This window comes from Haliotis rubra, unplaced genomic scaffold, assembly GCF_003918875.1.
Source record: "Haliotis rubra isolate DU_JTF1 unplaced genomic scaffold, ASM391887v1 Scf283, whole genome shotgun sequence".
Classification (NCBI taxonomy): Eukaryota; Metazoa; Mollusca; class Gastropoda; order Lepetellida; family Haliotidae; genus Haliotis; species Haliotis rubra.
The window spans coordinates 328,052-400,140 of NW_025766925.1; the positions used below are offsets into that span (position 1 = coordinate 328,052).

A 72,089-nucleotide genomic window follows, 5' to 3' on the forward strand; every position below is an offset into this window, starting at 1 on the left:
CCTCAATACAATCTAATATAAAGCTTTGCAACCTATCGGGCTTACACGAAAAAACTGGCTTGCATCCTGGAAGACTGATTCTAACCCGAATCTTCAGGGGTGAAGAGTGGCTTTTTTCTGAAGTATATACATTATTTTACAGAGATGCCAGTTTATTGTTTTATGATTATTAAACCCAATAATTCTTTCTGTCAGATATGTGACGACAGCGGTAAAAAAAAGAGTGAGTGAGTGAGTTTAGTTTTACGCCGCACTCAGTAATATTCCAGCTGTATGGCGGCGGTCTGTAAATAATCGAGTCTGACCAAACAATCCAGTGATCAACACCATGAGCATCGATCTGCGCAATTGGGAACCGAGGACATGTGTCAACCAATTCAGCGAGCCTAACCACCCGATTCCGTTAGCTGCCTCTTACGACAAGCATGGGTTACTGAAGATCAATATTCTAACCCGGACCTTCACGGGTATGCAGCAAAGAGGGTTTTGGTGATCCTTACACACTCAGCTTGGTTGGGCTCATCCTTGCCTTGAACTTTTCGAAGAATCTGGAGACTCCCCAACACTGCAGCCTTCTGCATCAGCCAGTTTATGGCAGCAAACCCTGCAAGAACCGTTGATATTGTACCGTACTCAATCACTCACTCACTCACTATCCTCCGAAATAAATCCCGTTGTAGTCGAGACAAAATGGCGGTGTAACTTTTATGAATGGATCACTGAAAAATCAGTGATGACACCAGGTGTTCGCGAAAAGGATAAGCATACATGTCCTGTCCCACCTGTACAACTGCCATTTACATTTGCCTACAAATAGAAGCATTTCTCGCCTAACGCCGTAAATAAATTCAACAAACATTCAACCATAAACTACATGCATTTATAGTATGTTATCTTACTTTTAACATTTAAGAAAAGGAAATATGTTTATAGCGAAGATAATGTCATTGATGTTTGCATTGAAACATGGTCGACCCATGATAAAAGGATTAAACCATTAACCCTTGTTTCGCACACAAATTAAAAGGGCATTAATTTCGGGCCCGCTGTACTCATTATAAAACTCCTGTTAAAATTTGTCCGCTACAGATGTGGGTGTTATCTTAATTAACACACTCCACTGTGAAACAACGTGATGTATAGCCCCGACTGTCTAACAACTTGGAAATAACCACACTTTTGTGCACGCGGATTTTTACAAAATCCTGAATCCTCTCTGTGTCGTATCAATGCCATTTATGTATTTACTGACATCAATATTCTATATAAGATATGGAAACTGAGTAAATGAGTATCATCTGTGAACTACGAATTTGTAAATGATTCATATATTGTCATGAACGAATGGCAACGAAAAAGACTTGCTCCAAGGCTGTACTGAATGCTAAGTCCATGGATGTATAGTAACTCTATCCTTTAAAGAGGCAAGTGTAGATAAGCAGACAGTATAACCAGTCTGTTACAATTTGTTATTAGAAATTATCATTTGAACTATTAATTATGACCTTATATTCCTGTGCAAGTCTAACAACGAAAGTACTTATTCAGTTATATTACTGTTTAAATTATATCATATGAAGGTCGAATTATCCTTTTCATCGTTAGTAGAGACAGGTTAAATGTTCTTGCTTTTAACACATTGTCAAGTTCACCTGTTTTCTTACACATAATATGGCAGTTTACTCTGTCGATGGAACGTTTTTCGTTACAAAATCTCAGACATATAAATTCTGTTACATCTAAATTCATTATGGATATTATGGAAAGAATTCGTGGATGTCAACTTCTCCATTTTGAGGGTCACGACGTTTCGGAGTCTATTCTTACTCCTTTATCCTCAAAACAAAGAAGTTGACATCTATAAATTCTTGCCTTTGTGTATCACTTTGAATGCCTAACGACTTCTCTATAGATATATTTCATAATTTCTGGAAATATTGTTTGTTCTATAGGATTTAATATATTCAAAATAATTCAGCCACTGTGTGTGCTAGACTGTACATAACTGAGTTAAATGTAGTGTTGTTGGGGCACCACCACCTCAGTTCTTTAGAAGAACACTGTACCAGATCACGGTTTACATGCACATGTAATAGAGTACATGTTTTAATCAGAACCATTGCTATACAGGGCAAATTGAAACATGTGACAAGCGAACAAAGGCATTGCAGGCTCAACTGGATATAAAGCCCGTCTTGTTATCGTGTCCCCTCTATTACTGTCTCCTCCACAATAATTCCCCCACTGTTTATATCTCTAATCTAAACGCCTCACACTCTCCAACCTCTTTGATTCCGCTATCAAACACTGAGATTTTAATTCAACAAATAATTTAGTTCCAGCGTCCATGCTTCAGCGGCGACGAAATCCCTATAAATTAAGACTGTTTCGTCACCGCGGCATCTCCACGGTGGGGATCTAAGGCGCGGAGGCAGTCAGTAGAAACTAATACAGTTTTATCTAAATTAACTGAGGATATCGCTATGCTGTTATCGGCAGCAAGACGCTCTCATCTTCTAACAAGGGTTAAATTAATCTACAGTTTGCCAGGCGAGGGTGAAAGCTGCTTTAATGACGTGTGTAGGGCTGTTATATTCTTTTATGTTTAACAAGAAGTTAATACGCTACCGCTGAGGAAGCACCCTGTCGACTTTTACTGTTAGGGGAAATTTATCTTGCTTATTGGCCGCTGTATCACAACTGTACGAATTGGACGGATAACTCAGGGGTCCTTGATAAGGTGACGTCGTCTCGTCGTTCGTACACCGGATTATATTTTTGTTATGAAGTTAATCAATGAAGAGTCAGTAAATTAGACAAATCTGCAAAGGAGTCAGTAAATTGCTTAATAACATTCATCAGGGTATGAAAATCACAAAAATTTCACCCAGACAACAGGGCAGGTTAGATGTAAAACTTGCCAGCCCTGACCAAAACTTACCTGCCCACAAAAAATACTAATATACATGTACATGTCTAAATTTTAACCCGACCGTCGGGCAGGTGAACTGAGAATCTGGCAGTCCGTGTTGAAAATAACCCGTCCCAGGCGTTCGGGCAGGCAGGTATTTCGAACGCTGCATACATGTTGATGTGTTAGTGTACAATAATTATGGTAACTTAAGTTACAGTTTTATCATAACATATTTCAGATAATATCGACTTAACTTTGATGAGTAATATTCTTTGTCTGTCTATGCTCCAATATTCATGAGTATTCAAACAAAAGGCTATAACGTGCTATTGGAACTTTATTGTGAGTAAGGAGGCGTATCATTACATCACCATGCAAAACAATGTGGCTGTATCACTCCACATGTAAGTGTTATTGTTCCTACCAGTTTCGAAACACAATGAAAGAACACCACACTACCCGCAGCAAACACATGTTGAAGATAGATATGTATCACAAATAGAACTATCGTTATGTTATGAATACATGTACTTATAACACATGATATTTTATTACAAATTGTATGTAAAACAATTTAAGCAGGTCACAAAGCTGTTGCGTGAGTGAGTGAGAATGGTTTTATGCCGCTTTTAGCAATATTCCAGCAATATCACGGCGGTGGACACCAGAAATGGGCTTCACACTTTGCACCCATGTGGGGAATCGAACCTGGGTCTTCAGCATGACGAGCGAACGCTTTAATCACTAGGATATCTCATCGCCCCCAAAAGCTGTTGAAATTAAGCAGCTAGGAGAATGCTGGATGGACAGATGTTGGGTGGCTTCTGTCATACAAGTGCAGCATGTGGTGTCTCCATTGTCAAGTGACTTTGTTCGAAATGCGTCTCTCTCCACCAAGTAATGAACGGGTACCCGGTAGTAGATGGTAACTTTAACTTTGAACTGCGTTAAACGACATCCGCTCGCTCTCTACTGTCATGATAAAATGCATGAACGTGTGAACCGTTATGTGATGCAACATATGGTTTATTTTACTACCTGGTGCAGGCAAGCCGTTTCTGTGTTATTTGCAACATCAGCCTGGGCAGTCTACAGGTCATTAATCTTTCACATATATGGAAATAATGTGCCACGATCTATCAGTGGTGTACCAGGATGTCTAACTTGGATGAAACTAGATAAACATGCATAATCATCTGAGATATGAAGTCATATCCCCAAGTAGCTAGTAGAGATATAAGTAGAGGGGCACCAACAATCCCCTACCCCCGGGCTCCGAACACCTCACTCCCTGGGTGCCGAAATCACGTCAGTGCTTAGTACCTACAGCGCCACCTGGCGGGATCAATCGCAATATAGCGTCATTAATTAATGATTGACATTTGTGGACGTAGATGCAACCTGATTGGTGGACTGAAGCAGCAGATGTGACGGGAGACGGAGAGCTCGTATCTTCCCACGGATGCTGGTGTAATTAGGTCAGGTAATCGCTTGTAATTATGATGAGATTAGTTAATTGATCTGTGCTAGGTGTATACGGAGTCTAACAGTCCCTCGGAGGGTATTGTTCCAGCGGGAGACAAGGTGATCACTGGTTATTGATCGGTTTGTGTATTAAAGGTGTGATTCAGCATTTTGTGACTACAGAGAAATACCTGTCTTATGACATGGCATGGTGGTAACAGTCAACAACAAAACAAATATGTGAAATATGTAACAAAAATAATATTAACGTATACATGTACATAGCTACGTCTTTGTTTGAAAGTACAGCCACATTTTCAGTTCCTCCACGCACCTGACCAATATCAGTACGAACATATCAATAACAATTGAAAGGATACAAGAAATCAACATTGTTACGAGGTCACAAAATCGATATTGAAAAGATTGTCGGTGCCAGCGAAGCAGCAACTTGTAACAATTAGGAAACATCAGATAGTGTCATTTTTTACTTCTATAGTACCGCTACCATAATTCAGACATGTACGACCAATGTTAATATAGGCCATTAAAAGCTTGAAGGTATTCATTGAATCAAACAACAAAACTGTATAATATTATATTACAATATTCCTACTAAATTTCCATTGTTCTATTCCGACTATATCATCAGCATGTGTCACTGTCAAACAGTGATGTCTGATACCATAATAAAGCTCAGCGTCTCCTGCCGAACTGGTCACAAACACATGCAAATACATGTCAATTGTTCACCCGAAAACCTTTGAAAGCTTTACTGCTGCAATTAATGTTATTACCCTGATCATATAACTTTTAAACTTTACTCCCCATTTGAAATTTGTCTGAAAAATGAGCATGACTGTACCTCACAAGTTGTTAAATAAAGACCGTACATATGAAATATATCAACGTCGCGGTGAAGAGTGGACGTACAAAACAAGTTGTTCATGTAATCAACATGTATCCACGCATTAAATGTGTCGCTTCATACTAAACTGCACTCTGCGCTGTATGTTGGAGAGATTCATCATTCCACACATTCCAAAAACAAATAAACATTAAGCAACAAAGAGACAAATGGAAAGAAACCTCTCCAAGCCTTTATGAAGCACAACACGATATATCAACATGAATATTTGTTTGGAGAAGCAAGCGTTCTTCAATAAATTTCCTTTGCCGGGGAAACCACAAACAACCTTGAATCTGTAAAATTCATTGGCCATACTTCACAAACGACCCATCCTTTTTAAACAAATACTCTTGCACAATACAATTGCCAGCTTTTGCATAATTTCTAATATAAGATTAACCCAAATTGCATATTATCTATAGAAATACCAAAGCTAGTGTTCGGTCTCAACAATATATGATATATATAATAATCAATATACAGGAGAACAGGACTATACTAAGTTAATAATACTTTGAGAGAAAACTTCAGTCCATCAGAACAGAATCTCACGTTCAGCTGTGTTCATGATTGTCTTATCAATCATGAATAAGTAACACAATTAATGCTTCCATACATGAAGTACAAAAAAAGCCATAAACAAAAACTAGATGTATATGGATGAAGCGAAGTCACTTTACTTCCGTGATGACACTTGCTACCGCTGACGATCCCATCACGTGACTATGTGTTTTGAGTGACAGAGGCACGTGACCGGGGGCACTTTCACCTTTCCCTAATCATTATACACGTTAATGTATCAAGTCCGCCTCGAGGGGTGCTGGTCCCGTGAAGCTCATTGCAGGTTACGTTGTTCTCTTAAAACAAGTGATTTGTAACCTGCTACTGAAGCTGAGCTATTGTCAGCAGATGTTTGATTGTTTTCTTTGAGGGGCCGACAGGTGAGATATAGTGATGTCATTGATTAAAGAAAATTATGCCATCAACCAACCAAAAGTTACATACTTTTGAAGGATGTTTCATTAAGGATTCATAAAAATGCCCTCCAACCAGTTTGCATACATGCTATGTATAATATATACGTGCAACTAGTATAATAAATTAGGTATATACATATATATTATCGTTGATGATGCTTATGAACATATACCCTTCATTAGGCAGTTACCCAAAGTATATAACTTGTAAAGTTTCTAAAACATACAGTCTCTTTTACACACTGCAGAGGATGTAATCCCAAATATAACATGCGTTATATTTCACAACTAAATGGCAGTGTCTATTCACCAAAGCAAATATACCCCTGCTCATAATTATTGTCACCCCGATACTGAGACACAGATATCTGTGGCTATATATATGATGAAACATTGACCCCAATCCACTCTCATGCCCTCTCAGTTATAGTGGCTTGGATTCATTCCTTTCTGCAACTCGTAATAACAGTCTGGAGTTTGGGGTTTCTTTGTGTGGGTGGACATGCTTACCCTTACCCCAACATCTCACGTCAGTAATGATTTTCATTGATCCTTCCATATACTTGTCACCGCTGTGTTGCCTTCACTCCCAATGGACACTGTTTCGTTGGGCAATGTCCGTCCCGTGGCGGTCTGTTTATTCATATAGTAAATGTTATTATTTATTTTTTATAGTAAATGTCTTAAATGCTGTTATATCTGTTTTGCCAATTTGAAATGAGATGTCAATATGATATTATTGTATCAAACCTCAGATATTTTCAGAAAACAAGTGGTTGTGCCTCAATGAAGTAGATAACAAAATCGTGAAATTAAATTAACGAAAATAGACACGTCTAAAACGCTGGCAACTAAACTTAACGGTTGCCGCTTCATATATCGTCTCACACAGATAAAAAAACACATGAACATCAGGAATAAATCAAATATTTTCGTTTCAGAAAAAACCTCGTGTCCGTGTACTAATGTATGGCTGAACTTCTCTCGATTACTCATTTTTCAAGCCATATAGTAAATGCAGTCATTATAATTCGATCTTAAAACGTCGGTATTTAAATCTTCCAAACATAATAACATAATATACATACTAAAGTGTTCAAAAGTGCTGACAGGGGCTCATTTATCAGATGATATTTAAGCATGTCCGTTATGTAAGCAATCATTAGGCTAGTTGAAGTAACAACATGTCAACCCTTGCTTCTTACGGCCTTTGAAACCGTTACTCGTTAATTTGGAGAAGAAAAGCAAACATTTAGGATAGTCATGGCAATTTATTCCACATTACGATTCCCAACATGTTGTACATTTCATGTCGCTGTAATTACACGTGCGGGTCTTTCAACTGGCCTTGTCTCACTTTAATCTTTTGCACGTGCATTTGTTTTGTTCCGGAACGCCACCTACAGGCGCCGGCGTGTGCTAGACCAATCATCGGACTTGCAATAATTCAAATGACTTCGGAATAGTTTTAATTTGTGTTTTCTTTTGGAAAATGATGTTTGTTTATTAAACATGCGTTGGCAGCGGGATCCATGTTTAACCACAACTACAATTTCAGCCTTCATTTCAACTTGGGAATCTAAGTTTCAAAACCCAGCTGTTCATACCGAGCAATTATTTCCTGTTTAACCCAATTGAATTTCCAGTATGTGTTGTTGTTGAAACGTATATAAGAGTGGTGAAACTGGGGTGATTTCTTATTTAGTATGATATCTTCGTTTACTTCAGACAAACATATCTCATTAATGTTTGCTTCAACTTCAACAGGAGTACATGTATGTGTTTGCCTGACGTTTTATATGTAGTTTTATATACGTATCTTGTAAAATACAAGCATGACAGTGTACAGATTGGTGGCTAGTTGATAGAACGAGAGGTTGAAATGTAGGCTGATAGATACAAATACAGATGACCGAAGGCAGATGGGAATGTACATGAAGAGATTAAATGGCTGAAGAGAGGCAATGCCGATGGAAAACCTTTTCTTATTTGTACAAAATGTTTTCGTGTATTTCAGGTGAACAATTGACCTGCCTTTGCATGTATTTGTGACAGATGCCGACGGTAGAACAAACCGGATAATTCACATTTTCGTGAAAAGGGTTTTGTAGCTTTCATGTACAATTTGAATGATAATGAAATTTGTAATTGCAAGGAATGTATATATAAAGAGATAGGGTTATGGATGATATTAGGGATGAATATATGAATTAAATGTATGGATTGATGGTTCGGTTGATTGACGAGACACATGAACTAATGCGTGTTTTCCATGACTGTTGTAAGCAAGAGTTCAAAAGAGCTATACGTTCAATAGCTTGCAGAGGATGGGTTATTAGAGAAAGAGTAGGGTTACATATACATTCACGATCTTGACAGGGCTTCATTTCTAGAATTTCATAATGTTCATTCTAACCTAACATGATAATTTTTAAAATTTTGAAATGGATAATGTTTTAAAAAATGACGACTTCAATTACTAGTGTCAATGGAACACGTCTAGAAGTGTTTCCCCTAATAAAACATCCGTTCTCTGAATGTCATGGAATACCAGCGTGACAAAAAACGTCCTCCAGGGACCCACTGACGCGCAGTCATTCCCGCCAAGTCGTATTTGTCCACCTGTCACGCTACCACAGCACCGTGACGTCAACATAACGTTCTCGTCACGGGTCACGCGGTTCGACGAGACGGGGCTATGTTTCCTTTGAACCACGTGGTGTCTTTTAAGATGCATGAACGCGAACTGTGTTTGAAGTAAACTGGAACATATTGGCGTCTTGCTGACGTATATGCCCCAGCGCCATGTTCATGTGGCGGCTTGTTTTGGTTTGTGTCAGATCATAAATTTGAAAGTGTATCATGTGTACACATGCAGCTGCGGTGTTAGTGGTCTTGTGTGCATGTACATGATCGCTTATGTGTGCATATGTGCATGAGCGTGCATGATGCACACATCCTAACACGTGTCTTTCGTTCATGCCTATGGGCTGCAAAACTAAAAATTGTAACCTTTTAATTTAGAACAGCTGTTTCTCGATTTCGTTGTGGGTCACACTATTTGATAATATTGCCAAATGCGTGAAACAAACACATACTCATGATATAGTCAGAATTGTACAATCGGCTCTGCTTTCAGCAGAGATTTACGAAAGTGGAAACGGTCTTGTCGCTTTTATGAATTATTTTTGCATTCATTGAGTTAGTGAGTGAGTATGGTTTTAGCAATATTCCAAAAATGAGCCTTACACATTGAATTATACACTTATCGAAACACAGATATATACTGTGATGTTTTAAAAGTCGTTGTACTGCAGATAAATATTACGTTTTATGTGCATGTACAGTGTATACTGATTTCAGAGAAAACTATGTAAATATTTCCACCACAATCCAAACGTTAAAGTATGTAAATAAATGACGATTGAACAGAAAGTATCAGATCGTTATATGTATAATTATTAAGCTCGGAAACTAAGAAGCTGTATATGAGAGTAACACACACACAACAACAAACACAACACACACACACACACACACACACACACACACACACACACACACACACACACACACACGTCTTTGCACTGTAGGCCTTTGTCCTCTGTCCTAGGTATCAGTGTCATGAATAAAGATTGACTGATTGACTGTACACGTGTTATGTATCGCCGTTTTTTATTAATAAGAAAGCGATACGTTGGCATTGTATTTACATCACTGTGTTACTAACAAAGTGTCATGCTATAGGGTTACAGTGTTAATGTGGCATTGTGTTATTGTGTTATTATGTGGAGGTGATGCATGGTACTGGTATACTATGATGCAGTTATTTTCGTGTTACTGTTTGTGTTATTGTGTCTGTTCTGGTCTGATGAGGTTATTACATCAAGGCGTTATAATCATATGGCATGGTGATATTTTACTGTTAAGTAGATGTGACTTATTGCATGCATACCTTTTAATATGACACTGGTCTTAAAACATATTTTCACAAATAGTTCACAGTATCATTCATACCCATCTTGGTTGGTGTGAACATTCTGCATTTCCAGACTCGGGACAACAGATAAGTATTAACACATGTTCAGAGCGGATATACACTTGGTAATGGTACTTCGTGTGTGTTTTATGTCATGGTTTATGCTGGAGATGCACAACGGAACATCGCATCATTGCCCGTGTCCGGTAGACTTACCGTGGATAAATGGCCTTCTGTGTTGTAAACACCTCGACATTCACTTGCTTCAATGGAATATGGCGTTGTTGATTATCTAAATGGTTCAGGTGAATGATAGTCAGAAAGGTCTTCAACTTTGGATGGTAAGAATTGCCGATAATTGAAGCTGCAATTTACAGACACTGAAATGTTAACGACTTGGTGGCATTGCATAACCATCTATATCCTGTTTCCCTGTTGCTGTGAAAGAAATACAATTAAAAAAACACAAAACATTATTTTGTTAAATCCGTTTTGTCACTATGCAAAAGAAAGAATTTACATTTATATTTACTTTATAAAACCCCACCTCTAATATTAGTTTCAAACGGTGAACCTTAAAGATATGAACAATGGTTGGCAAAATTGATTAACATGTTAACACAGGTACATAAACAGAGATTAATATTTCCACAGATATTTAGGTAACTATACAACTGGTTGATTGAACGTTATCGCACACCATCGACGTGAACCTGCTTATCGACAGAATATTTACAGTCAGTCATCATGTAGCTGGACTATTGCGTCGTTAATCAGAGTGAGTGAGTTAAAATTTAACGTCACCTCGGCAATATTTCAGCCATATAGTGACGAGACAGGTTTTACAAACACCATAAATACAAATTGTTAAATAACCAGTCATCGAAGGACAGTACAATAACAATAACTATCATAGATGGTGTTTAAAACTAGCATGTAAATCTGAAACTATTATATTTATGAAGACATTACAAAATAAAAAAGGCTATAGGTCGTCAACTGCATTCATATAGACAGAATGTTCTCCTTGTAACTCTATAGAGAAGGTATATCCCCTGATACATCGGCAATTTAATCTGCATTCATATAGACAGAATGTTCCCCTTCTAACTCTATAGAGAAGGTATTTCCTCTGATACATCGGTAATTTAATCTGCATTCATATAGACAGAATGTTCCCCTTCTAACTCTATAGAGAAGGTATTTCCTCTGATACATCGGTAATTTAATCTGCATTCATATAGACAGAATGTTCCCCTTGTAAGTCTTTTGAGAAGGTATATTCCCTGATACATCGGTAATTTAATCTGCATTCATATAGACAGAATGTTCCCCTTCTAAACTCTATAGAAGGTATTTCCTCTGATACATCGGTAATTTAATCTGCATTCATATAGACAGAATGTTCCCCTTCTAACTCTATAGAGAAGGTATTTCCTCTGAAACATCGTTAATTTAATCTGCATTCATATAGACAGAATGTTCCCCTTGTAAGTCTTTTGAGAAGGTATATTCCCTGATACATCGGCAATTTAATCTGCATTCATATAGACAGAATGTTCCCCTTCTAACTCTATAGAGAAGGTATTTCCTCTGATACATCGGCAATTTAATCTGCATTCATATAGACAGAATGTTCCCCTTCTAACTCTATAGAGAAGGTATTTCCTCTGAAACATCGTTAATTTAATCTGCATTCATATAGACAGAATGTTCCCCTTCTAACTCTATAGAGAAGGTATATTCCCTGATACATCGGTAATTTTATCTGCATTCATATAGACAGAATGTTCCCCTTCTAACTCTATAGAGAAGGTATATTCCCTGATACATCGGTAATTTTATCTGCATTCATATAGACAGAATGTTCCCCTTCTAACTCTATAGAGAAGGTATATTCCCTGATACATCGGTAATGTATACAGATGGTATTTCCCCTGATTGATAAGTAATATGAATAGCACTGACATAGACATATGTTTCACCTGGTAAGTCCCTGAACATAGAGAAGTATTTTCTCTGATATATAGATAATGTTGAAAGTATTGGCATTGCCAGATACCAGATAGACACTAGATAGATAACTTTATTACCACAGAGAGGAATATTTCTTGATATATGGTTACTCTACAACTGGAAACATGCATTTCACTTCATATAGTTTTACTTGCACCACACGTTCCCTGGTACCCTCACCATAAACAACTGTCCATTGTATAGTTGAAATCGAAATAGACTTTTCACAAAGATTTGTATCAAACATTCCCCGATATATATGCCACTCTTCACACGAACGTACATGGATTAACAGCACATGATTAACATCAGTCACGGGGAAATAAAATATAAACTCAGCATAAGGACTTCAAATAAAAACAAATGTCTTTGAAAGAACAGCAATGACGCTGAGCCACACAAGTGCGACGAAACATCATGATCATGTAGTCCAGACCGGTAGTATACACTCACATAGGGGACAAGAAAGGATTTGTGGGATACAAGTAGATTTGTCTTCTCAGTGTTTTTCGATACTCTGTCCAGCAACATGTGGACGTTTTATTTCGGAATCCTGATATTTCGAGATTATACTGCTTCCCAATTAATACTTGTAGGTGATTCTGGCTTGTCTTGCTCAGATGACTGTACATCGTAATTTTCTCTTTGCAATATGATACGCACGGCCTACTTTTCGGTACATGATGTTTATTTTTGAGTGTTATTTACATGGGTTTTGGCTTCTGGTCTGCTTATGCTTATGTACTTTCGCTTGTGTACCATTGTGGAGATAAATATTTTTAAAACAAACAAAAATCCGATATGAAATATTAAGTTGTCAAGAACTAAAAAGCTAACCTATCAAAATACAAAGCAAAAGCATTAATATGCCAGGGTCTTGCGTTCATGTGCACTTAATGTAAGCTGCCATTGTCCCAGTTGAAATATAGATGTAGAGAAAGAACAACTAACGGTTCAAACTGTGAATACATACATGCAGCAATTACCACTGTTTATTCCCGAAGAACGAGTCCTTCTCCCGCTCTTAAAGCAACAACACTCAGGTTCCATATGGACAACAATCAGACTCCATGACGAATTGGGCAGAAAACACGCACAGTGAGCACCACATGCATGATAATGTATATAGACATATTATCTTTGTTGATGTAGCAGATGACATATTGATAAAGTAGTCCTCGGTGCAAATGGCCGGTGACATGACTTTACCAGAAGAGTACAAACCAAGAGAAAATATGTTTATTTTTCCTTCCCAAAACGAGAAACACAAAAAGCACCATGAAATGCACCTTATACTTGTATCATATCATGGACAATTTGCACGTTTTTATTGGTGTGGGGCTTTTAACAACTGGCAATATTCTTATTCCTTCAGAAGTCTTCAATCAACGGTCTTTTTGTGTGGAAGCTCTTTATGTGTGAAGGTAATATTCAACGCCATGTTCCCTGCACATATCTTGCCATCTGTCTGTGTCATGGTGGAGAGGGCACACGGCTTGATGAGGATTTTATTGGGGAACTTGCTCATTCTTTGCAGGATAGTCTCAGACAAAACCCCGTGGATGTTTCATGGACACTCAACTGTCTAGCACCCCGATTATGACCGTACCGGTATTTAACAAAAGCGAAAACAGCGAGGGAACTGTATCACAAAGTGCTTTCCCCTTCTGAGTAATTTCTTTAACAAAAGGAAAGGAGTGATTGAGTGAGTTTAGTTTTACGTCGCACTCAGCAATATTCCATATAAATGGAGGCGGTCTGTAAATAATCGAGTCTGGTCCAGACAATCCAGTGATCAACAGCATGAGCATCATTCGATTCAACCAAGTCAGCGAGCCTGACCACCCTAAGAAAGTTTGTCAGTTGTTCGTAAACGATCGAGATTGGACCATATAATCCAGAGGTTAAGCAGTCACATCTAATTTTGTTCAGTAGTTTTAATCATCAAGTCACATATTGAGCAACAGTGGAGAAAGGAAAACATTAAACGTCTCCGCTGAAGAAGGCAAAGTTAGTTGTCAGTTTGCAAAGAAAAGTTCTATTGTGGTTGACTCTCTCCCTAACGGTCAAGCCATAAATGATCATTAACTGAATGAGAATATGAGGTTGAAACACTTCCAAATTTTTTCTTAAAGTGCTTTTTATCCACCAGAACCGAACCAATGCATAAGAATAGCTCTTCATGCATGGCTTTGAACTCAATGCATAGGCCCCTATCCCACCACCATGATCACCTGATGTGGCACCGTCAGATTTCTACCTCTTGTCCAGATTAGAAGATAGAGTTGTCTGGTAAACATTATGCCAATGACGATGACGTCACGTGAGGGACATTTTACGCTACCAGGAGGAAGCCTTCTACAGCAGTGGGATCGAGGCACTCCGTCATCATATGACCCCATATAACTGGTAGTTATCCCTGATGAGTAAATATACATTACCACAAAGAAAAGAAAGACATTCACTGGATTTGAATTGTTCGGCTGAAAGACTGCAACTTTCGTATTCCGAATCAAGGTTTCTGAACAGAACTACAAAAGTCCTTCCACAATCCTGTGTTTGAAAGTTTATCATTGCATTGATACGGACGTGCGACGGCACATGCACGCATGCTTTATGATGTGGTGCTCTGCTACCTCTTCCAGCCATGGCCTCCAATTTAACGCATAATTTAAGGTGGAAGCGATGGAGTGATGCCTGCTATGCTTGATCCTTATCAAACATGAATTAGGCTTAGTTGCTATTCCGAGCGTAGAAGATTAACCTTGGATATATGACTGATGAAAATCTTTAACGCTTGAGAATTTTAGAATTTGCTTTGAAACTTGGAGAGAGATAAAATATATCATCTTTTTGTATGATTCACATGAGGTATGCATTGACTATCTACATATGTTAACACAGCGATTTGTTTTATGGGCATGCTATCCGTAGCTGGCAGTAAACACGCTGTGATAGCAACGAATACATTCATGACAGTGATCTGAACCTATGTATACTCTTTACCTATACCTTTGGTGTAGGTGATAATACTTGTGTCATGAATATAATCGTTTTTATCGGTATGTTACTTCACCAAGTTCTTGCTGATGAGTGAACTGTTCTGTCAATGAGCAGATCTTTCAGCTCGGAAGCTGGATTGGATGCTGAAAACGAACAACTCCAACAGCTTCAGTTGGTGAAAGCACTGTAAATCCACTGTATTTGTGGCACTATGACGTCGAATGTTTCCGAAACAAAACATGACTAACTTATATGTTTTTACCAAATGCAATCATTTGACTGATTTGTAGAATGGTGAGTGAGGGAAGGACTATTTCTGACATTTTTGTTAAAGGATGTAACCCTTTTTATAAATATTTCTTCTTTCACCAATTACTTTTTAACATGTAGGAATTTATATGCGCCTTTCCCGATGACTTGTGTCTAAAGAATGCATTTCCCTATTCATATATTGTTAACCCTTACGATCTTGCTAATCGTAACAATATGTATGTTCCTTGCATTGTATGAAACATTTAATGTTTATATGTAAAAGCAGAGTAATCTATTTAAACTAAACTTGAGTCTGACCATTAAGTCCGGTTTAAATACCAGTAACAGTTCGGGAGAGACAAAAATCTTTAGCGTTGAATAATTTACGAATAATACAAATTTCTCAAACGGACTGGGAAAGCATTTCCAATAGGCCCGGAACAGATCAACAGTAAACTATGGTTATCGGTACTACAGATCCAATGCAGTATAAGATAACTCAAGTTCATTGATAATCTGTTTTAAAATCACCCAGCATGACGCAAGCCCTGCTGCAAGGGACGCTAAGAGTTGTTTTATATTCTCTAAACCTTGAAAAATAAACAGGAAGAACGTATACATGATTGTATCTGGATGGTGGGGAGAGGTTATGTCAACTTGTTTATGGAACATTGTCGTTACACGCACTGCCTGATGGGAAACACAGAGACACAGGGGTCGTCGTCAGTATATGAGGGGCAGTTTACATGATCGAAAATCATGATGGCAACTTCTGTACAGCTGACCTACAATTTTCGAATATAATGTGAAACTTTATATGATTTATAGAGCGTTCTGTATATACCCCACATAGCATATTTGTAGACAAATATACATGTACCTGTCAAAGGCATTCGTGTTTATATCATAAACAGAATTCTACACTCGATATTGTTTTCTCGACATTTCTGAGGTAACCTTACACCGCCATGTTTGTTGTCACTGGCGTATGTAAAGAAATGCTGCTGCTGTTGCTGCTGTTGTTGCCGCTGCTGCAGCTCAGTGTTTACGAGTGTTGCTTTTTGAATGCATATAGTGCAGGTTTATGCGTTTAGTTTAAGTATAATGAGATTTTCTTTAAAAGTAGTTTGAGAAAAATAATTGACAATATGTTAAAGCCCTCTGGTGTATATCCTTCCAGATTTCGGTTCATATAAAACAATTGCCGCCCACGTTCGTGAATGAGGAATCCTCATTAGTAATATAAGAAGTATTGATACTAAGTCTTTGATTGAGATTTTCAAGAATAACATGTTGTTGATATTATTTTATTATGAATATGTAAACTAATTAAAACCCAGTAAATCTGTCCTTATAAACATTCTCCATAATCAATATGTAGTTATTGAAATAGATTTGTTTAAGAAATACTGGAAGCTGGTTTGTATTTCTACTAACAATAGACCTCCCACAAAGACTAGACAAACCCTTGACGTTTATTTCCCGAGCACGAGGGCTCGAATCGCCACGTGCAGTGTTGTACGAGAGTTTCGCGTGTCGTGAATTCTGGCAGCTTTGGGTCCTGGATTCCTCCAAGTAGGACCCGCCACAAAAATATTGCAACTGAGAAGAAACGGAATTGGAATGACATTGAGGAGAAACGAATATATAATATTGAATTAAACCCCAATCATTTGACAGACTATTAGGAGATAAATGAGTGATTCTACTGGCAATATCCAAAAATATCCACAACTCGTGGACTTATTTAAATGTTGTTTGTAGGGACCAGCCTTCACGTCATTCTTGGTTTAAATAGTTTCATTATTGCGCTTTGTAAAAAGAACCGGAATCGTTTTGGGACCGTTCATAATTAATGGCTTAAAAAGGTATGCTTATAAATTATGGGAGGGAGGTCACGTACTTTGTTCATCCCCCAGGCATAAATTATGAACTGTCCCCTAGTCTCTGAGATGCCAGATCAATAAAACATTGAGCTGTTTAGTACAATGAGCAAAAATATTTTTACTGTTTATGTCACACTTAAAACACCAAAGAAAACTTTAGAAGTGTAAGTACGAATTGGTGGAAATGCACCATGGGTACCCCACATAATATCGGTAGAGAAATCAATATGGGTGCCGCTTAATCAGGGCCCGGTACTGAGAGTTGTGTGCCCTATCTCTCGTCTGTCACGTGGACTTGTGATAGATGGCTAATGCGATTTATCAGGACACACGGACGGTAGAAGAGCGTCCGAGACTTCGTCTGACACGTTCATGTCGTGCTAAACGTGCTTGTTACTTCCAGATTGATGTTCACACATTACCAACTAATTTAGGAACCACCAGTTATCAATTTTACGATTACAAGATGGCGCTTCGGGAACTGTTACTCAGATTAACTAAAGATTAGGCGTATATGTTGGATTCCTGTCCTAATAAGCCCCATTTCTACAATAAATGACAAAATAAAATTAATTGCCACTGGAGCTTGCCAAAATATAAATGTTAAATCAATTAAACATGTTCAAAACGGAATTAAACCAAGGTCACACAATCCTTCAAACACTAAAACATGTATTTTGATTAATGTTTGAGTATATCGACGCGAGGAGGAACAGAACAGTCGTGTTTTAATCATTTTTTGCTAGGAATACTAGAGGATATGGATATGACCAACAATATTAATCCTCTTTAGTGGGACAGGCACTTTATAAGATATGGTTTAAGCTGCTTTATCACTTTTCAGCAGTATCACGACGGAGGACACCGGGACTTTGTGAAACAACGCGATGGACTGGGGATCCTTGTGTCAGTGTCTGTCATGATCCACGGATATGAATACAACTTCCAACTGATGTCTTGTTCCAGAACGCTCATACACATCCACAAGATATTACAACGGGTGACACTGACGAATTTATCAGGCAACGAATCTTCAGTTGTGAAGAGGGTATTACATATTCGAACATTCATATCACGTTATTAAACGTGTATACAATGGTGGTAATACGGGGAAAAGCAATCATGAAATATAATAGAAAATGCAAAAGTCAGATATATGTTAGAAATGTCTTTGGTGTGGTCCTGGACAAAAATTAGAATTTTAAAAATTAGTAATGATGCACGTGAGATGAAAGTGATATTGTATATAACCATCTTGTCCTAGTCAGAACCCATGAAAATTTTTTAGAATTGCTCTTCAGTATCTCAAGTTTAATTACGAGGCGATTATAACTTGTTCGTACGCGTGTGGTCGGGGCCGCTGACTTGTTGATGCATGTCTTCGTATCATAGAGATCAATGTTCATGGTATCAGGGACGGGATTGTCTGGTCCAGATTATTTTCTGACTCCCAGTCATATGGATTCAATCTTCTTGAGAGCGGCATTTGACAACCAGACCAGACAATCCAAAGAAAATAAATAATTATATTTTAGTCATTGTTTAGTCGCTGTTTTAGTGATAATATATGTCAACGCAGTGCTTTGAGCATGCGATATGATAGTTCTAAAAGTCTAAATGTAATGCTCAAAAACTAGATTTTAAGATATGGTGAATTTACTCAGATGTATGGAACAAATTTTTACTAGACCATCGGGCTGGCTAGCTGTAAATTTAGACCGTCCGTCAGAAATCTAGCCCGGTCGGACGGGCATTATTTCATACACTGTTTATTGTACGGTTCACACGTTGACTTATGAATGTATGGAACAATGATGTAGTGGCTGTATTATGCTGACAACAGCCCGTGGGTGTTATAATCATTACATGTACCAGGCTACAGTCACTGCACCGCCCAGAGAACCTTCACCAAGACAAACAGCACCCGATGACAAATTGCTTATTTACTGGTTCAACCAAGAAAAATGCAAATATTTTGCTTAAACATTGTGTTCTTCTACTGATACTATACTAATATCGATGCGTGTGCATTCCAGATTGAAAAAGGTCAGAGAGTCATTTCTGGTACTTTAATGCTGATCAACTTCAATTCACACAAATCTATTTTTTTCATATGAAATGAAACATAGCGTAATTTATACAGTAGGTCCAACCTTTTGTACTGGGCAATGCCTTTCTCATGTTTGCCATAAAAATGTTAATGGAAATACTTAAATTCATATTACCAAATGCTTATATTGAATATACCCTTGTAAGGATGGGAAAACCACAGTAACTTGGAGCGCCTAGTGGCTGCAAGAGTTGGACAATCCCCAGGGAGTTGAGATTAATAATACGAAGTGCCGTTGAGATTGACATGCTATGATCCAGGGAAAAAACAAAGCGCCCGTGTGCAGCCTAGCTGGAACTCGGCGCTATGTAAATAGATTATAATACTAATAATGTACCCTCATCCCAACATTGTTAAGTAAAGATGCCGAAAATGCATGCGCATTCCTGCCTGATGAAGGAACGAACTGACAGGAAACCTCCTTTTAACATCCCAATGACATACCATGTTCATGTTAACTGTCTCCATCAACTGCACCAAACATGCACGTGTTCAAACGCAAGTCACCTCTGACAAATTACCCACACCTCAGTTCTTCCACGTACATCTTCCTGTCGGCTAATGGCCGTGTGCTGCTGTACTCACCACGAAATGAGCAAACATTAGTTGTGTCTCTGACACACGCTGGTAAACATATTGGACCATCATGGATGAATGGGGAACGAAGAGGTGTAAACATATTGGACCATGTATGGATGGCTGGGGAACGAAGCGGTGTAAACATATTGGACCATGTATGGATGGATGGGGAACGAAGAGGTGTAAACATATTGGATCATGTATGGATGGCTGGGGACCGAAGAGGTGTAAACATATTGATCCATGTATGGATGGCTGGGGAACGAAGAGGTGTAAACATATTGGTCCATGTATGGATGGATGGGAAACGAAGAGGTGTAAACATATTGGACCATGTACGGATGGCTGGGGAACGAAGAGGTTTAAACATATTGGACCATGTATGGATGGCTGGGGAACGAAGAGGTGTAAACATATTGGACCATGTATGGATGGATGGGGAACGAAGAGGTTTAAACATATTGGACCATGTATGGATAGCTGGGGAACAAAGCGGTGTAAACATATTGGACCATGTATGGATGGCTGGGGAACGAAGAGGTGTACACAAATTCAGAATACGGCTGTACGCAAAGCAGGAACCAAACAATGGCACAAGATCTCTCAGCTATTTGAGTTGACTGACATGTATATGCCACACAAGGACTGAATATACTAATGGCTCCCCGACTGTGACATTAGAGTTAGGAATATGATAGAATAGAGAAGAAACCTGTAACATATTATCGCATGATGATTTGGTAAACACCATATCAAATTATAATGCCGCATTTCGCATACAACACTTAATTTCTTCTGCATTATGATTCGTAGCCTGTCAATGCACAGCAGGAATATCTGTAGATTCACCTTCAAGTACTCATAACACCAGATGTTTGTGAGTGTATTTGGCTCCACCTGGTAACATCCATCATAAACACACGCAAAGACAAGTCAATTGTTCGTGGGAAAGTATAGTACAAGTGAAAACAATAAATTGCACAAGATATGTTATTTGTTACTGGCGGCAAATTTTGACATGTGCTCCACATTCTCTCTCCTTTGTACCTTCTCACAATCTATATACATCTTTACCATATTGAAACGTTATTGTCAACATAAGCTGGTAGAACAGCCAATCAAAGGTGGCCAAGATACTCCGCTCTGCTTTAAGCATATCATCAACGACATATGAACATCGTTATTGCTTTATCACAGGCTACACTATAGACAGGGTGTTACACGAAGTTGATACCCCAAATAGCGACATACAGCAGTATGTCAATATGCGAAGAACGTGTGAAATAAACAAGAAAAAAACCTTCCCATAATCATAAATCTGAACACAAAGTCCGTTATATTATTCCGACTTTATCATGAGCATGCGTTTATAAAGAACTATCAAACAGTGGCGATACCACGTGTACGCGGAAAGCCCAGATTCTGTACATGAACTGGTACATATAAACCGAAACCGGCGGTGATCTAACACGTCTTTATCTTGCATGTTTATTTTCACCTAATATAGATCCTCTGATTCATATTTAACCTAGACGATTGTTTTAACATCAAACTAAAGATGCAATAATTTGCCGCTCCGAAGCTTCGCTGCAAACATCTCAATAAGTCGCCATTTTTTCGGGCCTGTGATGTTTTTGGCAGACCATGAGTGTTTCATCTTGCTATAATGTGGTGTAGTTCGAGACAGAGTAAAGGTGTGAGTGGAAGGTAAACACGGCAACTCGATATGATTACACGTGTGGCAAACTCGTTAATGGCATAGTCTGAAGTCTTGCCTGACTGCTATGGGATTAGAGCGCTGCCAAAAAAGAGCGATGCCTACATCTCCTTGTGCTAAATGAAAGCATCTCACTGGAAACGGCGACACTACCTTTACTAGCATAAACACATCATTTGTATCTGTCTGTGGGACTATCAGTAACACATGAAACCAACTGTACACTTGTAAGGTGCGCTGTCCATTTCATCAAACCGTTCTGAAACAACTGAAGTCAACTGACGAACGCCTACATCTCCTTGTGCTAAATGAAAGCATCTCACTAGAAACAGCGACACTACATTTTCCGGTATAAACACATCATTTATATCTGTCTCTGTGACTACAAGCAATACATGCAACCAACTCTACACTGTAATGTGCGCTGTCCAATTCGTCGTGAAATTGGACATGAAGCCAACCGGCAAACGCCATCCTGCAGATGAATCCTTCCACAGTACCAAAATCAGCGAAAGAGAAAGATACTTCCAAAATATAGCTACTAATGTCCTATTAAAGCGATATTACTTTACATTGCATACATGAATAAATGATAGAATGTCTTTTCACCCATATTGCACTTTCTTCACCCTACTCAAAAATCAAAACTAATTGCTTCGATCCTGATGATGGCCTATACAATGCCCGTTTCATAGAAATCAAAACATAACCATTACTTAATAATAATCATCCACCTACAGAGGCCTAAAGGAAAACTATCGATAAAAATATATCAATGCATCATTTAAAGTCAGTGATGACCAATATTGTTATTATTATTACATTTTTTTCTGTCTGCATGCATTTTCTAGTGTTTCCATCTGGAGATTTTTAACACAATCATCTGGAACATGTTTTGTTATCCTGGGACTTTTCCATTGTTGGCATTTGGTTTGGACTTTGTAAGTGACTAGACCTCGCTGCCGACTTCGTGCTAATGGGTGATAATTATACCGATACATCTCCCACACTGACGGGTAATTGAACTGGAGTTAACTCCCTTATTACTGGCGACAGATGGTGCTGGGGGCAGTTGGAGTCGATTAGACTAAGGGGATTATCGGCTGTACACATGGCCTTTTACTAATCCATTTTACTGATGAAGCAGAATTCTAAATGTGGATGACTTTACCTACTGCTACGAAGACACGTCTGATGAGGTCCAAGATGTACCAACCTCCTTGCTGGTACCGTTGGGACGTCGTATTGACGTTGTACACGCTGGACTCGTTGTACTTGTACTTGTTCAAGTTGCACTTGTAATTCTAAATTGTAACTGTTGTGCAGGTTGCCATTGTTACAGAAGGTGTAATTGTACCTGTTGCTATGGCTGTACAAGCTGTAAATGTTATACCATTTTGTGTACATACAAATTTTATTTGCCATTGCTGTAGAAGTTGAAACAGTTTGACGAGTTGTAAATATAATGTTGTACAAACTTCGGCTGTTGTACTACATTAATTGTAACAAGTCTGCACACTTGTAGTTGTATTGTGATGGGTTGTAATGGACATCACTTGTAATGGATTGTACTGGTTTCAGTAGCTCAGAAGCACCAGTTGCAATAGATTGTACTGGCTGATGTTGCTGAGATGCACCAGTTGTAACGGACTGTACTGGTTGCAGTAACTGAGATTCATCAGCTGTAACGGATTGGGCAACCTGCAGTAATTGTAATACTCGCATTTCTTTGCGCATATATTGCACTACATATTATCAGTATCATTTAATTTATTGTGTTAGCAGTAATGTCGCCATTACTGTATGCTGTGTCCAAGCTGTGGGCTAAAATGACGCTCGTGTGTGTGATGTCCTGACAACGAATCACATTTCCTTCTGGCCTGCGACTGAAACGTCTGTTCATCTAGATACCCCATGTTACAGTGACGTTATTTGAAAGCAGTGCGATCACCATGTGATGATCGGGGTTTCTTCATGTAAAACAAATATATGATATGTGCAACGTATTTAATGTCCATCGCAAAATCGGTCACTTGAATAATTTCCTAAACACAAAAAATGGTAACCGGCAGACTAGGAGTTATATCATGAAAGGTTTTTGGGGGTTGTGATTTTATATTTTCATCTATCTTTAGATACAGATCAAAGTGACAATGTAGCCCATAAATTCAGAACTAAATGCGATTCCTGAAAAACTAAGGGGAAAGACCCGGAAAACGGTTTAATATCCCGTGATGAAATGTTGTTCGTTTTTCCTCTATGTCAGATATTGAATCGCTAATTTTTCTTTTTATCGCCAAAGCTTCTAAGACTATCAAAGAAAATTGGTTAAGTATACACGAAAAATAGTTTGTAAATCTCGTGAAGCGAAACGCGTAAAGGTGATGCAATTACTGATAACATTATGATTAGTTGCGCAACATATGGAATCTATCTTGCATGCGAGAATTTGGCGTGACAGCACGAGATGTGTTTCCTCTGTCGTCGGAGTGCGTGCGATAGGCATGTGATGGAACTCACTGGCTCACTGACGGCTCAAAGCTCCATCATCACTGTCTGTTTTTCGTATGACTGTACATAAGTCCTGTAAGTGATAGTTCAATATTTACACACGCCAACATACACAGTGACAAGACATGATGGATAAGTGTACCAAGTTCCTCTCTAATGCTCTCACCAATTCTCTTCCCATTTGCTGGCCTATTTCTCTCCCCCTCCTTCCTTTCCATTCGTTGTTTACCACATTCTCTCTCTTCCTCTCTATCGTGATCCTTCCTCTCTGCTTCCTTCCATCATTACTCAATATTTTCAAAATTCTGTCTCTCCTAGGACGCTCGTCACGTCGAAGATCCGGGTTCGATTCCCCACATGTGTGCAGCCCATTTCTGTTGTCCCGTCGTATATTGCTGGAATATTGCTAAAAGCATGAAAAAGTATCTCTGCACACCACTCCACTTGGCTCCGCCCATGGCTTCCATCACAAACACTTGCAAAGCCAAGTCACTGTTCACGGGAATGTATTATGCAAGTGTAATTGCATTAAAATTTTGGAATGTTCATGACACGCCTAAAACGATTCACTCTCCCTTGCATCTATTCGCATACTAAGAATCTCTCCTCCTCCCTCCCCTCCCTCCCTCTCTCTCTCTCTCTCTCTCTCTCTCTCTCTCTCTCTCTCTCTCTCTCTCTCTCTTATTTTCTCTTATTTTTTTTTACTTGTCCCCATCCTATCTCCCCCTCCCGTGATGTAATGACTTCTCGGATGTTAGAGTGATGAACCAATTACATGATACACTTGTTATAGCTCCCCAGCCCGCTCCCTCTACACATGTTCTTCACACTTTAATTGCCAGTGTTATGGATCACTCCGAGTTTTTTAACCCTAGTTATTTTCAGCTAGCTCCTATTTCACTTCAGCGGTGAACTTAGGTTATTCCACAATTTAGATGTAGTCAAACTGTGGGGGTTGGCGGGACATTATTGATACATTGTTGACATAATCCATTTCATGGAAAGGGAGAAAACAATTTAAGGGGTAAAAAACATTTTCTAAAAGAAAATTGGTTTAAAAGATAACTGTTAGTGTCCCGAGATGTGTGATAGCGGTAAACGGGAGTGTGGAAAAAAACATTGTGTTTTGTTTGTTTGAAATAATACTTCATGAAGGAAAGTTTATTTCAAACAACAATGAAACTCATAAATAGAGGCAGGAAACAGACATGTTGTGTTTTGTATTGAGTTGAGCTCCATTGCATTATGTCTGTAAGTATGTTACAGATATCTTTAACGTGAATCCATGCAGCTGCTTAATTGTCTAGCTTTGGGAAGTGTTGTGCCGAGAAAACACAAGGCAATAAAGGATACTGAAAATTTATGTTGTAGTAAACACAATGTGAGGTAAGGAACGGTTATTTCTAAGTATTTCCTACATGTGTTCATGTCTATTTTGAGAGAGTGAATAAGGTTTTAAGTCGCTTTTAACAATATTCCATCAATATCAGACATGGATACAAGACATAGGCTTCACACATTGTACTAAATGCTAGGGGTGGGTATTGCAGAGAATTTTCATATTGCGATATATTGCGATATATTGCGATGCGAAAGCACGTATTGCGATATGTATTGCAATATATTGCATGAAGTATTTTTAAACAAAAAAACTACTTATAATCGAGTTACTTCTTGATTTATAGAGCAAAAACACAACAAAATCCCTAGGCTTGATTAAGCTTTAATAACAACTTTTAATCATGATAAAATAAAAATGTGAATAATATTTGGCACAAATGAAACAAGGACATATCCGAACATTTCCGAGTGTTACGAAGTTTTCCGAATGCAAGTCAAAATACCGGTTTTCGATCAGCGTATCGCAATACGTATCGTTTTCATGTCTGAACCGGTAAATACCGGTAAACCGGTTATATTGCGCAGCCCTACCAAATGCCTATTTTGACTGCCTAGATCGCTCACAGCTAAAATAACTTTTAAATCATCGAGCAAGGATCCAACAACCGAGCCTGACCGCCTGACCGCCTGACCACCTGATTTAAGATGCACTATTAAAGATGTGTTTATTCATAGTTCGCCAAATCTTCACTCCACGTGCATTCAGATTGAAAATTGATTGATTGTAATTCGACAGGGTTTTTTTGTTATCAGGCAAAGACTGTTCAATTCAGAGTGATTTCACATCTAGTATTGCGGCAATACATATGTAGTATTTTAAGTTGTTGACTTTAATATTTTGAAATGTTAACTGTAAAAAAAGATAAATATTTACGATCTACATGTAGCAGTTGTGTGCCTATGGATATCTTCAATACGTACTGGTCAATGGTGTATACAGTGTCAACAGTTGTATATCCCACAGCCGACATACGTATACAAGAACTAGAATCATTAATATAACAGCGAATTGTAAAGGAATTTCCAATAGTGAAGACACGGTGTTTGCGTTAAAACTAAAACAGTGTGTACGCTGTAGAGTACACAGAGTACACTGTATGATACGCAGATTGCATCTCAAATACTCTGTATGATACGCAGATTGCATCTCAAATACACTGTATGATACGCAGATTGCATCTCAAATACTCTGCATGATACGCAGATTGCATCTCAAATACACTGCATGATACGCAGATTGCATCTCAAATACTCTGTATGATACGCAGATTGCATCTCAAATACTCTGTATGATACGCAGATTGCATCTCAAATACTCAGTATGATACGCAGATTGCATCTCAAATACTCTGTATGATACGCAGATTGCATCTCAAATACTCTGTATGATACGCAGATTGCATCTCAAATACTCTGTATGATACGCAGATTACATCCCAAATACACTGTATGATACGCAGATTGCATCCCAAATACACTGTATGATACGCAGATTGCATCTCAAATACTCTGTATGATACGCAGATTACATCCCAAATACACTGTATGATACGCAGATTGCATCTCAAATACTCTGTATGATACGCAGATTGCATCTCAAATACTCTGTATGATACGCAGATTGCATCTCAAATACTCTGTATGATACGCAGATTGCATCCCAAATACTCTGTATGATACGCAGATTGCATCTCAAATACTCTGTATGATACGCAGATTGCATCCCAAATACTCTGTATGATACGCAGATTGCATCTCAAATACTCTGTATGATACGCAGATTGCATCTCAAATACTCTGTACGATACGCAGATTGCATCTCAAATACTCTAATGATACGCATCTCAAATACACTATATGATACGCAGATTGCATCTCAAATACTCTGTATGATATGCAGATTGCATCTCAAGTACACTGTATGATACGCAAACTGCATCTCAAATACTCTATTGCATCTCAAGTACACTGTATGATACGCAGATTACACCCCGAATACACTGTATTGATACGCAGACTAAACGCCGAGTACACTACATGATACGCAAAGTACATCCTAAATACACAGTCTCACTTATGATACGCAGACTAAACTCCGAGTACACTATGAAGCGCAGACTATACAGTTTACACTAAGTGTATTTTGGACATTTCATTTAAATGGTAGCTGTTCAGGTTCTTGTTGTCAAATCACACCACATTCAGATACTGTTTGCTGGCACCACTGTGCTCCAACAATGCTGTCGTAACAAGAAACAAAGCTTCTCTGAATCCAATTCTCGGAAAAGCCTTACCCAAACCACTGCTCTACCAGCACTTCTGTTCTCCTAACATTATTCACTTTCCAATCTGACTGACACCCTATGGAACCCCTCGATAGGATGGGGTAAGGTGTAGCAATTACACTTAAATTGTCCGTACCTCCCTGTAGTTTTGAGATTTATAGATCGGATTAGATCATTTCAGGAAGCCTGACCGTGTTCAACATGCTTCAGAATATTTTCCACCATCCACCTCCCCAACTCCACCCCACCTCCCAACTTACCCACCCCACCCCGCGCTTGCATCGTCTCATCGTCACCGTTCATCGCCTACAGGCTGTAAACACACAGTGTACGGCTTAGCCTAGTCTGTCTCACAGTCCCTGAACCACATTAATTTCCCTACTGCTAAGCCTCTCTGCAGTGCTAAAGCCCTAAATGAAGCAAGTCTAGATTTCCTCAGGTTCAGGGTCTGTTAACATCTGCAAGAAAACTAACTCACTTTGGGGGTCGGATTACAAAGTAAACATATCTAATTACCATGGCTGGCTGGACCAACATCCTCACCAGTGGTCTGGAATCTTGCCTCACATTTTCATCTGTCAACTCTTAATTAACAAGCACATTGGGTCACATGAAGCTATAGTGGAGGCCTTGTGCACAGTTTCTGGTCTTGAAGAGACAAACCATCAAAATCTTGGGGAAAGGTTCCTCCTGAATGTTATGTTGTAAAAAGTATTGTTTCATTGTCTGACTTGGGTCCAACACATAGCAGCCCAATTGTAAATGCGGTTAAGGATTTAATCGTAATTAAAACAAGGGTTATTTTTCTTACTCCTGATATAGGATTATTGTGTGTTTTAAGTATCTGTCTAGGCTTAGCCCTGTAGAATGCATTACACGCTCAAACTACCGGTCTCCCTGGTTAATAACCGCCAATATTCTCACCCGCTTTTTTCATACTTAGCTAAATATTAGTTTAGAAATAAGCCGTTTTGAAGAACTTTTCGAAAGCGCATTTCCGTACGACTCAAAAAGGTTCGGAGAGTTTCCGCTTGAAACGTTCGAAAATATTATTTTAATATCAAGTTTGTGATCATTTAAGAACGTTTAGGGTTAGTGGATTAAAGTGAGGTTCGTGATAAAATGATTAATCTCTTAGGGATACTCGTTTAGAGCGCGTTGAGTTTTATAAGATCATGAACAGCAATACAAATATTTGTTTTATATTATTGAAGGTAATGAAAGAAATTGAAACTTACGCAAGGATAAGTTTTAATCTAATTTGTCGCCGGTCATGCACACCAGCTGATGCTAGTTCAGTACCCGTGATAATGAAACTTGGAGGGGAAGGGATAATGGAAGTTTAGGGGGAGAAAAACGGGGGATCTGTATTCTCTTGGTAGGTGGCACGAGCAGTTGACATCCAAGTATCGTGTTAGTTAATTCAAGAACGTCGGGAAAGAAACAGACTACCTAAAATGAAGTAAATAATTAAAGTCTTTTTCGCGGGTTCTTTCTATGTCTAAAAGACGTAAATAACAAAATTTGTGATATCGTTTTCCTTTATTTTCAAAATTGAATAATAAACTTTTGTGGCTGCTTTCCACCTATTTATAACAGAAATAAATATTAACAGTGTTCATAGCGTTATCCGCCTGTGTTGACAAGAGGTAAATAATATACATGTATGTTTTAATGGCGTTTCTCTCTATTTCGTTTCTGTCCATATTTCACAATCAGAAGTGAGTTGGTATGTTGCAACTGACAGAAAAGAAAACATCACTTATTTCACGAAGCGTTGGTAAACAACCGAATGACTGTATTAGACTCCTTTACATGTAAATAGACTACGAGAAAATATGCTGCGCTCGGATGGCAAACTTTTAGTTTTGCAATACTAACAAGGTGGGCATGTTATGAAAACGTCCTGTTTGTGGCTCTGAACATTCAACATGTACTACATCATCACCATCACCACCATCATCATCATCATCATCATCATCATCATTTGTTAAGCCTTGTAGTCATCATCGGTAATTTCGGCCATGTTGGAAATTTCGATGGTGGGTTGATAATTTCAATTATCACATTATGCATATGTTATAATGTATATCAATATTATTATTAGCAGTAACAGTATTATTTCTTCTTCTATGAATTGCATTTAGAAGCTGGTATGAATAACAATTTGAATGAATTGTCAACTTCGTTATTGCAATAAATCACTTACATCTATTGCAATAAACAAGTTGTCTATCCATAAAACGTCTTCTACAACATTATTGCCGTGGTGTGTTATGTTATTATAGTTATGTTTGTTATAAGTAATGATAATTTCAGAAACCAAAAACACAATCTTAATCATTATACACTAAACCACGTCAATGCCCCACCCATGTCAAATACCCTTAACCAACTAGTACGAGACAAAAGGACGTCCCAAGTGCCGCGATTAACGCCTAATTATCTGTAAATGAGATGTACATAAATGCCAGGCGTAGGTAGATACGCTTGTCGTTCCCTCCCTAATCAGTGACACTATCTTAATACGGGAGGGGAGAAGTAATCACCCTGCCCCAGGCCTGTCCCCTACTTCACAACCAGGTCGGCAGCAAGGCGTTGGTGAAGCTACCCGTAATTACATGTATACTGGTTAAAAGGTGTAATATGTGATTGCAATCGACTTAAATATAGGACGTCTTTCAACTATTTCACAGAGACTACATTTAACATGTATTTGCACCACTGTAGTTTGAGCTGACATTCATTAGATTTGTTATTGACGTCTACTAAGAACTAAGAAACACGTATTTTCGTGCTTCTAACCACAAACATTCTAAGACAGCTATGTATGTCATTATGGTAGGTATTATATGGTTCGGTGTCAGGAAATCTATAACCAAAAGAATCCAAGCAACACAACATTAATGCAAGTTAAACATTTCCCATTCAGTGCTATCGGTATTACAACAGTTACAAGGATTTTTCGAAATACGTTCATAGTCGTTTATATTTGTTTTATTAATAGATAGTGTAAGAATTTACAACTGTTTCAACCAAAATGTCCTAATGTCGCCAATTATTTGTACAATATACCCGACATCTTGTAAAGTACTGATTACTTTCATGTTAATAAAAGCTTTCTCCTGAAAATTGTTAGAATTTATATATCAGATCAATACCTTTACAAGAGGCGACTAACGGGATCGGGTTGGCAGGCACGGTGACTTGGTCGACACATGTCAACGTTTCCCAGTAGCGTAGATCAATGCTCATGATTTTGATCACTGAATTGTCTGGTCCAGACTCGATTATTTACAGATCGCCTCTATACAGCTGGACTATTGCTGAGTACGGCGTTAAACAATGAACCCAACCCAACACAAGCATTTGTTTTCTGTATGAAATGTGTTTTACTTAATCGCGCAAGGCAATGCTTTAATTTCCTGTTTTCTTCAAGTGTTATTTTCTACATTTAATTCTGTCCTCTTCTTGTGAATATACACGCTTGACGTTTTGAACAAAAAACAGAAATGAGATAATATTAGTTTTCACTCTGCACTTCTTCTGATGTTCTTGCTTTTTGCAGTGAATTGGAAATTTGACTTGCACAAGCTCTTAATTAGCCCTTTGCCTTTTCAACACACGTCGGGTAGTTGTTTAAGTATGTAAACACAGAATACATGAAACGCCAGAGAAAGCAATCAGGCCTATCACGTGATGTCTGTCGGAGATCTCACGTTAAACAACGCTATCACGTCTCTTCTTCTCGCGTATCACTCCGCTAACCAATTTACCTCCCTTGTAATTAACTCCAAGCGCCGAGCAGTAAAGTCCAAAATCCGTCCCCCAAACACAAACACACTGGAAACTAAATCTGTTTATGAGATATTTACAATGCAAATATATAACACGGCACTTAGACAATGTAGTCGTTTAATCAAGATACAACCTGTTGAAGACGGAACATAAACAATGAACAATGCCTAGACTTTTATCCAATACCCGTCGTTGGTTAGACCGGCGTTTTATCATTCTAATGACGAATTAAATAATTGAGAATATCGCCTTTTTATTTCCGTGTAATTTGGCGGTTACCTTCACCTCAAATCTAGAAAATTGACGAGTTCAGGAACGCATTAATTTTATTGCTACGCGAAAAGTACCATATGTTTACGGTGCGCCATGTTGCCGACCACCATGACATATAAACTGGACAATTTATCTGTAATCTACAATTTGATCGGATATCCAAAGGTCGAGGGGTATATTTCCTATCATTGTTTCCTATTATTTCACCTGGCGCATTTGCATCTGTCCGCAAAACAATAAATCCGTGAATCGCTCTCTTTGTGTTGGAACAGGACCTGAGCTTTTATTCATTTGGTTCCATGTTACATGTGAGAAAAATATGAAAGAGGTTATTGGAAGTCTGATAAAAAAAGTGTATAAGTCTTTTCCTAAACTTTTTCTTTGTTTCAATTTTTCGAATGTGGAACAGTGTTTTTCCAGAGACAATGACATTAAAATACTTGCAATGGTGTTTCTCGCGTACGATTTAGTAGTTGTCTATTGGCAGTGCTATGGGCCATATTATATAGGCTTTGAACATAGTGGTTAAGTCATGTTAACGGTAGAGGTTTACCTTGGTACGTTCAGCCTCCAAGACATAAACGACTTAACTTACAGGTTTTACACTGGGAAATATTTGCCGTGTCTAAATATGAAGTAAGAAGTTTAGTGATTGAGCAAGAACAGCATCTTCAGGACAGATGCATCTGATTTGTTTCCGTCATTCGTTTGCATCCCCGAGGAAGATTTAACATCTTTGCTAAATGTGTATGATTATGTATACATGTATGTTGCCAATGATGAAGCAAGTTGTGAGATACATGGCCTTCTTCTAAATAGCATACGAATGTTCGATTCAACATAGAAATCTGTATCAGTTAAATGATTGAAGTGTTTTAAAAATGAAAACTATCACATTCAAGATATTAGAATGTTGGACAAAGTACGACGCTATCAAAACGAATTTCATGATTAGGAGTACGTTTAGTGAAAGTGACATATAATTAATAGTCACATTTCTGGAAAATCAGGAGAAACTTTATTAAAAGTTTGCTTCAGATTTGAAAAAATGTAATAAAATGCCTGATAAAAGCTGGAGTCTTGACACATTGTTGAATTAAAAGTGTGATTATCCAACAGTCATGGAATATGTGGAGTAGAGCTAAGCATCATCAGCATCTTTTGAGTGGACTTCAGGGATAACTACATCTCTACAATATTTATTAGTAGCTATATTAGGAACTGGAATTTTTTTATATAAATATTACTCCTGCAATCACGTTTGTCAACGATATTTTCGAAACTTGCCAGTATATAGAATAACCGAAATATCAATATTTTTATAAATACCTGATCGTTTTGAGATAACAGTCAATTGGCCAATTTCGTTTGCACATAAGCTATCATTAGGAGTTCATAGCTCAATCAAATGTGACCCGGAAGTGATGGAAGAGAACAGCTGAAGGCTTACTTGATGAGTCAAAGGAACCACTGTCTCCTACCACGGCGTCCTTTGAAGTCGTAATTAGCCAATCGTCATCACTGCCCTGTCACACATTGTTGAATTAAGTTACACTTTGTTACACTTGTGGAATTGCACGACCGCCAAAGAACATTAAATGGCGTGCTAGCAGCCTAATGGAAGAACGCCCTGCTTGTTGTGTGATCCGCGTTATGTGTGGTATTTTCTCTAGACATCGCCACGCGATTCATGTTTGTAAATGTAGTCAATAGAACCGGATCTCCTCATTTCGATTTAATTAAAGGCTAGATGTCGCCTTGATTTCATGGTTGTAATTGTACTGTCTATCTTGATGAGGGCAATAGTCCTCACCCCCAACATGTAATTGTTACACCGGGTACTGGATCAGAAATCCTTGGCCAGCGGCTTCTTGGAGAAAATGTTTTCTTTTGTATAAACTGTGTCTTTTTCACGGGTTTTCCTTTTCTTTTTCTGTGAAAGGTAACAACCTTCCTTGCGCTATATTGCTTTCGTTTGCAAACATGTCCGCACTGACAAAGTTCGAAATTCGAAGAAAACTGACAACATCGTCATCTGTGCATAGGATATGAACGATACTGAAAATATTAATGCTATTAACTTTATAAACCCTTTTTATATTGAATATATTTCCTTGATGAATATTAAGAATTTTGTTATTATTATTTGATATAATTAAATGGTTTCGTTAATTTCTTTATAAGATGCAAGTTAATGCACATCATCCTGCACGAAAACAACATGTAAGATGGTTTGGAATCATCGAAGGTTCAACAACATATGTGTAAGTCAGATAAATATAAGCACTATACAACATGTCATTATCATGTGACCTGCAAGACAGCATGACGTCATTAGATACGGGTCACCAGCACGGATAGAACGTGCCGGATATGGCCGATTCTTCTAAAGTAGTTTTCTTGTCTGCGACTGTCATAATGAGCTGATTTCACGCCATTATTGGACAAACAGTGATATATTAGATGGGCATCCCAGACACACGAGAATGCGAGGGAATCTATTATACATGTGTCCTGTCCGTCTAACATCCTATAGAGGAGCATCTGTATCTATAACACCAGCACCTTACACATTCACACAAACGTGTTCGCAATAACTCTCTGCAGAACATCCTTAATTACATGTGTTAGCTATCCTGCATTGTAGTGAATTATCATAGTCATTTTTGAGAAATAAATTATTGGAATTTGATGTTTTTTACCTTCAAAATGCATGTTTGTTATTTTTCAAAATACCCACTTGTATTGTGTTTGTTTTTAGACGGTGACACTTTTCTCTCAAATTTATAAATATATTTTTCCCATTTTTAACACCTTGAAAACAGAATGTTGAAAGAAGATAATATATTTTTAAGTTCTTTTTAAAAATGGAAGCATTTAAGTGACACGTTTTTTGTTTAGGCAACACAAAACATGTGTATGTATATAATCAGAAAAGTCAATGTTTGTACAAAAAGACAGTATTATCAATACCTAGTTAAAATGATGTTATATTAGTTCAAAGATATTTGGTTTCTTAACTCTATGTATACTCAACAGACGGCTTTGATGGCTTGTAGAATATAATCAGACTAATTCTCACGGTGAGAATGGAGAATGTTGATTTTCTCTGCCCGATCGGTGTTGAAACGTTGGCATTAGTAACCGGAAACACCGTTATTAATCTGTTAAATATTTCAACATTTGAAAATTCCCGCATGTAATTCCAGTCATCAGCTGAGAGAAGCTCGATAATTGCACTTCCCATCGGCTCATTTGTCGGAGACGCGAGAGAAAGCAGGACGTGTAACAATTGGATTGGAAATCGTCTGGAATTACCAATAACAGATCAATTAATCATTGAACAAGGTCGACTCAGGATCACTGATCAATTACAGAAGTTCAGGTAAATATACAGACAAGCAAATAGATACGTTCAATAGCTCTGGGCAAGACTGGATCAAGGTGTAGCATTTAAGTGAGAGAGTTGAGCAAATATCTCCGACCCCTCGAGACATCGGTCCCGCCTGGTCGCGATATCTTTGTATTGGCCCCAGACATCAAAGTTCCGATTGGTAAAATTGATTGATGAAGTGTTTTTCGGCCAGTGTTGACGCTAATATGGGAACAGTCCACTACCGCTTCTCTCGCGAGCTCAAGCGATCGGATGACCTGACTCTTCCCCCGGGCGGGCGGGATTATACGATATGCGCGGTTTTCATTGGTCGATGTCGCGACACTTAGCCATCCCCAGGCCCCGCCCTCATAGTGTACCACGGCTATATGAAATCGCGTACGACGAAGTTCCCTATACACATTTCGACGTCTCACAGCTTCTACACGACAATCCCACTGTATTACCTCACAATGGTGGTCGGGCTTGAGATTAAGAAAGAAGCAAACATGTCAGAAATCGAACAGCCTCTCGGACCTTGCAAAAAAATTACAAATTTTAGCATCGAAGAAATTCTCAAACCTGACTTTGGAAGACGGGTGTCGACAACACCTTCTCCACCCCCGCTGTCGCCAAGATGTGTGACGACACCAGAGATCGCCTCACCCCCGAGTGTGACCAAGCCTAAAGGAAGAACCCCCGTGTCCCCCGGTAAATTCGAACTGCCGGCCTGGGTTTTCTGCACCCGATATTCAGACAGACCATCATCAGGTGAATATTCGTTTTTATTATTTCAACTATTATTATTCATATTTACATATGCAAAATGACAACGCCTGTGTAGCATTTGAATATTTCTGCAGAGTTGATGCGGTATTTTTCTTCTGTTGAAATTCTAACTTTCAAAGCAGTTTTGTTTGAAATAATTTCTGCGTTTGATTTAGATTATTATCTCAAACATCGTCTACACATGTTCATAGCTTTGATACTTTTGATATTCCAAATACGCTAATACTGCTCTAACCTAATCAGTTTACAGAGATGTTTGTTTTTCATCAGTTTGTGTAAATAAACGGATATAACATTAATCTCAAATGGTGATCTTAATTCTCTGAAATTCCAGCTAAATTTGTGGGCCTAATTTATGAATGAAATTTCATTTCAACCCAAAGCAAGCTTTAAAGCTCCATTCAGTCTGAGAAAATCATTCAAAAGTTTCAAAAGAAACCAAAACCCTATGTTATCAGAAACCAAAACCCTATGTTATCAGCTTCTTTCTTCCTAGCTAAATATTTATCAAGTTGATCAGCTTTAATGATTGCGTAGGTTCCCCACTAAACCGTGAAGTTTGTTCCGCAACACCAACTTCGACAAATATGTCTCAGGTTCACTCAGAAATGAAACGCTCATCGAGTCCGACTTGGGAGAGGTTTTCTCGCGGAGCGTTATTCCGCCTCATTTGATATGTTTATCTTGTTTTTCTTTCTAACCCAAACATTTATCGCTTCTTCAATGGGCTAACATTTGTCAAGCTTATACCGTTATGTCCATGGCGCGGACGTTTCCTCGCTAAAATTGATGATCTCAGTGGTTTTGCGCAATTCTGCGGGAGTTAAAACTGATCGTTTTTTAAAACTTCCCGTGAAGTTTGTTTGGTGGCTCGTCGCGTGTCGTGGAAAGAAAACCACACTCGGAATGTAACTCACTGGGATGGAAAGGAAGTTGCTTAAATGAGCATTATGGTTTTATTAATCAATAATACAGCAAGCGAAGCTGGTTACGAGGCGGACATGCGTATTGTTGGTCTCCATTATTCATGTATTTTCCTTTTGTTTTCAAAACACGATATTCTTTGTAGTCATTCGTGAGTGTTCACTTTAAGGTTGTCTAATTTGTCTATTTTTGCAAACTTTATGAAAGCTTTTTAGTTAGGGACTTCGTATGAATATGAAAAATATTTTTGAATTTTATAATTTTAAAATTTATTAATGTTAGTCATACCATTTTGTAGGTTAAATGAACTGACATAAGTATCAATATTAATAACGAACAGGCTACGACAGGTTTATGTTCTAGACACTGTTACAAGCATACACTCATATCAAGGTAATTAAGAAAAACGTATATGTAAAATGTAATACATCCGAAGCATATTTACTGACAACATTTGCGATTTCAGTGTTTTTTTATGGGTCGTTGTCTGTTAAAGGACATTCTTACAAGCATTAACCTGTATATAAAACGTAGGTAATCACCCCTTAACGATTTCGTTTCTTTCTTCTTAGGACCACGATGTCGTAAGCCTCGCAAGAAGACTGAAAAACAAGACGACAAGCGTCCAAGGACGGCGTTTTCTACAGCACAACTACAACGCCTCCGACAAGAGTTCGACGACAACCACTACCTATCTGAACAGCGACGACAAGCATTAGCCCGAGAACTGAATCTCAATGAATCGCAAGTAAAAATCTGGTTCCAGAATAAACGTGCCAAGCTGAAGAAGAGCACCGGTTCCAAGAACCCCCTGGCAATGCGGCTGATAGCGGAGGGGTTGTACAATCACACAACCGTTGTCGTCAAGGGCGAGGAGATGATGGACATGTCCTGAGATGGGCGATGGTCAAACAACCTTATCTGGACTCCCTGACCAGATATTGCCACCCTTGACCAACAAAGGCGACAGTTACGTTGAAAAAAAAGTGATTTGGCGAATATTCTGTCAAGAAGTCTACAGCTGAAATTTGCTCGAGAACTTTCATATTCTTACTTAACAATGGCAAACCTTTGAACCTTGTTTGTAAGTGACGAGCCAGCCAGTCATCCACTGACAAGCCGATAAGACTGTGATATGTCCCAAACCATTTCAAAGCAGGTTAAACTTTGACAGTCATCCTAATAATGATGTGTCCCGATAGACATAATAAACATCATGAAAATGTGCTGAACAGCGCCCAAAGATGATTACTCCGTCATGCTGATCACCGGCGAACGTGGAGACCAAAGCGAAAGGGAAATGGACCGTCACCTTGTCTCACACCAGACTCCTCCAGGGAATAACAGTCCGGCAAGCTGGAACCATCGGTCTTTGGCGACATCTTTGCCTGGTCAGATGTTAGCTGAAGCGAGACGGAGCGAGAAACAGCGAGAAGAGATGACGAGAACGCCAGAATGTTATGTCATAAGACTACATCAAAGAACTGTTTTAATGACTGAAATTAACACCGAACGTGTGTTATAGAGACATCTCATTGAAGTTTATTCCTTTCGAAATACCTCTTTCTTTAGGCGTCATCCAACATCGGCTTAGGCTAACTGATTCATCAAAACGTTGCCATTGAATGTGTGACAAAACATTGTGCTATAGATTGGTATTGTCATATCATGAACGAAACACGGTGCTAGATTACGCCATACAATCACGTTGTATTGGCTAGAGTATTTATACGATGATACCAGGAAGGGTCATCCAGTATTATGATCACGTTGTATATAGTGTACATATCCAGCAACATTGTTCTGGTTCTAAGCTAGTAGTTGCCAAAGTCCCAAGCATGTACAGAATCTTTATTCCTTTTGTATGGGAGGTGCTTTACAGTAGCTTCTTCAGTTTTGCCATAACAATAATACTCGGTTTAATATAAATCCTCTTCCCGTAATATCTCAGCTACTATATTTACTCTACCATCATCCTGCCATGTTCTTCATGACGTCTGTCTTGTATGTTTCCATGTCTGTCCACTGTCACTGTTGTAAGGCTGTTTGTCTTTATTCACGATGTTCAGAATCTGATATCGCCTCTTGTCTCCCCTGCAGCCACTAGTGTTCATTGCACTTCATACCATTCGACTTGCACTATAATTCCTCCATTCCAGCCTTTTCACATTCAACTGAATATCGCGTACTGGGACATGGTAATCTCACAGGAACTCTTCCTCTGTTCCTCACCTTTCTCTCATCAACTTTCGTCGTCCAGAGCAACCCTTTCATTACCCTCCTCTCTCCACCCTAACAATAGTAATCCAACCCTTCTCGCAGAACCCTTCTATCACGCATTATCTCCACCCCTCTCCTCTGTTTCCCCCAACCCTCCCACTATGTTAACGCGCCCTGGCTTCAGCTTCACCTCAAGTCCCACCCCGTCCTTCATCAAACCCTACATAAGCCTAAACCCATCTCAACATACCCTGTTTCCAGCCACCCTCGGCTTCCCCACACCCACTCACCAACCCGCCGCAAGAAACCCAGCATTAGCCCCACCCCAGCCCTAACTCCATCTCGCCCTTGCCCAACTCCAGGCCTTCCGTTCATTGACCTACCCGGCTCTGGAGATCACAGTCTCCCTGTGCTGTCATTATAAATATATCATCGTTGTCGCATTTGCACGTATCCAACACAAAGCCTGTGATAAAGATTGAATTTCAAATAAAACCTATGACTCAATATTACCTATTGTGTTTTCATTCTTCAGACGGATGATTCACGATGCTGAATTTAGCTTTGTCTTGACAAGTCTGAAAAGACGATTTAGATCACGGTCAACCATTACATGAACCCACTGCACTTTAAGCCGAAAGGACAAAATATATGTTATCTGTGTTACTGTTTGAATGACCTGACGATGGAGAAAGAATATGCTCCGAAACATCGTGCTCTCCATAATACAGAAGTAGAATGCATACATTTCTTCCCTGATGTGGTAGTGTTGACTGAATACACTTGTGGAATATATACTAACAAACACACTCGAGCAAATTCATTGTAACTTTTCATACAGTTCATGTGTGTATCCTCTATTCTTTTGTGGGGCGTTTGGGTAGCCTAGTGGTTAAAGCGTTCGCTCATCACGCCGAAGGCCCGGTTCGATTCCCCACATGGGTACAATGTATGAAGCCCATTTCTGCTGCCCCCGGCCGTGATTTTACTGGAATATTGCTAAAAGCGGCGTAAAACCCAACTCACTCTCTCACTCTATTTTGTTGTGGAATCTAATGTTTTGCCAATGTCGTGATATGACCTATGCAAGGGTCAATACTGCCCATGGTAGCGCGTCCCATTACAATATACACCACTTACTCAATATATTCCATCAGTATAACAGACATCTGCACCTTCATCAAGAAGAGGTTCGTATTCTGGGTATGTCTAGTGTTATTAATGTCTTTCGTTCTGGCCTGTTAGCAGAAATGATGAACGCGAGGACTTCGAATGGCCTTTAGAAGTGGTGAACATGATTCAAGAATTTTCAGGATATCAACTTCTTTATTCTGTTTACACGACGTTTCGGAGTACTTCTTACTCCCTCTTCGCTTTAACGTGGTGATCAAATCCTTCCCCCCAACAAGACACGACGCCACTTTCTTGTACCTATATAACTTTGATCATGTTTAATGTGATTGATCCAGAACAAAACTATTGATTGCAAAAAGGAAGGACAACTATATATGGATGAACAACTTCTTTATTACAGTGAGAGCACAGCAGCTTTCACTGTAACAAATACGTTGTTCATCCATCAATTGTTATCCTTCCTTACTGTTACAACGTCTAAATGCTTCTCAAAGAAGTTACTTGAATACAGTAATCATGAGAAGTTATAAGGGAACTATCTATAGTACGGGTTCATTTCACATCATATAGCAGCATCCTTCGTGGATCTGCCGTGCATACTGATTCGGTTCCTGTCCCAACAGTCGTCCAGTATCCACGCACTGGTAGAGGCTTGTTCTGTCGTAGTTTGGACTCTGATCAAACTGTCATTTCCTAGTGTTATGTCATGCCCCCTTTATCCGACTCTGCTGTTTCAAATACTAGTTAAATTGAATTTAAACTCATATTCTGAGTGAATGAGTGAGTGAGTTTGGTTTTAAGCCGCGTTTAGCTATATTCCAGCAATATCATGACGGGGGACAACAGAAATGGGCTTCACACATTATACCCATGTGGGGAATCGAACCCTGGTCTTCAGCGTGACGAGCGGACCCTTTAACCATTAGGCTACCTCACCGCCCCTCTGAGTGAAAGGGGGGCGGTGGGGTAGCCTAGTGGTTAAAGCGTTCGCTCGTCACGCCGAAGGACCGGGTTCGATTCCCCACATGGGTATAATGTGTGAAGCCCATTTCTGGTATCCCCCGCCGTGATATTGCTGGAATATTGCTAAAAGCGGCGTTAAACCCAACTCACTCACTCACTCACTCTGAGTGAAAGGTCAAATGATGTTTTGAATGTAGATAAAATTACCAAACATTCCAATGGCACCTGTTCTGATATCTGATGATGCAGGGTGTTTATGCATCATCTTACGTAAAATGTTCCCATATATTTGATAAACCAATTTCTTCTTAAGGCATTTGATATATATTTAAAAAACCTACTGGTATACATTCCCCATTTGGTGAGACATGCACGATGCATGTTAGAACATCACCGCTAGACACAGGACAGTAGGGCAATAACTTTATGTTGGACACTAACAGGATTACTAGCCTTAACTGACATAGAGTAGCTTGTCAGCACCTCTCCACTGACGGTAAATGAGCCTCAGATGCATTGCAACTCTTTGACACACTGACAAACCAACAATGCCATCAGTCCGCATTGAAATGACTCTATACCCCTGTCTACCATGCATGACAATAGATTTGCACATCATCAGGACTTTATTACCTGTTTATTGCCCAGCACAGAGTCTTCAGCGTCTTCGCTTCCATATATATACACACTTGGCGACGTGTTTAAAGGGTAGGGATTACCCTACAAAGTGCACTCGCTTAACAATGGAGATATACTAGGAACATGGCCTTCACCATGGGGGGTAGCAACTCGAGACCACCCGTCTAACGTCGACCATTGCTTTCTTAACGGCAGGATTAGGCTTTGTTAATTTCTTTGTCAAGTTACACTCGGCTCTTATTTTTATATTGACTCATTCGTTGAAGGTGTTACATATTGGTTTCCAATGACACGGCTGTAAAATGGCGGACAATGGCGGATTGTTTGTTTTAAAGAGTAATGTTTATATACCTAGGATAGTTACAGTTTTGGATTTCATTACCTGAAAACAATATGTCCATATTTTCTTTTTATTCTTGATTCTGCTCTGAATAATTCTTAAGTTCGAGTTTAATGTGGCTTTTGTTTAATCTCCGTTGTTTATTATCATTTAAGTCGAACAGTTAAGTCAGGACAATCACATTTGGTGTATTTTCTGGTGCCTTGGTAAGAAACCGATACCATATACTCTGCAATTTCGGACTGGATGTATTGTTTCCGTGGGAGATGCCCCGAAAGGCAGCGTGGGGATAAATTATTGTTTGAGATAAATGGGATAATAATGTATTAATGTGAGACATGCATTGCTATACCACGCAGCGGTCATCTCACTGGACAATGCATTGCTCCTACCACAACAGCACAATAGTACCTTATTGCACTGGAAACAGTGCTGTGTGGATGCAGTATTACTCCATATACCACGTATCTTAAGAATATGAATGAATATTTGTTTATCAGATATTTGCAACTGTTTTACATAAACACACGCACGTACGCATGTGCGCACACACAGGCTGTGAATTGTGTTTGGAGGTGCATCGTAAAATAATAGAAGTGTACACAAACCAACATAATTCCAATATCAACATCAATACTATAGACAGTACTTACGTGAGAGTATCGTGAATTATGTAAAAGTTACAAAAAGAGGGCACGCAGCATGTAATTTCATACAAGTTCAAGTTCAACCACTTCTGTTGTTTTGATATTCACAAAATATTTTGGAAAATTTAACGTTTACTCGTGTGTGTTTATCTATTCGAGATGATATAAGATTGGATTACTATTGGTATGTTTATTGGTCGTGAGTACTGTGTACAAATATGTGTTATGCAGGTATCCTACGCGTGACACACAAATATAATCTTCTGTCAAACGTGCGTCAAATCTAAATGCCTTTCTTTGTACACCTCCCCATGTGTACGAATATTTATACGTTTATACACTACCTGTATGCTCATCAATGGCTTGTCCGTATGTTGTGGACAGTACCTTTGGGTCAGTTATGTTGGTCCATGCATACTCGTATAGCTGCAGCATTCTTTAGATACATCTCAACACCTATACGTACGCATATACAGAGGTTTATTTATGTAAACGTATGATAACCAATTACCTAAAAGCTATTACCAATCCAAGTAAAACTAAATTCCTCATGTCATCATCTGATTGTAAATGTATCAGTTATTTAGCAGGCTTTATTTATCATGCAATGTATCTAAGATGTTAAAGTTATTAATTTATACTGTACACACCATGTTTTGCCATGTACAATGTAACCTATGTAGTTGGTGGCCTACACTTCTGTAATAAAGCACTGAGAAAAGATAATCATATAGACCAACATGTACAGAATTTCTCTTGTTAATGACCAGCCTCGAAACATAGTACTACGAGAATGAAATATAAGCCCAATCACACACTCTCATGAAACATTCCTTTCCATAATACAGAGTTACCTGTTGTTGTATTATATATTTGCAAGATAACACTTCGTTAGTGAACTGATATTATGTTGTTTCGTCACTTGTACAACACATGTAAAGGTTCATTGTTACATGTAGGCCTATATATGATCGTGGTGTAGTTTATGTCTTTGGCCACACATACCAATATATTCTCTTTGTATTATTTAGTATTAAATAACTCAATGTCAAAAAGAAATTAGATTGAATAATTTGTTATAATACACCAGTAGTTCCACTGGATGCTTGCAATATTTACATTAAACCTACATATACATCTCCTTACTTCACACCCAGATGACCATATTTACGATTTACCCCCACATTGGTATACTATTCTTTCAAATATTGCTTGTAACTTTATTTAGTAGATTAACATGTGCTTCAAATCACATATGTTGAAATGACTTGATGAATCAATAACTGTATAATTACACTTTTCTTTGTCTGAGGGTGATATTTTCATTCTACATAACCTAATTTATGTACACTCATGTGCCATATTAAAGTTCACAAAATGGCCGCCATGTAATTTTCGCTAACTGTAATGAGATGTAAATAAAGTTTGATTTCAAAATAATGCCTGAAGCAACTTACCTGATATTTTCAGTATTTAGTAATACAGCCATTTACTGCAAGTACAGATCTCATTCGCTTAGGTAGAGTAGAATACAGTGATTTTATGTACTCTGGAGTAAGTGATGTCCAGATATCTTGAACGTGATCTATCAGATCTGCTTGGTTTTTATGTCATGTAACTGTCTTTGTAGCCTGATTTTCAGAGTTCTCCATACATTTTCAATGGTATTACAGTCTGGGGACTGAGGAGGCCAATTCATTGTCTGAATGTCATTGTCACGTTTCCACTGAATTGTCTGTCTAGAAACATGGACAGGACAATTGTCCTCTTGAAATACATAGCCCCGATATGCTGGAACTTTGGCTATTTCTGGCCAAAGGTTGCTGTCCAGTATATCTATATACTTTGTAGAGTTGATATGACCATCTACACCGACAAGGGTTCCAACACCTTCAAAAAAAATACACCCCCAGAACATCACACTGAGACGTCGGGCATTTTTATCCCTGTACACACCAAGGCACCGGGGTTTCCACTTTTCTTCATTAGTCCTCCAAACATAAACTTTCTGATCATTTCATACAACAACTTGAGTTTCATCTGACAATATTACCCTAGACCAATCTCTATTTACATTCCATATCAAATGTGTTCTTGCAAAGGCTCTTTTCTTGAACCTGCTTTGAGAGGATATGGTGGTTTTCTTCTTCACAACTCTTCTATGAAAACCATTTTCATGAAGACGCCTTTGTATTGTCCTCCTGGATAGTCTTACTTAAGATGTCTGGTTCCAAAGTGAAGATATATCCTGAAGAGACTTTCTCCTATTACACTTAACAATCTTCAATAAAGCTCTAGTATCTCTGTCAGTTGATTTTCTTCTCCTGCCACTTCTCTGACAATTTTCTATATTTCCTCCTTGAAAAAAACTCTTCGGAAACCTATTAATTCCAGTTATTTTACCTATTTCACTTCCACTCTTGCCTTCTGAATTCAAACTTAATATGAGCTTTTTCTGACATGCAGTAAGATCTTTCCCTCTAGGTGCCATGACACTTTGAGCAGACGTCATACTAAGCACTTGAGAGTTATTCCCCTTCTGTTTACAAAATGTAACAGGTGTTAAGTCAAATTTGTACCCGCTAAAATTTCATACCCTATTACTATTGCTAAGATGAAATAAACTTTCATTTAAAAGAACCAGCTACTGCTGGCAAGAATCACAGCGGCCATTTTGTGAACTTTAATATGGCACATGAGTGTAGCTGTGGAAGGGAATATGAAGTTAAATACTTCTGGCGAGTTGAGTACATGGTGGGGTTCTACATTATCCATGACTTAAAATAGGATAAAGTGGTTTCACACGTTGATTCCTAGTTATACTATGATTTTATATAGGATATTTCTGATACGATGGCGGAAACGAATTGTATTGATATATCCCTATCGAATATATGCATTTCTTACGTCATATGTTGTTTTGACTTGCTTTTGCGTGTGGTTGTGACGATGGGACAGGTTTCGTACATTCTGTTGCGAACACAAGGAATTTTAACTAAAAGTGATTCACAAAAACACGCTTATGGTATAGTCGGAACGGTACATTATGCTTTCTTTTAGCAGATATTTCATATCAATTATTGAAATGCTATTTGTCCCTTTTATAAACATGCACTTGACATATTAAGACACGTATTTGATCATGTAAGACATCTGTTAATCAAAGAATTAATATATCTAACCACACATACACTGTACGCCACTGCCCAGCCCGAAAAGTACACACATATACTACTGGAAATATGTTAAGGACCACCCGGAACATTCGTATAGCAGAAGCTCATCTGTCATGGAAGGACAGATAAACTATTAGGTCTGTAACGATGCATCGAACTATCGATGGACTGCAATAATTGTTGAGTCTCCGATACCAATTAATCGATGGTAGAAACGAAACATTATCGATGCATCGATAGTATGTGTGACTATCGATAGTTTAGTAATTGACTTCCGTTTATAAATGCGCAGCGCAAAATAGAGGAAGTACCAGATTCGTTCATTTCGATATTGAGTTATCCATCCCTGTTAACTGTTTACTTGATCTGGATTTCAAGTTTCTTGTCAATTATCAAAAGAGACTGAAACTACTTAAACTTGTTTTATTTCACATAAACTATACATTTATTTGGGAAATGACTTCAAATGAGACAATTCATGGAGAAAAAAACAAATGCAATAGTATTGCAATAGTACGTTGCAATAGACTATCGCTATCGCAATAGTTGTTTCCCCTCAATAGTCACTCCTATAAAGTATAATATAAAAGTATCGTGTTTTCCTTGACATATTTTGAGTATTATACTTCAAGATGTATTTTTTTGCTGAATTGAAAATATGTCAAGGACAAGATATCGAAACTGTCTTTTTCAGAGAGCCTTATCACATGTTTTATGTTTTACATATTTTTAAGGTCGAGGACAATCTAATCAACCGCTTTACCGTACCAAATACTTGTAACTGAACCAACACTACATCCCTGTTCAATACCGCATCCCTATTTCCACAACACGTTGTGTTCAACATCAACCTTTTTTATGTGAATTACATCCGGGTTCAACACTGCATCCTCATGTCAACACCACGTCCCTGTCAACCCCGCAGTGCTACGTCCAAATCACATCAATGTGCAGCCCTCATTACATCCGTATTCACCCCACTCCTGTGTCCACCCCGCACCCAATGTTCACACCGCACCCCTCTGCCCGCCTTTGCCTAATGCCCCCTGTGTTAATGTCAGTAGATGCACCTGTCTGATAAGTATATGATTAAATCACGTAAATAAGGGTAAGATCCAACCAATACCACCACCAACCTGTTTTCATGGTGACTTTACATCGTTGTTATTTCTATATGTGTCATTTTGCACAAAGTCTGACTCTTACTATTTTGTCTTCCGCCTATCCGTACCTGTAATGCTATAACCCTACATGAATCTAATCCATATTTCCCACAAGTTCAGAATCTTACTTCAACTACATTTCCATTTAAATTGTTTGTTTCTATCAACAATAATTTTTTTTTCAAGCACCAAGCCTTAGCCTTGTTTGTGACAGTTTAGTAGTCTGTCGTACAGACACTGAAACAGATATACACAATGTAGCCCATGCAAGTCTAGAATATGTGGCAAGTCTAGATTTCCACAGTTTAGGTGAAAATGTCTGAAAATGAAGTCTCGGGGCTCTTTTTCATGATTCTTTTTTACTATGAACTTTTTTGTAAAATATGTTCATTTCGGAGACTAGTTGTTAGTCTTACAGTTTACCAAACATCACCTTTTGCTGGAACCGCGATGAACCCTAATGCCAGCGTCTGTGTAAGACATGGATATACTGGCATTATCTCCACATGCTGTGATTGACGTTATTCGGAGCGCTGAGATAGGGAAGGGTCAGTGGCCAGCATCAAACTGGTATCAGTGGTCAGTGTTGTATGATAGTACACGGAAGTGTCAAACCCTCGTATCGCCAGCACCGTGGTGTAATTACCACTGATTCCAATTACACCTGCCTGTCACTCCGCACATGTATTGGGTAATCTGTTCAAATTGGACTAGCTCATAAAGCGATATCTTATCGAATCATTGACGATAGGGGTTAGCCGCCATCATTAACGTGGACGATTAGCTGCGGAAACAGTCCGACTGCATCACAAACTATTTGCAGGATTTCCACAACGAGGTATGGACATACAGTAGCGCGATTAAGTTAATATCGTACGACATAACGCTATGCTGTACCTGATATGCACTTAACTATACACGTATACGATATAGATGTTATTGCACATGATATACTTTATGCATGTTACATAGTCCCTACTGTTGCATCTCATATTGTACATAATAGATTGTAAAATACTTATTATATGTTATTAACCCACCGATTTACTCACCTCAACTGAAAATAGTATCGTCTATTTCATATTTAGAAAGATTCAGAGTGACGAGAAAGCCTACATAACACTCATCCTTTCTTCAATCAATCACTCTTCTTGCTATTGTAATGTTGATTATGAATTTTATATATATATATATATATTCTGTTTTGTCGTATCTGATACATTACAAGGCAAACCTTAAGTCTCCAGCAGAAAAAGTATTGTTCGGAATGTCTAATGCAAGTAACATTGTACATTAAAGGAAGTTTCCTTTCAAGCCATATTTTTTATAAAACAATTTTGCAGGCCAGGTAACATTGCTTAGACGCTCAACCTCCAGCTACACCTCAACCTTACCTCGTGTCCCACCCGTGCCTCCACCCTCAACCCTACATCCATTTCACACCCTTCACAACTACCTGCCCACCGAACGTCTTCATTAAGCCTATCGTCTTCCATTACTAATACCTCCCTCCTTCCCCTTACCCCCATCTCTCGTCCCTCACTTCTACTACTCATCTAGTCTTCACTCCTACAACCAACACCGAGAACCCTTCTAACACTCTCGCTCTACCTCCACCTCCACCCATAACTTCTTCAACCCATCGTCCTCATCCCTATACCCAACCCCTACTCTCACTCCTCGTCCCTACTTCAGCCTCCGCCATACCCCATATCCCTCACCCATACCACAATTCCTCACCCGGACCTCCACCCCTGACAGTATCACTGACCCGTACCTCCACACACCCCCACCCCCCACTCTACACCTCACCAGTACTTCAACCCCCAGCATACCCCCCATCCTTCTCCAATATCACTGTATCCCTCTTCCTTCGTTCAATCCCCATTCAAGCCTCAATTCTCAACCCAACCCCCACCCCTACCTCCACCTCTCACCCCTACCTTCCTCTCCTCAACCCTACCTCCACCCATCACTCCTACCTCCACCCATCACTCCTACCTCCACCCATCAACCCTTCCCACTCCCCCCGTTCCTCCACCACTGACTCCAACCTCCACCCATCCCCAGCTCCTCCTTCAGAAGATTAAATGCACGGTTCCGTACCACGTAAAGAAAACTCAGTGTTTATGAACAAGAAGTTCATTTGGTGTCATGCAAACTGTGCCTTCCCACGCATGACCAGTTCGTCCTGATGTTGTGTTTACATGACTGTATGCCTGTACTCATATTACGGTATGTTTACGATATGGACAGCAGATCATCACTAGTGCACGTATCTTTGCTTGGAAATCTCTAAGCCTCCATCACAATAAAGGAAAAAGGGGTCTGGCAATAAATTATATCTGAGTGACATAATTGTTATTATCAGTTGGTCATACGGGTATTTTAGCCCGTAAGATGAGACTCATTAGGTGAAGTGACATTTTGATCACATCATTAGTTCGAGGAGATTCAACAGAAATGACGTGAAGATGTCGGTTAAACAATCCCCTGTCCCCCATAAACTACACAATCGAGAAGCTTGCTTATGTCTTCAGATGATCATGTCGTTTGTCAATTTGTACATTCTTACTTCCCTTAAATCTCGTGTGTCGCCAAAGTATGATCTTCTTTTTGTGTGCCAGTGGTAACTTTATTTCTCTACTCAACGAATGGGCTCCTATAATAGCATGTTTCCTCGGGTCTCGACATTTGCCGCGGAGCTGCCATTGTCTCCCATCACACGGAAGTCGAGAAGTCCAATTGGGGAGGGCCCAGTCTTTGTTGCTTGTGGAAGCAACATTTATCATCAGTCGACAAGCACTGATCAGTTGTGATTACCACGCGATAATGATTGCTCCCCCAGGCCAAACCACGGCGCTACCCCAATATTAAACGTGTAATATCGCAATGACAGTTCCCGTAAACTGTGGCACATCGGAGGGTAACACAAGTTCCCACACTTTCCATTAGCAAACTAATGTTCCGTCACAACGTTTCCCCAGCATTCTCGATCTGTCACTGAGCGGCCAGGATTAGTTTCTCACCAATTGTTGAGTTATTGCTCGTTTAATGGCCTAAAACCAATCCCTCCGATTTTTCTTTCCTGACTTTATTGAAACATTTAGATCAATTAACCTTTTTGAAACCGCTCTGTCCTAATCTTATTTTTACGGCTAATATTGTGTAATAAGTAGCACATTTGTAAACTGAAAAGAAAGTATGTACTTGAAAACCAGAGTCGAGCAAAAGACATTACAAATGGTATCAAAACATTACTTAACTAATAACAGACGCCTAATAACTGCAAACTGGTGTAAAACATGTGTTCTGCATCAAATACATCATAATCAAATTAACATTTCTTATTTGTTCCATTTTGGTCATTATCGAAAATGGTTGTATTTTCATTAGTCCGGTAGTGTATGTATACTATTGTATCCAAGTGTTCACATTTACAATGATGACATATTTAATCATGTTTTTCATATAAATTTGTGTATAAGGAGATGTACATTGTGAACGTTAAAAAAATTGTAATTTGACTATGACAAATCTCTCCTTGTCAGGTATTAATTTTAGGTCACTTTTTACACGTTTGAGTTCATAATATGCAGACGTACACCAAATCAAACGTTCTTCAAAAGTTTTCTCTTCCGTTCCCATATTTCTTGTAAAAGAATAAGTTAATTCTCTACGGATGTTTCTTGTTGTACAATGACAAAGCAATAATTAGCTGTCAGTGGTTGATACATCGAGATGTTCCCGAACCGTATCTGCTGACAGGAAGCGGGCACACATACACCACACTTCCAGAACAACACATCTCGCAGACTCTCGCAGACTCTCGCTGCCCGCCTGTGAGTGCAGGAGACTCTCTTCATGTTGGCATTTAACACGAGTTCACCTAATCTCTTTCTTAAACAGTTGTGCGGTTCATTGGTAATCACACTGGTTTCCTAATATACTTAATCCATGTTGAATAACGGAGCCCCATGTTGACCTCGCATCACACAGGAAATAGGGATTCCCGTCAAGAAAAACTCAAGGCCTGGTCTTTTGAAGATTAATGCGCCATAACCGATCATACATACGATATTCTAAAGATGGCTCGTGCTTATGCAGACTCGCACTAAATAAATCATCTCTTAACATAAACATTTCAAGGTGTCAAGTCTTCCCTCCACATCCCTGTGTGTTGAAAATTCCTATTGTAAGAGACTCTGTTCCGATACATATCGTTAACACCAAGTGTGAACTCACTCCTCACTGAACATTAGAACCTTGAAATCCGACTATCTGCTTATCATTGTAAACATACCAGCTTTAAAACGAAAACGTCATTCAAAAAATAACCACGCTCGCCAAATCGTTTTCATTGAGTTGGAAAAAGATATTGCTCCGATAATGAAAGTGTTTGAAAGTTTTGTTTGTTGTTTGTGGGCAGGGAAAGATACTGTTGTACAAGTAAGCTGTTACGCTAATTCTCCAATTATACTTACGATGAGACTTGAAAGTAATCTAAGGGTGGTCGACGTAATTGGCCCGACACCCTATGATGTGTATGTGGGGGTGTCGGACGGCGGTAACGTGACTCTACCCATGTACACGTGTTCGTCACGGTGAGACGTGACAGTGACAAATAAGAGAACGGCAAAGGCGAACATATACCAATACGTGCTCACTCAATCTTTGTAAAGAAATTGTGCTTCCACTTAGGTTTCTTGTTCATTTTCTTTATCCTCTCTCAGGCTAATTTCTTATGTGTCCCACTGAAAAGACAAATATGTAACGAAATGTAATTACTCGTTTATAGCGGCAATTATAAATGTCACTATATATTAAACTTAAATAGATCTACGAATATTTGTCAGATGTTGGTTGGATTTGGTTATTAGTTATTCCATTTTTCTGAAGATTTTTCGTTGACGATTTTCTACGTGTAAACGGTGATACCACTAAATTGCCTACGTCTTGTGTGTGAGTGCCGCTTCATCCCTTTGTTGCTATCACCCACCAATGTTGGGAAAGTGGGGGATACTCTATATGTTCAGTTCCAACCAGAATACTATGACATAAAGGAACATTTCACGCAACGACTGACACATGTTCTTGCAGTACCCTGAAGATGGTAAAAGATGAATTTTACTTAAAACTTATTGCAGAAAGTATTGCAATGTATAGAAAATGTAAATCTCACATCAATTTACAGGGTATTTCCCTGATTTCGTCTCTTTAATAAACTAATTTTTATAAGAAATATCACTGTAAGTATTTTGTATTTGATCTCCTGGGACTGCACACATCAGAGACTTCTTCTCTTTAATATAATACTTTTTATGAGAAATATCAAACTCGCTATGTTGACTCTACTGATGATAAGTATACATTGTACTTACATATTGTAAAAAGAATGTAAAACATCGTTGTTATGGGCTATGAGAGTTCGTTGACAAGTCACGTTTCATCTCGGACACATCAGGTAAATGCAGCTGACATACTACCCCAATGTAGAACAAGCTGCGAACGGGTGTGCAGTGTACACAGTTGAACATACACTGTATTATGATTGACCGTTCACCCCTTCAAAACGTAAAGAGTGTCACTACAACTGTCATTGATTATTGTGTCGTATTGATTACCTGGATGGGAATTTCTCATTTGTTTCTACGTTTCCTCAGACAGGATCATGACAGATGTCACAAGGATAAAATCAATCAAATGACTTAAACATATTCAATCGCAGTCATTAGTTTAGTTAAACATATCTTATTCTCCTAAAATTAACTCAGAACGCCCTCTTCTACAGATTTGCATGATGCCTATTTAAAATTAATGCATCAGATTCTAATGATAGCAAGGGAAGAAGAGAAACAGAGAAACGTATGTATATTCGCATCGCTCACTCAAATCGTTTTGTTCATATATCACATAACAACAGAGAGAGTAGAAATTAACTGATTTACAAAATGGAAAAATACTTTGCTTCACGTGGGCTGGGACGTCGCCATTTTGAATCCTAGTTTAAAACCGTTTGTAAGTATATATCAGGTTTTAATTCACTGTAATCATGTCTTAACATAGTTTGTATGTAATTTGTTGATTTATCTGAGGTCACGTGAGAAATATGGTGGAACTGTAGAAATATCAGCTCTGAGGATGGACTTAACTAGAGAAGGTTTCAATATTCATTTGTTGAATGGATAATGTATACTCATGTACATAAATAAAGGATTCAGAAATTCATTGAAACGAGTTCAGTCACTATATGACTAAGATACTGGCGATGTGACTTTAAATTGTAAACGTATCTCTACGAAATGATACCCAGTGCTAACATAGTACAACTGTAATACTGCTGAAACAAATACATACTCGTGATATAGTCAGAGCTGTACAAACCGACTCTTCTAGCACAGATTTCGTATGGATGTGGAAAGGGTTTTGTCGCTTCTATCGTGAACCAACTTACTGTAGTCACTAGTACTGTTTTTGTATAGACTGGTGGAATTCAACCAATTTTAGCATTTTGTTCCGGAGACAAATGGATCTGGATTAAGCAGTAATGAAACTAGGAGTACAGTGTCAGTGTTGGTGTGTATAGGGATTAAAACACTATAAACCAGTAGTGACACGACAGAGAAGTGAACGCTTCCAATACCGAGTTAATCTGGTCCGACAGGACCCTACTAAAATACATCATCTAACAACAGTAGTTGGGTACATTAGAGACCCGAGTTGGAAACAGATTACTTTAAAGTGGCCATAGATTATCTCGACAACTAACTCGGCTGTGTTTCTTAAACACTCAGACACACTGTGAACAATCACGACTGAATCGTCGTTTTCTTACTTTGTTGATGACACTGGTGCTGAAGTCTAGGACGGAAAAGGATCATTTACTGTACAATTCTACACAACAGTGACAACACCTACATGTACAGTATATGCGAATAGTGAAATTCTGACAGTTCTGACCTGTATACAAAGAAGAACGACAGTCTACATCAGCATGTGAATAATAATTTGCTTAAAAGTGGCATAATCACAATTGGCTTTTATAGTCCGGACTAAAGGGGTTTTGTTATATGAAGTTAAGTCGTGAAGATTATACACAGTATAGAGAACAAGAACAGTATACATACATTTATATGCAACTCTCCTAGCCATTGTATAACGCATATATCGAAAGTGCCAGGAACCTATATTAAAAAATACTTTAAAATGCATTATTAAAGCATTTAGCTTGATATACTTCTCTCCACTATTAGTTTCAGTTCAGGAAAGTTATTGCCTCGACTTCTAATTATTTTTCGACAACGTTTATACGTTAACACAAGTTTGAAACACATGTCAACATTACAGTTAATTAAAATAAAAACTGAAAGCATTGATTAACATAATCCTAAGATCGATTACCATTATTTAACAATGTGGGTCCAGCAACACGTGCTAAACGTCACCCGCATGAGAATCAAACATTCTCCCTCTAACCCTTCATAGCCTGAGCATTCACAGAGGTGCAAGGTATCGCATAACTTAGAATCTCTCCCATACGTTAATTACAGGTAACCCGCGTGGAGATATGCACCATATGCTTAATGTTGTTTATAGCAAATTTAATTGTATCACGTGACACGATATTACACCCTTTGTAGCCAGTTTGTCTGGCACAGTCAATAAATCCGAGGCAAGTATATACAGTGTTGACATATGCGTCACCTCTTTAATTGAAGCCGTTGGATTGTCATAGAATATACTAATAAAGTGTATTGTTTGCTGCAGGGATGGCAGCTCGCAGTGTGTGCTATATTAAATGCGTCGAGTGATACATATTATGCAGTGAAATAAATAGATATATTTCAGGTATTAGTAATTACATATTTTCACAGCCAGAGAAATTTCAATTTTATGTTTGTGTTAAATACGTTTTTCATATATATTACATCCTCTAATTGTATACCTAGATCATTTATTATGATAGCATCTTCAGAAGATAGAATTCATATGTCTAGCTTGTTCGCAACAAAATCTGAGTATTGCACACTGGAAATCTCCCAAAATTATGTCTTAAACTTGGAATACTCCCTTTTGAAAACACACCTGAAACTCAAATGACTCATCTAATAAATAATACAAAAAACGCTGGTTTATAAGAAATATACTTCATTGCTGTTGGTTAAGTGAAATGTTTCATGACCCCCTGACTTCAAGGCTTATATTAAAAACAGAATTAACAATTAAACATTACCGAAAAACCACTGCTTCCAGTCATGGAATAGTACTCCACGGTCAAACTCTAAGAGAAACTAATAACCTTCATTGCAGAATTGCCTTCCTGTAACAAATATTTACTTCTTTTGATTTAACACATCAACACACAATCTCCCTCTAGAATCTAGCCGAAGGTATGGGTCATTGAGAAAGGAAAGAATGAGCGATATCTGCAAACATTATTCACCGGCTAATAAGATGCTCCTGTTTAGATGTAACGGCCGCAAGAATGACAGATTAATGACATATTTACACATTATTATTTACGACCAACCTTATGTAAATATAAGCAACTTTTCTGCTCTTGTACCACAGTGAGTGGTTCTTATGAAAATGAAGTTTCATTAGTTGAACTTGGAAACTGATTCTCAAGCTAAGTTAAAACACTAATAGCCTTATTCGCCTTTGACAATATACTATACTTGGATTGTACATGTATGTTCGATTGTTCATATACACCTGTCGTGTCGCAGAAAAATTGTTGTGCAGTGTTAAGCAACAAACAACCACTTACTTTTTATGCAATTTTAATACCGGCAGAACAAGACATATTTACCTTTTTCGTGAACACCTGGTGTCTTCAATGATTTTCACGGTTCCATTCATATAATATTCACCACTATTCACTATTCCAAAATAATGGAATCTGAATCCGTACATAATCAAGATTGACTGTTAACTGGTATTGACATATATATTTCCATTAAATATGGCCTTCTTACCAAATATAAAGTATACCCATTGTTAACATCATTAAATAAATTTGAATTCATTTGGTATTCGTATCCAAAATTATTCATATGTTCCTTCATGATAATCACTATTTTTATAATATATTACAATAAATTACAGAAAAGAACAACGGATGTTGGGAGACAACTCAATCCTTCATTTGAGTATATATTTGGGTTTACATTGCTTGACATTTTTAAACATTGAGACAATGTCTTCACTCCTTTAAGTCTCCAGTTAACTGCACGTGTGAATTTGCTAAATATGCCAAAGAAATATATTTTCAGTTCAAATAACCCACGTATAAATCATTTAAGAAACTGAAACTGTTCATATGTCTCGGCAGTGACAAGGGCAAGATCGACAAACTAACAATATGCTTTGCAATATTTTATGGAATTGGTTTTATCCTTTTGGTTTATTCCATGTCATGTATGTCTACAATATAGTACAAATGTCAAACACTTCTCATTTTAAGAATATATAGCAACTTGCCAAAGATATTTTACAGCGAAGACCCGGGTTCCATTCACCACATGGGTACAAAATGTAAAGAACATTTCTGGTGTCCCCCGAGAAAGGAATGATGTCGTCTCTTCTTGTCACGATCGTAATTACCAGCCATCGAAATGTAATTCCGAAACTAATCAGATATACTACTGAAATCAAGGTTCTTAAACTTTTAGCTGATGCTATTAACGATATGTTCCGTAGAAGGCAGTTACATTCTTAATATATTTTGCCAATGTACTGTTTTATGTATGTCATGAATACAATCGTCCAGATTGTATATTGTACATTTTTTAGTTAAATTATTTTAGCAGTGTCTCGTAAGCCAATGTTATGGCTGGGTGATATGTGTTGTCTAGACATATGAAATATTGTTTGACCTGTAACATATCACGTGACACTTTAATAAAATATTTCTGTCTGTCTGTCTGTCTATATTCACTTGACGGACTACAGAACTTTATTTGTATTTCATTGACTATTCTTCAATATAGTCAAAATATATGAAGAAGTCTGTCCTTTTTAACTGCTTGTCAAAGGCATGCGCATTTTCAAACATACGCACACATGCATTTAGCAAAAAAGCCTTTAAACGTACAACTTTAGGGACACGTCATAAAATATGAAGCAGGTTGGGGATTTCTTGTGATAAAACATGTGGGCTTCGTAAAAGAATAATGTCTATACCCCATTCACAAGTCAAGTCTGCTCTTTTCCTTCACAAACGTTGCAGTTTTCTAAATCGTAGAAATGTTGGGGAAAAGAAAAGGACCGTGTAATAAACCCATGTATATACTTGTAAATACTTGCATGTACATGTATTGGAGTATATGTATATTTGTACTGATTGTATAATAATATACTTTCTTTAAAATATAAAAGTTTAGATTTCTGTCAAGCAGCTAAATTATTGAATTGATATATGTGTAAGTAAATAGGATGTGATTTTTTTCGTTAGCCTTTGATAGATTTATATTGATTTCGTTAAGCCTTCAAGTTAATAAATAAGGTTTAACACAATCTGTCCTTTCATTTAGCAGGACAAAAATGCTAAACATGTCTCAAGTTCCAGATTTGTATGTCAGCGCATAAATCATTACCGTTCAAATGGTTGTGTCCCTTTTAGAGACTGAATTAACAGGCAAACAAACGGTAATAACCAGCTAGCAAATGGAATAAAATACTTTAGTGCAAAATACATTAATAACCTTTAGTAGTGGAGTGTTACTGTTCACCCTCGGGGCATCAGTTCGGGGTTGAGAGACGTAATCAACCCGAGCGCGACCTTCGCCCCACCCTCCCACATGAACACCCATACACGGCATGGGTTGCTCTACCCCATAAACATATCACAGAAGGGGATCACTGTGGGATAATTATATTGTATCCTGAGGGTGAGAGGGGTAGCTTGCTTTGCCAGTGTCCCTATGCCGTGTCAGAGGGACAGGTCTGGGTCTAATGGCCCCGTGTCTTGTATTACAGAGGTGTCACATCCCAAAAGTCGGGATTTTTCATCCAAAATGTGTCGGTAAAATTGACCCTTTTTTGGAAAGCCGCCTTGGTGACTCCCAGTGAGTGACAATGGACAATGCGGAGCGGCTCGACTTGCCGATAATGTTTTTCCGAAATCTCCTAGATTAATTCGGCACCGTGGCTTCTGACTTGTGCCATGAATTAAGTTGCAGATCTATATATCTATATATCAGGTAATAAGAGACGGTGTACAGGGCTGCCTTGTCACAGCCCAGTCTATCATCGACCTCGTTACAGTGTTGGACAGAGCAGGTAGTCTACTATAGCTAATGGCAGCCAATCTTGTTACATCTCAGATGAAATGAAATGATGAAATGAAACAGCACGATGTAAACATAATGAATCCTGTAAATTTATTCGTATCAAACAATCTTATCATAGTTCTGTGTCCAAGGTTGCACGTTGATTTTCATTATTTCTAACATGTAAACTAGCAGGACTTTGGACGTTGATGTCAAGAAGTTATACAGTAACTTCTTTGAGTGGCATTTAGATGTTCCCCCCGTTGTTCAAGTTATACAGTATCTCCAAGTTTCCAATCCAAGTCACACAAGCCAAGATCACCATGTAATCAAGAGGCGTCTGACTTCTGGCCATAGATTAAATTATAGCTGGGTATTAAGCAAGTAACGTATTAGATTGAATGTAAAGTCCCTGTATATATATTGTACACCCGAAGAGCCGTTGAACGGCGAAATATCTTTTGCAGATATAAAGGAGATTTGGCAAGAAGAAATATCTGGACTCATATGTTATATATCTATATATATATGGAAATAATCGAACGTTGAGGAACACTTTGGTTTCTCATCTCAGGCCTAGACCCGGATAGTGTCATGGACATAAACTGCTAATCGAGTAGGAGCCTGTTTGGCAAGGTCATTCTGTTGCTAAACTATTACAAACTGGAACAATATGAAACACACATTTTTGGACTTGCGTAACTATGAGAAACCACTTACATGTATATTATGAAAGAGAGTTTTAGGATGTCAACTTCTTTATCATGAGAAGCATATCCTTACTCCTTCATCCGATGAAGGAGTAAGGATATACTCCGAAACGTTGTGTTCCTCATAATAAAGAACTTCACATCCATGAAACTCTTTTCCTCATGTGTATCACTTCTAAATGCCACTTAAACATCTGATACATGTATATTTATCTCAACTCACGTTAACTCAGAACGTTATATCAATAGTCAATACAACGTTCTTTCCAGGGTACATTGTCGACAGAACCGTGAATTCAACGCAACGTCATGGTCAGGACACATTGACGGTAAACCCGTGAATAGAATACAATGTCATGGCCAGGATACATTGACGGTAAACCCGTAAATTGAGCACAACTTAATTGCCAGGATACATTGACGGTAAACCCATGAATTTGAACGCAACGTAATGGCCAGGATACATTGACGGTAAACCCATGAATTGAATACAACGTCATGGCCAGGATACACTGACGGTAAACCCGTGAATTGAGCACAACGTCATGGTCAGGATACATTGACGGTAAACCCGTGAATTGAATACAACGTTATAGTCAGGATACATTGACGGTAAACCCGCAAATGAATACAACGTTATGGTCAGGATACATTGACGGTAAACCCATGAATTTGAATACAACGTCATGGCCAGGATACATTGACGGTAAACCCGTAAATTGAGCACAACGTCATGGCCAGGATACATTGACGGAAAACCCGTAAATTGAATACAACTTTATGACCAGGATACATTGACGATAAACCCGCAAATTGAACGCAACGTCATGGTCAGGATACATTGACGGTAAAACCCGTAAATTGAGCACAACGTCATGGCCAGGATACATTGACGGTAAAACCCGTGAATTGAGCACAACGTCATGGCCAGGATACATTGACGGTAAACCCGTGAATTGAGCACAACGTCATGGCCAGGATACATTGACGGTAAACCCGCAAATTGAACGCAACGTCATGGCCAGGATACATTGACGATAAACCCGCAAATTGAACGCAACGTCATGGTCAGGATACATTGACGGTAAAACCCGTGAATTGAGCACAACGTCATGGCCAGGATACATTGACGGTAAAACCCGTAAATTGAGCACAACGTCATGGTCAGGATACATTGACGGTAAACCCGTGAATTGAGCACAACGTCATGGCCAGGATACATTGACGGTAAAACCCGTAAATTGAGCACAACGTCATGGCCAGGATACATTGACGGTAAACCCGTGAATTCTTTTACAGTTGAATCTATGATTGTGTCATATTATCCACAATCTGATTTTAGGCTTTCCTTTGATGTTGGAAAGGGTTTTGTCACGTATATTTTGATAGGTCACTCAGAATGGCCTATGGTAATTTACTAGTTTTTATTCAGGTGTGGATGTACAGCGACACCCTGACAATCCGGACAACCGGCACACAATACATGCATATGAATGAAGAGCGTCAAAAGTTCTAGGGCATCAAAGGCAATTTCGACATTTTCGACAATATTGTGGCCTATAGATACACTGTATTTTATACATTGGGGACATATGCACTCAGATTAGCTTCCTACTGATGCAATAAAAGAATTAATATCCCTTACGACTTGCCTGAAATCGATAATTGAAACTTCGAGGCGAACAGCTTCCAAACAGATAACACTTGCCATATAGAGAATGTCAACGATTGCTCCGTACATCGAAAACTGTCGCATGCGGTGTTTTGCCGAACTGGTTTCAATCACAAGTTCTGCGTAGGATATTCGTAAAGAGCGCTCCAAGGGACATAACTCTATGGGGTTCGCTTGAAATAATGTTCGGCCGGTAGAGGGCGCAAGAGTCGATTTGATGCTACGTTGCATTAATTCATAGTATATACGTATTTTTTATTTAAAAAATGATTTATTTAATTATTTTTTTATTTAATTTTTATTTAATTTATTTTTTTATTGTTTTTGTTGTTGCTGCTGTTGGGTTTTTTGGGTTGTTGTTTTTTGTTGTTGTTTTTTTTTGGGGGGGATATATTATATATTATATGGTAGCTTCCCAGAGGGCTGATAGTTAGTATTATTGAGAGACATGCAGTGTGTATTTTTAGAGAAGTGTGGTGTGACATTGTGCCTTTAAGTTAAGTTCCAAAATGGTCAATACTATAATGGTTTCGTAACTTTTCATGATTTTATGGCGTGATTGACGTCACAATACGTCACACAGAAGCTCTAAATTGCATCTCCTCTGTTCCCAATGAATTTCAAAATGGATACCCAAAATACAAGTTGACGTCCCGACGAATTGTAATAATCAGTCTATGGTGTCTCCCCCCCAATGTCACCCATGAAGTGTGCAATCGCCAGAGAAAAATAGATCGGACTTGCAAAATTAAACGGTGTGGAACGATTTTTTTGTTTTGTATCTCGTCATCGGATGTAAATTTTATATATCTTGAAGACAGAGGTAATAAACCTTATAAATATATTATAAATATCTCTTGACAGAACCACAAAATCGACCGAGCGCTTCAAGTAGTTGTTAGTTAACATTATTGTGCGTATATGGGTACACATATTTATGTTCACGTCGTGCATCGTTAAAATATTGTTTTGTGCTGATCTATTTTAAGATATACTTTAGAGATATACTTGAAACATCGTATGTTGTTTCATGAACGTATCATGAACGAACGTTTCAATAAAACACAAATCAAATATTGAGAAGGTTGAACAAGTCGTGTTTGTGCTGCTTGTCGGTATCATAGGGACACAGTGTAGGCGACATGCATGTGCTGCTTGTCGGTATCATAGGGACACAGTGTAGGCGACATGCATGTGCTGCTTGTCGGTATCATAGGGACACAGTGTAGGCACCATGCATCTGCTGCTTGTCGGCATCATAGGAACACAGTGTAGGCGACATGCATGTGCTGCTTGTCGGTATCATAGGGACACAGTGTAGGCGACATGCATGTGCTGCTTGTCGGTATCATAGGGACACAGTGTAGGCGACATGCATGTGCTGCTTTTCGGCATCATAGGGACACAGTGTAGGCACCATGCATGTGCTGCTTGTCGGTATCATAGGGACACAGTGTAGGCGAAATGTATGTGCTGCTTGTCGGCATCATAGGGACACAGTGTAGGCGACATGCATGTGCTGCTTGTCGGCATCATAGGGAGGGACACAGTGTAGGCGACATGCATGTGCTGCTTGTCGGCATCATAGGGACACAGTGTAGGCGACATGCATGTGCCGCTTGTCGGCATCATAGGGACACAGTGTAGGCGACATGCATGTGCTGCTTGTCGGTATCATAGGGACACAGTGTAGGCACCATGCATGTGCCGCTTGTCGGTATCATAGGGACACAGTGTAGGCGAAATGTATGTGCTGCTTTGTCGGCATCATAGGGACACAGTGTAGGCGACATGCATGTGCCGCTTGTCGGTATCGTAGGGACACAGTGTAGGCGACATGCATGTGCTGCTTGTCGGCATCATAGGGACACAGTGTAGGCAACCATGCATGTGCTGCTTGTCGGTATCATAGGGACACAGTGTAGGCGAAATGTATGTGCTGCTTGTCGGCATCATAGGGACACAGTGTAGGCGACATGCATGTGCTGCTTGTCGGTATCATAGGAACACAGTGTAGGCGACATGCATGTGCTGCTTGTCGGCATCATAGGGACACAGTGTAGGCGACATGCATGTGCTGCTTGTCGGCATCATAGGGACACAGTGTAGGCGACATGCATGTGCTGCTTGTCGGTATCATAGGGACACAGTGTAGGCACCATGCATGTGCTGCTTGTCGGCATCATAGGGACACAGTGTAGGCGAAATGCATGTGCTGCTTGTCGGCATCATAGGGACACAGTGTAGGCGACATGCATGTGCTGCTTGTCGGCATCATAGGGACACAGTGTAGGCGACATGCATGTGCTGCTTGTCGGTATCATAGGGACACAGTGTAGGCGACATGCATGTGCTGCTTGTCGGTATCATAGGGACACAGTGTAGGCACCATGCATGTGCTGCTTGTCGGCATCATAGGGACACAGTGTAGGCACCATGCATGTGCTGCTTGTCGGTATCATAGGGACACAGTGTAGGCACCATGCATGTGCTGCTTGTCGGTATCATAGGGACACGGTGTAGGCGGCATGCATGTGCTGCTTGTCGGTATCATAGGGACACAGTGTAGGCGACATGCATGTGCTTCTAATCTTTGTGATGGGGACACACTTGCTGGAGAATATACCGTCAAGCTTTATCAAGATTTAGATGCGGATGCCATTGAACTTGGACGAAGACTTGGAATAGATGAGGAAAGAAGATTACGTACACATTGTAGACGCTACGGAATAGATGCAGTTGAGAATGAATTCCATTTCTTACTTGTATGCAAAGCCTTTTCAAATCTACGAAAATCATATATTCACTCTGCATACCATGCACATCCCTCTGTTGCAGCATTTGTAAATCTTATCAATTCTACATGTCCTCAAACACTGCTAAATTTAAGCAAGTATGTATTTCTAGCATTTAAACTTTACCCATCGGTACACCAATAATTTTATCATCATGCATTGTGTATTACTATACTACCTTGTGACATTTATTTATCGTTTATATATTGAGGCATAACAAAATGTGTATGTGCGGTTAATGTACGTCCTATGGGCATGTGGCCTTTGACTTGAATGAATAAACTTTATAAACACTTGCTGGTCTGTGTGACAAAGACATATGTCAGCCGGCATTAATGTGTGGCGCATCCGTTGAATAGAGAAACAGTTTTAGGGGTCATGTGTGTATTGCTAGTCTGTGCGTCAGGGACACATTTTAGGTGACATCTGTTTGATAGAGGGACACAGCTAGGGCCACTGTGTTGCCATTCGTTTATGGTAGGGGCAAAGTTGAAGACATGGATGGTGTTGCTTGATGTTGTCTGTTCATATTGAGGCATTGGGTAGGGATGCAAAAGAAGAGGCTTTTCTGTAGTTACATTGTTCTTCTCGTCCGTTCCTCGTTTGGAATATGTGTTTCTGTAAGTCACTACTGGGATTACTGATCGTCCGGTAAGACAAATTTGCAAATGCGTGCTGGAGGATTTACAGCACACTGCTACATCCCAGATGAGTTTCACCGAACTATGACATTTCTATATCTCTACATCGCCCAATTGTTTAATCACTTACCTCCAAAAACACCTATACTTTATCTATCGAAGGTGGACATTTGGTGTTTTGAAAGGAGCTGTAACCTTTTTTCCCAAAACCCACATGAGCTGCAAACCCAGCTCGGTAGAGAGTATGATGAAGTGAACGAGATATTGGTCTATATTTCTGTAGATATAGGGACAAAGTGAAATTAGTATCGGTAAAACATCTCTCTTCCCCACCCCGTTGATGACGCTCTACCGACCCAGGAAGACACCACGCTCAACAACACCTGTGGTGAACTGAGTGAAATGTCCATTTGACTGTTGGCCTTCTGTCAGCAGCAGGGTCGGTGAATGGAAGGCTAGTCTTGTAGGATGTGTTTTAGTGTTGGTTTAGTGTTAGTGGCAGGGTGGGGAGGTGTGGGTGAGTTCAGGAAGGATGTGTTTTAGTGTTAGTCTAGTGTTAGTGGCAGGGTGGGGAGGTGTGGGTGAGTCCAGTAGGATGTGTTTTAGTGTTGGTCTAGTGTTAGTGGTTCAGTAGGATGTGTGGTAGCGTTGGGAGGTGTGGTGTGGAGTTCAGTAGGATGTGTTTTAGTGTTGGTCTAGTGTTAGTGGCGTGGTGGGGAGGTGTGGGTGAGTCCAGTAGGATGTGTTTTAGTGTTGGTCTAGTGTTAGTGGCGTGGTGGGGAGGTGTGGGTGAGTCCAGTAGGATGTGTTTTAGTGTTGGTCTAGTGTTAGTGGCGTGGTGGGGAGGTGTGGGTGAGTCCAGTAGGATGTGTTTTAGTGTTGGTCTAGTGTTAGTGGCAGGGTGGGGAGGTGTGGGTGAGTCCAGTAGGATGTGTTTTAGTGTTGTCCAGTCTAGTGTTAGTGGGTGTGGTGGGGAGGTGTGGGTGAGTCCAGTAGGATGTGTTTTAGTGTTGGTCTAGTGTTAGTGGCGTGGTGGGGAGGTGTGGGTGAGTCCAGTAGGATGTGTTTTAGTGTTAGTCTAGTGTTAGTGGCGTGGTGGGGAGGTGTGGGTGAGTCCAGTAGGATGTGTTTTAGTGTTAGTCTAGTGTTAGTGGCGTGGTGGGGAGGTGTGGGTGAGTCCAGTAGGATGTGTTTTAGTGTTGGTCTAGTGTTAGTGGCGTGGTGGGGGAGGTGTGGATGTGAGTGAGTCAGTAGGATGTGTTTTAGTGTTAGTCTAGTGTTAGTGGCGTGGTGGGGAGGTGTGGGTGAGTCCAGTAGGATGTGTTTGAGTGTTAGTCTAGTGTTAGTGGCGTGTGGTAGGGGAGGTGTGGGTGAGTCCAGTAGGATGTGTTTGAGTGTTGGTCTAGTGTTAGTGGCGTGGTGGGGAGGTGTGGGTGAGTCCAGTAGGATGTGTTTTAGTGTTGGTCTAGTGTTAGTGGCGTGGTGGGGAGGTGTGGGTGAGTCCAGTAGGATGTGTTTTAGTGTTGGTCTAGTGTTAGTGGCGTGGTGGGGAGGTGTGGGTGAGTCCAGTAGGATGTGTTTTAGTGTTAGTCTAGTGTTAGTGGCGTGGTGGGGAGGTGTGGGTGAGTCCAGTAGGATATGTTTTAGTGTTGGTCTAGTGTTTGGCAGCGTGGTGGGGAGGTGTGGGTGAGTCCAGTAGGATGTTTTTAGTGTTAGTCTAGTGTTAGTGGTGTGGTGGGGAGGGGGAGGTGTGGGTGAGTCCAGTAGGATGTGTTTTAGTGTTAGTCTAGTGTTAGTGGCGTGGTGGGGAGGTGTGGGTGAGTCCAGTAGGATGTGTTTTAGTGTTGGTCTAGTGTTAGTGGCGTGGTGGGGAGGTGTGGGTGAGTCCAGTAGGATGTGTTTTAGTGTTGGTCTAGTGTTAGTGGCGTGGTAGTGGCGTGGTGGGGAGGTGTGGGTAAGTTCAGTAGGATGTGTTAGTCTAGTATTTTTAGTGTTGGTCTAGTGTTAGTGGCAGGGTGGGGAGGTGTGGGTGAGTCCAGTAGGATGTGCTTTAGTGTTAGTCTAGTGTTAGTGGCGTGGCTGGAAGGTGTGGGTTAGTTACGGTAGATTGTGTTTTACTGTTGTTCTAGTGTTAGTGGCGTGGTGGGGAGGTGTGGGTGTAAAGGGTGAGTCCAGTAGGATGTGTTTTAATGTTGGTCTAGTGTTAGTGGCGTGGTTGGGAGGTGTGGGTTGCGTGGTGAGGGAAGTGGAGTCAGTAGGATGTGTTTTAGTGTTGTTCTAGTGTTAGTGGCGTGGTGGGGAGGGTGGGGAGGTGTGGGTGAGTCCAGTAGGATGTGTTTTAGTGTTGGTCTAGTGTTAGTGGCGTGGTGGGGAGGTGGTAGCAAAGGTGTGGGTGAGTTCAGTAGGATGTGTTTAGTGTTGGTCTAGTGTTAGTGGCGTGGGAGGGGAGGTGTGGATGAGTTCAGTAGGGTGTGTTTTAGTGTTGGTCTAGTGTTAGTGGCAGGGTGGGGAGTGTGTGGGTGAGTCCAGTAGGATGTGTTTTAGTGTTGAGTCTAGTGTTAGTGGCGTGGTGGGGAGGTGTGGGTGAGTGCAGTAGGATGTGTTTGAGTGTTGGTCTAGTGTAAGTGGCGTGGTGGGGAGGTGTGGATCTAGTGAGTCCAGTAGGATGTGTTTTAGTGTTGGTCTAGTGTTAGTGGCGTGGTCTAGGGGAGGTGTGGGTGAGTCCAGTAGGGAGGATGTGTGTTTTAGTGTTGGTCTAGTGTTAGTGGCGTGGTGGGAGGTGTGGTGAGTCCAGTTGGATGTGTTTTAGTGTTAGTCTAGTTTTAGAGGCGTGGTGGGGAGGTGTGGGTGAGTCCAGTAGGATATGTTTTAGTGTTGGTCTAGTGTTAGTGGCAGGGTGGGGAGGTGTGGGTGAGTCCAGTAGGATGTTTTCTAGTTTTAGTCTAGTGTTAGTGGTGTGGTGGGGAGGTGTGGGTGAGTCCAGTAGGATGTGTTTTAGTGTTAGTCTAGTTTTAGTGGCGTGGTGGGGAGGTGTGGGTGAGTCCAGTAGGATGTGTTTTAGTGTTGATCTAGTGTTAGTGGCGTGGTAGGGAGGTGTGGGTGAGTCCAGTAGGATGTGTTTTAGTGTTGGTCTAGTGTTAGTGGCGTGGTGGGGGAGGTGTGGGTGGAGTTCAGCAGGATGTGTTTTAGTGTTGGTCTAGTGTTAGTGGCGTGGGAGGTGGGGAGAGTGTGGATGTGTTTTAAGTTCAGTAGGATGTGTTTTAGTGTTGGTCTAGTGTTAGTAGCGTGGTGGGGAGGTGTGGGTGAGTTGCAGTAGGATGTGTTTGTAGTGTTAGTCTAGTGTAAGTGGCGTGGTGGGGAGGTGTGGGGTGAGTCCAGTAGGATGTGTTTTAGTGTTGGTCTAGTGTTAGTGGCGTGGTGGGGAGGGTGTGGGTGTTTTAGAGTCCAGTAGGATGTGTGCAGTAGGATGTTTAGTGTTGGTCTAGTGTTAGTGGCGTGGTGGGGGAGGTGTGGGTGAGTGGGTGAGTGCAGTGGGATGTGTTTTAGTGTTGGTCTAGTGTTAGTGGCTGCGTGGTAGGAGTAGGATGTGTTTTAGTGTTGGTCTAGTGTTAGTGGCGTGGTGGGGAGGTGTGGGTGAGTCCAGTAGGATATGTTTTAGTGTTGGTCTAGTGTTAGTGGTGGCAGGAGGGTGTGGAGTGAAGGGGAGGTGTGGGTAGTGAGTCCAGTAGGATGTGTTTTTCTAGTTTTAGTCTAGTGTTAGTGGCGTGGTAGGGGAGGTGTGGGTGAGTCCAGTAGGATGTGTTTTAGTGTTGGTCTAGTGTTAGTGGCGTGGTGAGAGGGGGAGGTGTGGGTGAGTCCAGTAGGATGTGTTTTAGTGTTGGTCTAGTGTTAGTGGCGTGGTGGGGAGGTGTGGGTAAGTTCAGTAGGATGTGTTTTAGTGTTGGTCTAGTGTTAGTGGCGTGGTGGGGAGGTGTGGGTGAGTCCAGTAGGATGTGTTTTAGTGTTAGTCTAGTGTTAGTGGCGTGGTGGGGAGGTGTGGGTGAGTCCAGTAGGATGTGTTTTAGTGTTGGTCTAGTGTTAGTGGCGTGGTGGGGAGGTGTGGGTGAGTCCAGTAGGATGTGTTTTAGTGTTGGTCTAGTGTTAGTGGCGTGGTTGGGAGGTGTGGGTAAGTTCAGTAGGATGTGTTTTAGTGTTGTTCTAGTGTTAGTGGCGTGGTGGGGAGGTGTGGGTGAGTCCAGTAGGATGTGTTTTAGTGTTAGTCTAGTGTTAGTGGCGTGGTGGGGAGGTGTGGGTGAGTCCAGTAGGATGTGTTTTAGTGTTGGTCTAGTGTTAGTGGCGTGGTGGGGAGGTGTGGGTGAGTCCAGTAGGATGTGTTTTAGTGTTGGTCTAGTGTTAGTGGCTAGTGGTGGTGGGGGAGGTGTGGGTGAGTGCAGTAGGATGTGTTTTAGTGTTAATCTAGTGTTAGTGGCGTGGTGGGGAGGTGTGGGTGAGTCCAGTAGGATGTGTTTTAGTGTTGGTCTAGTGTTTGTGACAGGGTGGGGGAGGTGTTGGTGAGTCCAGTAGGATGTGTTAGTTTAGTGTTAGTCTAGTGTTAGTTGGTCTAGTGTTAGTGGTGGGGGGAGGTGTGTGGGTGAGTCCAGTAGGATGTGTTTTAGTGTTGTTCTAGTGTTAGTGGCAGTGGTGGCGTGGGGGAGGTGTGGGTGAGTCCAGTAGGATGTGTTTTAGTGTTGGCCTAGTGTTAGTGGCGTGGTGGGGAGGTGTGGGTGAGTCCAGTAGGATGTGTTTTAGTGTTGGTCTAGTGTTAGTGGCGTGGTGGGGAGGTGTGGGTGAGTCCAGTAGGATGTGTTTTAGTGTTAGTCTAGTGTTAGTGGCGTGGTGGGGAGGTGTGGGTGAGTCTAGCTGGGTGTGTTTTATTTACTGTCGGTTTAGTGTCAGTGGCTGATGGAGAAGTGTAGGTGAGTCTAGTAGGGTGTGTTTTAGTGTTGTAGTGTCGGAGGTTTCATCGAGACTAGTAGGGTGTGTTTCAATATTGGTCTAATGTCATCGATGACAGACACTGAAAATAGCATCCTACTCAACTCACACCTCTACAACCCCGAAACACACCCACCACTCAGTTCACCTCCACCGCCCCACCCAGCGACTGACGCTAGACCAACAATGGAATACACACACCACTCAGTTCACCTCCACCTTACCACCCAGCCACTGACGCTAGGCCAACAATGAAACACACACACCTCTCAGTTCACCTCCACCTCCCCACCCCGCCACTGACGCTAGGCCAACAATGAAACACACCCACCACTCAGTTCACCTCCACCTCCCCACCCTGCCACTGACGCTAGGCCAACAATGAAACACACACACCACTCAGTTCACCTCCACCTTACCATCCAGCCACTGACGCTAGACCAACAATGGAATACACACACCACTCAGTTCACCTCCACCTTACCACCCAGCCACTGACGCTAGGCCAACAATGAAACACACACACACTCAGTTCACCTCCACCTCCCCACGCCTGCCAACTGACACACCAGCCAACAATGACGCTAGACCAACAATGAAACACACAGACCACCACTCAGTTCACCTCCACCTCCCCACCCTGCCACTGACGCTAGGCCAACAATGAAACACACACCCACCACTCAGTTTCCACCTACCACCCTGCCACTGACGCCTAGGCCAACAATGAAAAACACACACACAGCTCCCACCCCGCCACTGACGCTAGGCCAACAATGAAACACACCCACCACTCAGTTCACCTCCACCTTACCATCCAGCCACTGACGCTAGGCCAACAATGGAATACACACACCACTCAGTTCACCTCCACCTTACCACCCAGCCACTGACGCTAGGCCAACAATGAAACACACACACCACTCAGTTCACCTCCAACTCCCCACCCCGCCACTGACGCTAGGCCAACAATGAAACACACCCACCACTCAGTTCACCTCCACCTCCCCACCCCGCCACTGACGCTAGACCAACAATGAAACACACACACACTCACCACCAACAATGAAACACACCCACCACTCAGTTCACCTCCACCTCCCCCACCCCGCCACTGACGCTAGGCCAACAATGAAACACACCCACCACTCAGTTCACCTCCACCTCCCCACCCCGCCACTGACGCTAGGCCAACAATGAAACACACACACACAGACACACACCACTCAGTTCACCTCCACCTCCCCACCCCTGCCACTGACGCTAGGCCAACAATGAAAAAAACACACACACACCCACCACTCAGTTCACCTCCACCTCCCCACCCCGCCACTGACGCTAGGCCAACAATGAAACACACACGGCACTGCTCATTTGGAAAATCAATTAGGCTGGGCTGGAGAGTGTTGGGAGAATAAAGTGATGAACGACCATCTCGACCTGCCACGCGGAGGAAAAACATGCCCATAACACTATCATCGCGAAAAGAGATATTTCTCCAAGTTTTGATCCCTTCGACAATTTACTGGTACATCCCATCTGCTAGTAATAGCGAGTTGTTTATGAAATTGTAGTTACATTTTTACAGTTATTTGTGGATCTGTTACTCTTTTGACATCAATGAAGATCAGAAGGTTCACAAGCCTCGTGTAAAGAGGCTATAGTTTTACCGTATGCTTCATAGTTTATGTTCATACAACTCGCTGATGATTAGAAGATTCATATTTGCAAACGTGGGTTGAAGTATTTGATCTAGGTTTGGATTTATGGGTAGTATTTTAACATACCCTGAACAGTTTTGCTTGTTTTTATGATAAAATGCACGGTCGCCAAAAATATTTTTGTCTGCATTCTTTCATAGAAAAATGAACATTTTCTTTGCAAAATTTATTTATTTTGTTCATATTTTGTGAGCAGCTACATTGATGAATGTAGTAAATACCTCGGTCAGCGGAGCGTATCAATTCTTGATATAACGAGGAGCAGCCCATCATAACATCAAACCATTTCAAGCATTTGTTTGCACTGGTATGTGCACTTGTTGTAAAACAGCTGTTAGGCATCGGGGAATATTCCATCAATATTATTGTCAGTCAGGCATTTGGACACTAAGTTGAGAAACATATACCGTTATTAGGACATTAAAGGGTATGGCATGCCCATCATTGAACTCAACTTCTTGTTCAGAACGCTGAATCCCTCCACTCAAAATATTAATATTTCATCATGTGAATAAAACATTGTTCCTTCCATCCAAAATATCCTTTTGCATTGGGTGCATGTGTGTAAATCATGTGACAACTATTCGTTGCCGTAGTGTCTTGAGTATAAACATGTCTTGTGAGTGGTGACAACAAATGTTTGAAGGTTTGGAGTCACTCGAACGTGTCTTAAGAGCATCAAGAAACATTAAATATATACTTTCTTTTAAAACTGAGGATGAATGATTGTCCACCATGTCACAATATAATGTAAACATGTAGATGTTTCAAGATGAAAGTAGTGTTTTTTGTGTCAAGGTAATGTGACTGGTTTATTAAGAACAGTTCCTTGGAAATAGTGAGGCTGGTTTAGCACACAC

At 39.8% G+C, this 72,089-nt stretch overlaps 1 protein-coding gene and 1 long non-coding RNA gene across 2 annotated transcripts; one reads left to right on the forward strand and one right to left on the reverse strand.

The window, feature by feature from the left end:
• The first annotated feature begins 35,872 nt into the window (after nt 1–35,872).
• On the forward strand, nt 35,873–39,888 carry LOC124281367 (homeobox protein engrailed-1-B-like). The gene is made up of 2 exons (XM_046717403.1): nt 35,873–36,219; nt 37,734–39,888. Exons 1-2 carry the CDS (start codon nt 35,922–35,924, stop codon nt 38,054–38,056), a joined length of 621 nt encoding a protein of 206 aa, XP_046573359.1. The 5' UTR covers nt 35,873–35,921; the 3' UTR covers nt 38,057–39,888.
• A 5,830-nt stretch (nt 39,889–45,718) lies between these two features.
• Nucleotides 45,719–56,550, reverse strand: LOC124281388. The gene is made up of 3 exons (XR_006899919.1): nt 56,540–56,550; nt 48,560–48,565; nt 45,719–45,809 (listed from the first exon to the last, which is right to left on the reverse strand). It is a non-coding gene; the product is annotated as an uncharacterized LOC124281388 (long non-coding RNA).
• Between the last annotated feature and the right edge of the window lie 15,539 nt (nt 56,551–72,089).

Coding starts and splice junctions, on each gene's coding strand:
- LOC124281367 (XM_046717403.1), top strand. CDS start 35,922: ATGGTGGTCGGGCTTGAGATTAAGAAAGAAGCAAACATGTCAGAAATC. Junction 36,220..37,733: donor TTCAGACAGACCATCATCAG/GTGAATATTCGT, acceptor CTTTCTTCTTAG/GACCACGATGTCGTAAGCCT.